At 47.1% G+C, this 55,675-nt stretch overlaps 1 protein-coding gene and 2 long non-coding RNA genes across 9 annotated transcripts; 1 reads left to right on the top strand and 2 right to left on the bottom strand.

Moving 5' to 3' along the window:
* Window positions 1-1,732: 1,732 nt before the first annotated feature.
* LOC122394449 (alpha-N-acetylgalactosaminidase-like) lies at window positions 1,733-55,115 on the bottom strand. 6 transcript variants are annotated; one of them, XR_006258867.1, is made up of 11 exons: window positions 54,823-55,106; window positions 25,359-25,534; window positions 8,032-8,206; window positions 7,449-7,623; window positions 7,054-7,148; window positions 6,543-6,714; window positions 5,925-6,112; window positions 3,401-3,565; window positions 2,923-3,115; window positions 2,616-2,665; window positions 1,733-2,340 (listed from the first exon to the last, which is right to left on the bottom strand). XR_006258867.1 is itself a non-coding variant. In XM_043391338.1 (10 exons), exons 2-9 carry the CDS (start codon window positions 25,532-25,534, stop codon window positions 2,924-2,926), a joined length of 1,338 nt encoding a protein of 445 aa, XP_043247273.1. In that variant the 5' UTR covers window positions 54,823-55,115; the 3' UTR covers window positions 1,733-2,340; window position 2,923. The 6 variants fall into 6 exon arrangements, 3 of the variants coding, with proteins under 3 accessions (XP_043247273.1, XP_043247274.1, XP_043247272.1); XR_006258868.1 differs by lacking the exon at window positions 54,823-55,106 and adding an exon at window positions 27,162-27,226; XR_006258866.1 differs by lacking the exon at window positions 54,823-55,106 and adding an exon at window positions 26,807-26,988.
* LOC122394450 lies at window positions 9,631-12,187 on the top strand. Its single transcript, XR_006258869.1, has 3 exons — window positions 9,631-9,856; window positions 10,372-10,484; window positions 11,333-12,187. It is a non-coding gene; the product is annotated as an uncharacterized LOC122394450 (long non-coding RNA).
* Window positions 13,055-19,176, bottom strand: LOC122394451. 2 transcript variants are annotated; one of them, XR_006258871.1, is made up of 3 exons: window positions 18,875-19,176; window positions 15,835-15,927; window positions 13,055-14,107 (listed from the first exon to the last, which is right to left on the bottom strand). It is a non-coding gene; the product is annotated as an uncharacterized LOC122394451 (long non-coding RNA). The 2 variants fall into 2 exon arrangements; XR_006258870.1 differs by lacking the exon at window positions 18,875-19,176 and having other exon boundaries at window positions 15,835-16,228.
* Window positions 55,116-55,675: the final 560 nt, after the last annotated feature.

The following is a 55,675-nucleotide window of genomic DNA, read 5'->3' as shown; positions in this document are numbered from 1 at the left end:
AGCAAAAGTACTACAGGTCTTCCAGGGGCACCACAGACCTGCCAGGGGCACCAGAGGCCTGCCAGGGGTACTATCGGCTTCGCAGGGGAACCACCAGCCTCGCAAGGGCACCATGGGCCTGTCAAGGGCACCACAAGTCTGTCGTTGGCACTTTAGGATTGTTAGGGGCACCACAAACCTGTCAAGGGCACCTGCGTTCTAACAGGGGCACCACAGGCTCGCCAGGGGCACCACAGACCTGCCAAGGCCCAGGGACACCACAGGCCTAGCAAGGACACCACAGGCCTGTCAGGGGCACCACGGGCCTGTCAGGGCCCATGGGCACCTAAGTCATGTGCAGGGCCCACCGTGGGCTTGTCAGGGGGCAGGGTAGGTCGGTACCACAGTCTATCCAGGGGCACCAGCGGCCTATCAGGGGCACCAGTCATCACACGACTAACCAAAAATAAAGAAAATAGGAAACTGAAAATAGGGCACCACCAAAATTAAGTGGCCGCAATCCGTTGAGGTTTTAATTTTGGGTATAGGTAGGGGCACCACGTTTCGATTCATGACCCTCCCCTTGGAGTTTTCCCGAATCCGCTCCTGGTACTAATACATCAAATTTAAGGGGGGCACCTTGCTATTGGTGCCCCCCTTGCAGAATTCAAGGGGGCACGGTGCCCCGGTGCCCCCCCCCCGTTCCGCCGCCTATGTGCACAACACTATGTATAGTGCTGTAACCGTCAGGGGGTGGCGCCTGGGTGACCTGTCCACGTGATGGCTCTGCCCCGAGGCCCGATGGGTCATCACTCACTAGGAAGCCCGCCCAGCCCAATGTCTCTCCCTAATTCCTATCATCCTGCCGGCTCTGAAATGGTCTCGTCAGACGAAAAGGGGCCAACCCAGCAAAACAAGAAACAAGTTCAATGCATCGCCGGCCGCCGCTCATGCAGATGCTACCTTGTGTGTACGTGAAAAGTAAGATCCTGACTTGATGTTGTGTCCCGGTCAATGGTCACCTAGGTAATTCGCAGTACGAGCTTTGAGTGTGATCTATCCAGCTGCTTAGATCCATGTAATGGCAATGCACGTGTAAACTGAGACCCTCACACTGAGTTATGTCCCAACGACCCGTATAAGAGTGCAACATCCACCTAAGCGGTCTATAACTGCCGGCAAACTTAGCGCAATCGCCGTTGTCAAGCGCAGTAGGCGGCAGTAACATTCCAATCGTGATACATCACAATGCATCACGCTCACACGTTGGGACCCCGGAGGCTGGCCCGTTGGCTTGATGAACCGCTTCTCTTTGAGTCCTTTACAACCGATGTGATCCCGATCGTAGCTCGTTGAATAGCAGTCCATACGTCACTTCACATGAATTGTTCGTAATCGAGCCCGATCAATGACCTGCGTTCATAGGTCTGCCTCCCACCACCTACGTTGCCGGATATTTTAACAGGTGTGGCCTTCCCAATTTACGAGTGCAAATTTACAGTGTTGAGGTGCAGTATAGACCGGCCCAGTACAGTTCATTGTTCCAAGACGATACATTCTTCTTCATATGCAGCGTACGGTAATGATGTTAGCTTAACACCCTATAGCCGAAGCGCAGAGCCATATATAGCAATGTGGTGGGTTTACTTTGTAGTGGATGTCATAGAGATCGTCTGTGACAGTACAAATACCAATTCACTATGCTAACTGCCTGATCATTGAACGTATACCGTTCGTCCAGAGCCCTCACGGATGTGTCAGCCACTAGTGTATTGCTAAGCCACGACACAGTACACAACAGCCTGCCTGTCCAGCGCTAGCTCACACGGGTCAACAGTCGACAAAGATACCGGAATGTTGGTACAATTCCACTCAACACACGTGATAAAGTTCACCAACGCATGCTCACGTGCTATCAGCAATGGAATGAGCAATGTAATCTCCAGATCTGAATTCAACCTACAAAAGCGTCACATCAATTCATATCCCCTCCCGTATAAAAGACTATCCGCAGCATTTCACATTCACACCGCGTCAAAACACTATCTGAATACGTGCAAGGCACCGCTCACATCACGCAATGGAGAATCGAACAATGATAAAGTAGACGATGCACATGAATGACGGCATGGCAGCCTGCAGCTCCGCCCTCCGGGAGACCGGACAAGCCCCGCGAGGCAGCACCAACTATCAGTCTCCAGTGCGCTCTGCCGACTCAGTCCGGCGGGCCGGAGGACGCCACACACAGGCGGGGGTCGGCCTCGTGCTAAGGCACGAACCGCTCTCACGGCTGGTAGACAGCAAGGATCGGCAGACAGCGCGGGTCGACAGACAGCTCGGCGACGGGACCGTAGCCGAGGTCTGAAACGGACAGAGAGGAGGCGCGGGTTAGCTGGGGCGCCAATGGCGAATCCAAATACCTAGGAATGTAATAGGAATCTTGGGAATGTAATAAATATACGGTAAGAAAATTGATGTCATTGTATCAATTAAAGTGATCAAGACAATGTCCTTACATTAGAAGGCATTGACATCGACTAAACCTTATTACACATTTTTCACGCAGCATTTTGGACCACGTTAACTACTGTGCAAATGCATTGCAAGTGACCCCACGATCTAATGTATTCAATTACCTCGACACGGAGAGCGCTAGCACCTCATAATCTCTTCTTGCGTTCAAAATCTGATAGCAGAGAACAAAACCATTAGATACCGGGCGAGAAACATAACGTGCGTCAGGGCAACGAAATCCCGCCAGAAACTTCTTCAGCTTCGGTACGCACACGAGTGTTTTTTAAATTTCAACTGACCATGCTAGTAAACTACAAAGCACAAAATACAAAACACAAAATATCTGCCGGTTTTATCACCACCCCACCCCCCACACGACTACCAATCCCACCCATCCCTCTCCGATCTCTCCCCTCCGCCCCCTCTCACCTCAGAAGAACCTGGGGCGAGTTGTCGTGAAGAAGGGCCGTCCGCCTCTCTGGAGTTGCTGCTGCGGCGGCCGGCCGAACGCGCGCGCCGGTACCGCGCTGCAGCGCACCAGTACCACACCAGACGGGTTGACGTCCACCTTCAGACGGTCGGCCGGGTACAGCACGCCGTACGACTGGCCGGCAAACACGTCCTACAAAGGGGGAATAGCGCACGTCAGAGGGGTCGGTACAGCACGCCGTACGACTGGCCGGCAAACACGTCCTACGGAGGGGAAATGTGATGTCAGAGGGGGTCGGTACAAAATGCCGTGCGACTGGGCCGGCGGCCCGTCAAACACGTTCTACAGAGGGGCGGGGGGATATGACATGTTAGAGGGGTCTCTCTCTCTCTCTCTCTCTCTCTCTCTCTCTCTCTCTCTCTCTCTCTCTCTCTCTCTCTCTCTCTCTCTCTCTCTCTCTCTCTTCCCCGTCCTCACCTCTGTCCTGTATCCGGCGGCGTTCAGCATACCCAGCTCGTGTATGGTGACCGACACTTGGCTCGGAGTGCCGTCCACACGCCGGTTGAAGAACACAATGGCGTACGAGTAGTACTCGCCCACCACCGGGGTGATCGGACGCGCCCAGATCTCAATACCCTTGTCCTGGGGGAGAGGGCGGTAGGTGTTACTCGGGATGTGGTAGAAGGGCTTGTAGAGGTGACGGCCTGTTGCCAGAACTAGAGCAACTAACATCTGTCAGTGAATCAGTGTCCTGATTTTCGTGAATTTGGGTGGAAACCCACACCTAACAGATTCTCTTTGTGACGTCCCGGAAAGCCAAACGACGTCCCTGACAGATAAAAGTCGAGAGGGATATCGAACACCAAAAGCAAACTAACAAAAAGAAATATCACCTCTGTAACCTAAAAACACGGCTATGCAAAATGACAATAAATATATCCTAAGTCCTCACAAACCCACTCTTACACTCAACTCCCCTTTCCTGGCCAACTGCCGCAACAGTAAACAACGCGGCTTTATTTTATTTTTGTTTTCTGTGCGTCAGATATGAATAAGTTTTTTCCTTTACCATGTGAAGGTAATGCTGCCATATAAAGGAGAAAAGATGTCGGAATAGAGGGATCTGAGGACGTCGTTTTCCACTTTTCAGTTATAGTAACTGTGCAGTGTATAGATGAAAATTAATCATGCGAATATATTACTTGGACATTTATCTATAAGCACGCAACATACTTTTTGTATCAAATTACTGTAACATATTTAATTATTTTTTCCCCTCAGAAGGTCACAGTAACGGGTTAGCGCTGCCCCTTGAACATGCCCTTCAAAAGTAGTTAATTTTGCATATGTTGATAGTGGTTGGGGAAAAGGTTTAATGTTTATCTGTTTGAATTAAAATAAAGTTACCGAATTTCAACAGTATTAATTCAAGTATGTCGTCCTTGGCTTAAAAATACACGCAATGTTGGGGACGTCGATTGACCTTGTTATTCCCATTTAATCGACGTCGGTACAAAACTGAAAAGTGCACAATGATTTCACATTTTTTCCAGCCAAGAAAAATTCAGCGTCCACCTTGGAATTTTCTTAAAGGTAGACTGCCACCTTTTTTCCACAAAACGGTTTTCACTAGAGCTGAGCCACCTATGTCCCAGACTGAAGTCGGTTTTCCGAAATTCGAACCCGTTTGCGAGAAATCGGAGACCAAAGTTCAGTTTGATGCCATTTTTTAGTCCAAGAAAACCGACATCTCTACTGTTTATCGATAACTTTAAAACACGAATTTTCTTATCTTTTGGTAAATATATGTCAAAACTTTGATTGTTTCGGGATCAGAGAAGAATTTTGAAGTGTCAAAATAAAAGTTAAACTTATATATTCAGTAGTTCATTTTTTCCAAAAAAGTGTGGGAAATGGGGTTTAACATGGGCCAGACCCATTTCAAATGAGCCATGATTTTTAAAAATGTTTTACGAACTTAAATGCAAAATAAATTAAACATGGCCAATTTCTTATGAAATCATATATAAGTAAATCATAAAATACCTTACTTTTTCAAATAAAATGTAATAATCTTATGACCTTGAAGTCTAGTGATGTGTAAACATTGTCGCTAGACATTAACCGATTGATAATTGTATGATAATCGACATTTTTTTCGCGATTCACGTGATGATACTTTGTCATGTGAATTCTAAAATTTTGTTTTGTCCAGGGAATAAATCATAGGCCGATCTGAGAAAACTTTTTGAAGGTGGCAGTCTTCCTTTAACTGAATTTCATAACAGGAAGCTATGGAAATTAATTTTCCGAGCTGTTTTCCACCTCTTTGTTTGGACGTCTGTTTTTTTACATCAGTCCTCTTGCTCGATATGATATCCCTCTTATGACGTCAATATTTAGTGATAGCCGCTGGCTCTTGGGCTGATTTTTGTTGAAGCATATTTGTTGTTGACTGTTGTGTACGATCATGGACAAGAACTAGACATCTTCAAAGTGTTGTTTTGGTGTTTGTGGTGAATGCTTGAATTTTGTATTTTACTAGGGGCAAACTGGCATTACTTTGTGTCTATATATGATCATTTGAGGTGCCTTGAGGTGGTATTAGTCAATATTGCCAGTGAAAATCGCTAATTTTAAGAGATTTAGGTAAGGGCTTCAGTGGCTTAGGCTCCGCACCGATATCGACGTCCTTTTGAAATAGCGACGTCCTCGCGGCTTCAATCACACTCTCCGAAAAATCAATTTCAGGACACTGCAGTGAATGCTGATTTACAATGACAAACATCTGATATCACCCCATGACATGAAGAATCAATAACTTAACATGACTAAAAACGATTCTTTTTTATCTCGAAGCTGATACTGGGAGGCTAGTCTCGACCACACCTCACCAGTCAGATTTAAGAAGCTTTGCGCCAGTTTCTCACCACCATCGCTAGCCAGCCAGTCCCAGCTAAACCTCCTCCCCGTCTCAGCGCCGGCAGCGGCAGTGACCCACCTTGAAGATGCGCTTGCCCTGGATGCCGAGCGGGTCCTGGCTAATGGCGATGGCGGCGCGGTTCTGCAGAATGGCCCGGTACTCGGGTCCGATGGTGCGCAGGTCGACGGAGCTGAGCAGCGGCGACGCCATCACCACCCAGAGCGCCATCTGCGCCTTACTCTGCTCGTAGCTGAGACCGAAGTTACCTGCCAGGGAGCGCACGGGGGCGGTCAGCGAGTCGACAAGCGAGAGACAGTAATGTGGCTAGGACCTGAACTGAAATACCAAGTCTCCATAAGTGAGAAAAGCTTAAACCAAATCCATTTCACTACACTATAGCTATACCTATTCTTGACAAGCATGATCGGCAGTCATTAGCCAAATTGACTGCTGCAGTAGAACCTCTACAAACACCAACAGCAAAAAGCTCTGCACTTGACGTCACTAGACACTTCGCAATAAACATCTCTGACTTCTGGCAATAGCCGCAATTAATGTCCTCCTTCCCTAGCCCTCTCCCTCCCTTCCTCCCGCAGTCACCCACCAATGATGAGCATATACGGGTCGTTCCAGTGTCCCTGCCCCTCACCCAACCCTCCCATCCCTCCCTATCATCCTCCCCTCGCGACCACCCACCGATGATGAGCATGTCGGGGTCGTTCCAGTGTCCGGGCCCGGCCAGCGGGATCAGGACGTCCTGATTGTCACCGTAGTAGTCGATGATGGTCGTCACCGACGCCCACGAGTCCTGGATGTCGTCGTAGTTCCGCCACAGGTTGCAGTGCTTGGCGATCGACGCGTAGTCGGGCTGTGAAGAGGGGGTGTGAGGGATGTCAGTGGTTAGAGCGGCAGTTAGGGGAAAGGACGACGTTGGACCACCTCGAAACAGTGTGACACTGGCAAAGGACAAGTCAGGCTTGTCACAACGCGGCAACATGATGGCATATAACAAGCAGCCATTGTAACAATCAAGTGGTACATGATATTTACTTAAACATCAAGTCCAGTGGTTAAAAAACCATACAAAACCTCAGCGCGATGGTATTCTCTCCTGACAACACTATGACTATTGACCTTTGACGGAAACTGATCGAGGCCCTGGCATTGACTCCTGTTCACATGACAGTTTCACCGCGATTTTTCATACCGTCATTCCGCTGAAGATCTGGTACACGGGCCAGGAGCACGAGTAGACCATCTGGCGACCGGTCTGGTTCAGGTGGAACCCAAACTCTGGGTATCCTGTCAGAGGAAACAGGGGCACCACGGTCATCAGACGGTTCTCAATTCTCCAACCGGCGACATATCAATTACGTACGGCTGGTAAAAGTAAAATTATTAAAAATAAGCATTAAATGAAATATAAAATGGTGATTTAAATAACGTACGATCTTCTTATCGTACTTCTCTCTGTATCAGGCGGTGAATCTTATTTGACCCGAAAATGGCATTCTTAACATGCAGTTCTACGCAGCACCGAAGATCGAGGCGCGGTTCGCTCCCCACATCAATAACCTCCCACGCAGCATATCAGGAGCTCACCCTTATCCATATCCTTAGGGTGGGCGTAGCAGCCGTCGAACTTGACGAAGTCGACGTTCCACTCGGCGAACGTCTGCGCGTCCGTCTGCAGGTGTCCCAGGCTGCCCGGGTAGCCGGCGCACGTGTAGTTGCCGTAGTCGCCGTAAATGCCCAGCTTTAGACCCTTGGAGTGAACCTGGCAGAGGGAGCAGAAGGGATGTGCCATCACTCGGGTCCAAAGGTGTGGATATTGGTTATTATTATTATTATTATTGTTTATGGGTTAGAGACGTGAGCTCGGGCTGCAAGAAACTGAATATGTCTTCCTTTGGCACCATACCGACCACGTCAACTGTAATTTCTCCATGATAAAATTCTGAAATGATAATCTACGTAAAATCGGTTTCACAAATTGTAATGATAAATGCAATGACAAGTCGCCAGAATGACACATTCATCCTACGAGGATCTGGCCTGAGTGGCAAACACCTTCAGCTTGGACTATGGAATCTTTACGTTTGATAAAACGATAGAAGGTGAGACCGGTAACCAGCCTACCATCATCCTCTACCAGCGCCTCTTGCTCCCTGTTCATCACACTCACATAGTCGGCGATCGCCTTGATGCCGCTGGGGAAGCGCTCGGGGTCGGCACGCAGTCGGCCGTCGTCGCCCCGGGTGCGGGACGACCAGCAGTCGTCGATGTTGATGTACTCGTAGCCGGCAGCCAGGTAGCCGTCAGCCACCAGACGGTCGGCCATCTCAAAGAACAGGTTCTCACTGCGGGTGAGGTGAGAGGCGGCGGTGGGTGAGAGAGTGACGGTTAGAGGGAGCGAGCAGTACAGTTGAATATTCGCGAAAAACAGACCTCTGTTTACTCGTGGTATATAGAGGTCCTTAACTGATGTGTTTGAAGATTATTGCTTCTTACGCGAAGAAAGTACAAGACGAAATATTTGGCAAAAGAGAGGAACAACTTGACTTACGATGTCTCAAAATTCTCTGATATTTCTAGATCTCGACGAGGGTGGTGTGGGCCTCACACTACGTTGTAGCCCGCACGGGCTCTGACTTCGAAAATCTATCCAACCAAAGCGATGAGAACAAATGTCTTCAAAATGATACGGACAGAACTATGGATGGAAGCGATTCAGGTCATATGGGGCCAAAGTGCCCAAGTGCAACTCTGTCTAAACACGGTCGTAACGAACGTTGCTGAAATGTGTTTGCTAATTTTGAACAAAAACAACTTGTTATAATAGAAATGCTTCCTGGTGCACAGAAAGGAGTTTTATGTGACGTCCAATAGAAGCTGGCTCCTTTTATGCCCGGTTAGCATCCGTTACGTGCATCGCTCTGCACTTCTGCATCCTTTCATTTCCGACTCCTTGCCGCCTATTTGCTGGACCATTTTATGACATTGAAACCGAGCAAAATGTAAACGTCGTTTGACCTTTTCATTTGAATGTCAATGAAACTGACAATAGCTAATTGCAGTCTTCACAAGTATGAACAATGGCATCAGATGCTTGATACTTGGTGGCACGTCTTTTTCAGCATTTGTAATTTCACATCAATATTCTGTTTGAGATTTAACCCGGCAGCCGCTGGGCCTCCGCGCCACCCGCCGGCCGCTGGGGGGAGGGGTGAGTGGGCAACTAATTGCCCCCTTACTCCTCCGACGATATCGTCGTGATGCGAAGAAATATAGCCGCGAAACTTTGCACACATATTCATGAAAAGCTAGCCAAAGTCGTGTCCAAATTTAGAGCCGATCCCATTTGAAATGACGTCACAATGACGTCAGCAGTCCAATTATATATTTGCGTCTCTTAGTTTCCTCACGATGTAGGTATCCAATATATGAGACCGAATATAAAGGACCGATCACTGGTCAGGAACTAGTCTAAAGTGTACTTGGATGTGTCAGGATGACAGCTGGTGCTGTTTAGTTCATTTACCGTTGAGTTTCACGCTCAGTGACATCAGAAGCTATCCATATTAACCCTCGCCCGCACATGGGGGGGGTTGCCCCCCCCCCAGGTAGTCTTTCTGCTCTGCACTTAAAGGAAGACTGCCACCTTCAAAAAGTTTTCTCAGATTGGCCCATGATTTTTTCCCTGGATAAAACGAAATTTTAGAATTCACCTGGCAGGCTATCATCACGTGAATCGCGTAAAAAAAATTATCGATTATCATAAATTATCAATCGGCTAATGTCTAGCGACAATGTTGACACATCACTAGACTTCAAGGTCATAAGATATGGAAGCGGGTTTTGTCGCCATAAACGGCGCGCATGTTACAATTGAAATATACAATGATCCTTGCTTTGGTTATGTATGTCCTGTTTACGCTTTTTGAATTGCCTGTTTTAATGAGTTATGTTATCTATATCTTAAAATATTCCAATTCTGATTCATCTGATAGGTATATATATGCATGTATTTTGGCATGTGATATTAAAAGCTAGACTATTTCCAGGTTTATATGAATAGTGATAGACTAAGTTGAGACAAAGGCTATTTGAATAACAAATACCTATGGTATTGGAAAATTGTCATGAATCTGATAGTGTTTCCATTCCAGCACCAATTTCCCAGTCTTCAAAGTGTGGCAGGGAGCTCAATCCGTGACAAGATGTTTGGGACAGGCAAAACATTGCCCAAAGCGGAATACCGAGACCTGGGCAAACCAATTCCTTTCATAAGGGCCCCTCATGAATATGATGAAAATGATATAATGATGAAGTGCATCATTTAATAAGTATGAGAAGCGAAACGAATCAATGCTGTGACAAGCTTTCAACTTCTGCCCCAGATTTCCTTGCTTCTGCCCCAAAATTCCTCAAACCTGCCACAACCTGTGGTGTGTGCCCCGACAACATATTGTCAAGACCTGCCACGTTTTGCAGACTGGCCCATTTCTGTATGCCTACCTTCCAGGTGAAGATACCTGGTGAGCGAGGGAGAGGACGAGGACGGGTGAGGAGAGGAGGTGGTCGAGGGGCAAGAAGAATTCTCAACTTTTCACCCACCGCCCAGCCCGAGCCCCAAAGGTAAATAACTGAATGTTTCTTACGATGTGATGTGAAAGCATGAAACAATTGTTAATATTTATTTAATTGCCATGTGTGGCCTAGCCTTTATCTAGGTTGCTAGCCAATATATACTTTAAAGTGATTATTGCAATTAAAATTATCATGTACCTACCTTGAAAAGTCAGGTACACTACAAGCAGAAATAATACAACCTAATCTAACCTTAGGTACCTAACCTTACCTAATGTAAGATAATCTCACCTGACTCATTGTGTGGTTTGGTGGAAGTTATAAATGTTTTGTGAAAAAAATATGGTTAGTACACAAAACATTTCTAAGGATGTGTTCTTTCTAATCATGTTTTAATTTTGTGAGTCTCTTCATTTTCTAAAGAGTGCAAAAGGAGGTATTCAACTCTGCTCATGATAATTCAAAAGGAATTCTTAAATACAATGCACCAATAAATCACTGATTTTCACTTTGTGGTTCATCAGAAAACACATTCAACATCATTGTCTTTCTATAATGAAAGATGGCACTAAAACATGAACCACTTTTCCTTCAGAAAAGTGGTGCTAGGTGAACTTGATACAGGTGAACTTATTACTTAGGACACATGGTACAAGTCTTGATCTTATAGGGGAGGCGGCTCGGGTTGGAGATACACGTACACTGGTTATTAGGGAGACCATTAGGTACCGTTAATGATTTTACATTGCTGTGCGATACGAGGTTGTAGTGAATAGTGATGTTGCGTCATTTGTGGACTTCCCTCCTGCGAGTTGTCTGGTCCTAGGATTTCATGCACATCTTCCTTCACTTCAAACTGGGATTTACCGGTGACGTGTTTTCTCTGTGTGCGTCAGGTGTACCAGTGGAAGCTCCTGCACCACGTCTTTAAGGACCACCTTGTGATGCTGAACCCGGTGCACCTTTCCCTACAAGTGCACCGTCTGTACGGCCACATTCGCATATGTATACAAACAGTTCGAGAATGACGTCTACAGCTCTCACTCTGTCGTCGCCAAGAAGATTATGGAGTCGTTTGGCCGTAGGAAGGCAGCTGCGGCGGCGGCCGCCACCGGACAGCCCATCAAAATCAACAACGAGATCACAATTCACAATCATCCCTCACACGGGCTCGGGCAGTGCGGCAAAGGGCTCGTCTCAGGCCAGCTCGACGCCGGTGAAGCGGCGGCGACCGGAGTCGGCGCCGGCTCCCGTGGAGCGTGAGTGCGAGCTGTGCGAGCATCGCGCGCTGCCGTGGTGCAGCCGCGGCCGCTGACGGAGCACTACCTAGTACCTGCGCCTGCACCAGGGCCGGCCAGAGCTCGAGTTCACGCCGCTGATGCGCGACCCCAAGTGCGCAACCTTCGTCACAGAGGAGATCTGCGAGCAGCTGCGCCGGCGCGCCGCCGCCGAGGACTCCGACAGTGGGGTCGAGGTGGAGGTGAGCGACGCGAAGGACGGCGCGGCCGGCGGCGCCCCGTCCGCCTCCGGTGGCAGCGCGCTCAGCAAGCTCAACGAGGAGACTCACGCCTATTGCCGCGGCGCGGCCCCGCCGGCTGGTGACCGTCCGGAAACCCAAGCCGTTCATGGGTGACTGAGTGAAACGAATGGACGTGCGTGTGCGTTTTTGTTCTGTGTATGCGTGCGTTTGGAAATGGCGTCTCTGTGTGCGTGCTTGTTTTGTAGAAGCGCTAGCGGTGCCGACGGACCCAGCGATGGCGCGGAGGGCTTTGATGTACCGTGTGTCTTTGATGTTGATGCATTCCCGTGTTTTGTTGGTCGCGCGCCCAGCAGCACCGTGTACATAGCCGGGGGCGTTCCTGCTCGACGCCACGTTCTGTTCGTTGTATCTCAGTGCCAGCTTTTTGCTCAAAGTCCCGCTCGTGGAACACGCGACTCGCTCGATTCAAATAATAAATATACACTGTATTCTCTAACAACCTGATATTCTCTGAACAACTCTCTCCTCTCTCTCTCCTCTCTCCATATAAAAAATACGGCCACGGTGAGTAGGTGCCGGCCGGCGGTAACTGCCTCCGGACGGTTCTCAGTTGATATGTGACAACAGTTAGGAATGTAACACCGCCATAGTACCCTCCATCACTGCCGGGCGCGGCGGTCCCCGCACACAGGACCGGCGGGGGGGGGGGGGGGGTAGCGACCGCCGCCGGCTGCTGGCCGCCCATCAGCTGCAACACCAGCTGCTGCAGATGGACAAGCTGCTGGCGGTCCTCGTTTAGCGCGATCAGCTCCTGTTCGCGCGCCGCCGACACAGCGTTCACAGCGCCGCCGCCGATGAATTGCTGCAGCCGCGCGCGCAGCTCCTTTCGCTCTCTGATGAGACTGAGACTGAGCCAGCCAGAGCCAGAGTCGAGACTGAGCCAGCTGAGTCTTGACAGACCGGACAACACACAAAGCGCCAAAAACGAAGCAACATGATTGGTCGACACATCGAACCGTCTGTCACAGCGACTGTGCTTGGACCACGGCCATCCCGCAATAGTGACAAGGCATTATCCTGAACACGCGCAGAATCACGCCCAAAGTCAATCGACACACCAAGAAACGTAAAAACATGCGACGGAACGAGAACTAATTTATTGAAATTAATACACAACCCAACACTAGTCAGAAACGCAGCGATACCATTCAGCGTCCTTGGACATAAAAAGAAAATCATCTAAATACGCCAAACACCTGACGTTAAATCTCTACAAGTTCACTGAAAGGCTTGAAAGCATCTGTTAGGTACTGCATCTCCGAAGGAGATGCAGTACCTAACTGCATCTCCTTCAGTACCTAATAATGCAGTACCTAATAATGGTACTGCATCTCTACCTAATAATGCAGGAGATGCAGTACCTAATAGGGCCCATTGGTAACAGAGAAAAGGTATAAGCACGTTTTACCATCATACAAAACACCAAAATGACGTGTGGAACGTGCGCGAGGAATGTGATGAAATCCATCTTTTAAATCAATCTTGATACCGGTATAAAACCCCAAAACGATAACTCTAACGCATCCTCAATAGACGGCAAAGAGCACGGCCGGCACGGCAAGAGGGGCGTAAGCACTGACAAATCGTATACCAGTCTGGCCACAGTCGCACTTTTTGGCACAGCAAAGTCTGTAGCAGGCCAACTAAACAGCGACTCGCTCGCGACCGGTGCCGACGGCGATGAAGATTCGTCGTCACCAGCGTCCTCCCGAGGCGCGCTGCCGACGGGGCACGCCGCCACCGGCCCGCCAGCATCACCGTCGACCGATGCCGTCTTCAAAGAAGAGCCGCTCCCCTCAGTGGCGGCAGCAGAAGAGACCGCAGGCGGCGGGGACCCGGAGCAGGGCACAGAGACGGTGCCCCCCGCCGCGCCTCAAACGCCGAACTAAGCCGGACGTTCCGGCGAGCCGGGCCCGCGGCGCGCGGCGGAGCGCGCAAGCTGGACGGCCAGGCGGGGCGCGGGCGCCGCCGGGTGAGCTCCGGGAATGATGATGGAGAATGATGGAAGGATGATGTTATGGAGCCGCGGATGCTGCTCCATGGCAGAAATCATCTCTGCAGCTGCGCCGTGCGGATGTTGGTGGCGAACGCCCTCTGGGCTCTGCGTCAGCTGGCTGGTGGCTTGCGCGCTCTGTGGGAGAGCAGGACAAGGTGTAAAATGCTGCTACGGGACACGTAAGCAGATGTAATACCTCTGCTCGAGCTACCATACGCAGATAAGACTAAAGTCTGTTCCATTTCAAGCTTGCAGCCGAAGTACCATGCTGTAAACAACACATGCTTTATGTGTGCATAGCTCCTACATTAACCCTCGCCCTGGCAGGGCATTTTTCATAACACGGCCTGGCAGGGGGGGGGGGGTTGATGCGACCCCCCCTCGCGATTGGCTCCTATGGCACCTAGAAACACCAAATTTGGTAGGTAGGTGGGACCCCTGGAGTTCTCGCCCCCTATGCAAATTTGGTTGCTCTAGGTCAATATTTGGAGGTGTTTTGGGGGATATAAATGTAAAATTTTTGCTAAAAACAGGTCAAAAGTTTTTCGCTTATAACTTTTGATCCAATTAAGATAGAAAAAAAGAAAAGCACCAGTGAAATCAGCACGTCAAGGCGCGTCGAATGATATACCTTGTTGTTTGCTGAAGGGTACTTAAAGTTTTTCTTAATTTTTAAGTAAACTTTAATTAACTAATTAAGTTCAAGTTACCCAAATTGCATCATATCGCATATCATTCGATTCGGCTGATCACCAGGAACACAATGATACCATTTTTAAACTCTAGCGTCATTATGTGCCAAGTTATTGGCAAAAACGTCATTTGACCTCAGTTTACCTCATTTGACCTGACCAATGGATAAGTTCACCAAACAAAGAAGCACCAAGTGACCTGCTGTTAACTACTATGGTTTCAAAGCACAAAAGTGATGGAACGAAGCGGATATCTCCAGTATTTTCCGAATTTAGTATTTTCCCATAGGCTTAACATTACGACGTTATGACCTCTAACTGACCTCAGGTCAGTGACCTCAAAAAACCCGAACTATATGTTATACAACTCGGTGAACTTAGCACATCCTGAAAGTTTGAAGGAAATCAGTCCAAAACAGTGAGTTGGACAGGTGCAAAAAGAAAATTGAAACTTGACCATGACCTTGTACCGGTTTTTCTGACCTGGTGACCTGACCAAGGTCACCCGGACTTGAAATTTTCAGGTCATATGTAAAAGGGTTGCCCCATAGGCTGTGCCAACTTTGCGCCGCCGTTTTTACGCTATCTTCGAAAAACCTTGGGGGGGTGCATCAACCCCCCCTGCCAGGGCGAGGGTTAAGAGACACATTATTGAACCAAGAAGCAACTTGGCAAAGCAACTTAGACCATAAGCTTGGTATGGAGCAGACTATATTTTTCTTTAGTCTGTTATATAATCAACACTTTGTTTTCTTTAGAAGGAAAATTACTCCTGGCTGGAACCAATCAGTTTCGTTACCCGCCTATCAGTACCTAGTCGTAAAGCAGACGTTGCTCTTCCCTGAACAGCTGAAGGCATTGTGACTGGTGGTAAGCTGGTAGCTTGTAGGTATTTAGGCTGTAGGCTGGTAGGTTGTCGGTAAGTAGGTAAGGTCAGGCCTGGTTAGATTATGTTCGTTATTTTCATCTGTCTTCATACAATGCCCGCCTTCAGCTCATTCAGCTGTTTGCAGGGAAGTGCAATGCCTGCTTTATGATTACTCTTTCTAGTATCTATAATTATCAGCATTCAAATATCATTTAATTTTCATGCAATAATCTTGCTGAGACATGTTTAAACTCTAACCCCCTCCCTGTATAAAAAAACAGCAGTATGCACAGGTAACTTACTGATCACTTTCTGCGAACAGCCTGCTCCCAGCATTGCTGTTCCTTCCACGGATGCCTTCGTTTTGTGCTCCCAGCATACTGCATAAGTGTTGACTGTGGAGAAATTTCAACAGCTTAGAAGGACCAACAAACATTTCTTTAGATATCTGCATGTTTGCTATGATGACAAGCTAGGATGCAATGTAGGTACCTACCAAATGATAACAATAGGTACCCATTAGTGATAAATTGTAACTAAAATTGACAAATATGTTGAAGGTTATGTTGACAACATCCTAATTTCTCAGTGCTGACATTACTATTTGGCTCCAGACTGGAAAAATTCACGTTATGCTGAATATGTCCTGCATAGTGGCATGATTGCGCCAAAACTTTCAGTGCATGTCAGGCGTAACTTCACATGTGCCGAATTCAGCGCATGTTGGCACCTGAAATTTACGGCGCAGGGCGGCTGCAGATTTTTTATTTTAGCGAAAGCCCTGTTGCCAAATTTAGTCGGTAGTCTGGTCAATTTAGCAGCAGATTTCCCCTGCGGACGGCTCTAGAGAGGATGTTATGCCAGATCGCCAGATGTGCAATGAATTTTCAGGTGCAATCCCACTACTACGCTGGTCATATTCAGCAGAGCATTTATTTTATCTAGTCCGGGCTTTCCAATGTAAGAATCATGTTGACCCAGCAAAGTTATGGCTGACTATTTGACAATGACAATAACATGACCCCATCCTCCACCCATATTTTGTCTGCTCCTACACCCATGTCAAAGAGCTAGCTAAGAAAAAATGATCATTTACAATGCCCATAGCAAACCATCCGCATGGGACATTTCGATTTGCTGAAAAACAAGACCCAGGGCCTCCTCTAACATACCCACTGGGTGGGCAAATGCCCACCCAGTCACCACAATTGCCCACCCAGTGGCGTCGATTTGCCCACCCAGAAGCAAATGCTAAAATAAAGGTCAGGCCGGGCGTCCGGTACCACCACTTCGGTTTCCCGAAAAAAAACTATAACGGTTTAGGGGTCCTAAGGCCAGCGGAGGGCCCTCAGAGGTCAATGCGGGTCCTCCACGGTCAATGCGGGCGCTTGACCGCCACTGAAGGGCCCTCAGAGGTCAGTGTAGAACCCTCAAAGACCGGCATGGGGGCTGTTGATAGCTGGCGTGGGATTCTAGAGCCTTGTGACAATCGAATGAGGGCCAGGGCCCCATACGCCCATGGGGACCCATCGGTTGTTGGGGGGGGGGGATAAATGATATGATTACCCCCTGATTTGCCTTTGGGGGCCATGGCCCTGATGCCCCCCCCCCCCCGCGACCGCCGCTGGTTTCATGCACTTTTTGTCGACAGTACTGACGCATAGTTTACAGTCCAAACTCCAAACGTGCATTGTCGTGAATTGCTACCGCCTGTATTACGAGCAGGGGCGGCTCCAGGGAAACTCGAAGGGTGGGTCATGAATCGAAGTGGTGCCCCTAATGATGCCCAAAATTAAAACGTCACAGATTTCCGCCACTTAAAATGGGGCACTTGGTGGTGCCCCATTTTCAGCTTCTTTTATTTTTTGATATTTTTAATTTTTGGTCAGTGTTTTAACCACAACCAAATTTGCCAATTGTAAGCAAGTATATATCAAAATGCTATGCGTTTATGCGTTGTGGACACTGAGCGTTATCGCCAGGAGCTCACCAGCTGAGCTCACCAGGAACGTTATCAGGTAAGCGAATCGTTGTCAGTCAGACGAACTTGTCCCTGGCATCTAAAGGGCCTGTCGTTGGCACTTCAGGCTTGTTGGGGACACCACAGTCCTGCCAGGGGAGCCACAATCCTGTCAGGGGCACCTGCGGCCTAGTAGGGGCGTCACAGGCCCGCCAGGGGCACCACAGGCCTAGCAAGAACACCACAGGCCTGTCAGGGGCACCACGGGCCTGTTTGGCCCATGGGTACCCCCCGGGGGTAGGGGCACCACAGTCCTTCCAGGGGCACCGCAGGCCTGTCAGGGGCACCAGCGGCCTAGCAGGGGCACCAGTCAACACATGTCTGCCAGGGGCACCACAGACTTGCCAGGGGCATTAGAGGCCTTCCAGGGACACCATCGGCCTCACATGGGCACCACCGGCCTCGCAGGAGCACCACCTGTGAGGGGGTACTTAAGGCTTTTCAGGGGCACCACAGTCCTGTCAGGGCCGAGGGGTACTAGCGGCCTAGCAGGGACACCACAGGCCTGCCAGGGGCACCACAGACCTAGCAAGGGCACCACGGGCCTGTCGGGGGCGGGCCGACGGTGCCCCTAGCAGGGGCACCACCGGCCTAGCATAGGCACCACCGGCCTCGCAGGGGCACCAATGGTCTGTCAGGTGCACCATGGTGCTCTTGCTAGGCCGATGGTGCTCCTGACAGGCCTGTGGTGCCCTTGACAGGTCCGTGGGTGCCCCTGCTAGGCCGGCGGTGCCCCCGGGTCCCAAGGGGGGCATGACCCATGTGATCCCCCTTGGATCCGCCACTAATTACGAGTAGATTAAGATCAATATAAGGCCGTATATAGATCAAGAGGACGCGTCAAAAGTAAGCTGACCATGCATACTAAAAAGAGACAGCGAGCATTATTCGATCTCTGCTTCAAGGAGCAATCATAGTAAGTTTAACTCGGCATATTTGCAGTCTTCTTAAAAATCGTAAATGTAGTTATGTAGGCGATAGGCATACTAGGTGAAATACACACGAAATACCATAAAATTCATACGAAAAACATTAACATTGCAAACTATCATCTTGTTCCCAATGTTTATTTCGCGTCATCCCCCCCCGCCCTGGTCGCAGGTTTTGAAATTGGCTGAACCCCAAAACAAGTGGCTGGATCCGCCCTTGGGCGGGAGAGCGGCGAAAAATTTTGCCCACCCAGTGAAAAATCCTTAGAGGAGGCCCTGACAAGACCAATACCACCCTGACCCGACATCCATATCAATATCTAATTCATAAGCAGTACCTATTTCTGCAAGACTTTCTGAAAGGAAAAATACATATTCCCATATTTTTCTTACCTATGCCTTCGTACGGAAAAACAGAACTCATATTTCGCCTCACTTCAAATTCTTGCCGGCCAAAATGTGTTTCAGTTTCTTCCGATCGAGGTCAAGTTCAAAAGCCACCATATGAAAGAAAAACTTCAAACGTCTCACAATGCTGAAGCCCATTTCCCACACTTTTTTTAAAAACCGACATACGGGATATAGGACTTCATAGTTTGTTTTTACCCTCTGAAATAATCTTCTGATACCATTTTGGACAATATCATTACACAAGAACATGAGAAAAAATAGCTAATCCATCGTATACCATTCCCGACCATAAATGCATGAAGGTTTTTTTGAACATGGTAAAAAAATCCAGTCGCCTTAGACATGATTCCTTTGTCATATTATTGCATTTTATTTAAAAAAGTAAGGTTGTATGTTGATAATTAATATATAATTTTCAAAGAAACTGGCCATGTTTAATTTATTTTGCATTTAACTTCGTAAAACATTTAAAATTCATGGCTCATTTGGAATGGGTCTGGCCCATGTTAAACCCCATTTCCCACACTTTTTTGGAAAAAATGAACTACTGAATATATTAGTTTAAATTTTATTTTGACACTCCAAAATTCTTCTCTGATCTCGAAACAATCAAAGTTTCGACATATTTTTGCCAAAAGATAAGAAAACTAATGTTTCAAAGTTATCGATAAACGTAGAGATGCCGGTTTTCTTGAACTAAAAAAATGGCATCAAACTGAACTTTGGTCTCCGATTTCTCGCAAACGGGTTCGAATTTCGGAAAACCAACTTCAGTCTGGGACATAGGTGGCTCAGCTCTAGTGAAAACCGTTTTGTGAAAAAAAGGTGGCAGTCTACCTTTAACATTTTTAGAGCTAGAAGGCTGATTTTTCGTATACCTGCTCCTCTATCCTTTCTTGATGTCCACTGAAAATTTCAAGTTTCTGTGGTTTTTGGTTTCGGAGATATGACCTTGTTTTTCAGGTCATGTCATGACCCAAATGGCCAATTCTCAACATCTTGCGTTGGCTATGGTTTTTGTGTGCTTTTGACACCTTGATTTCGGCCTTTTTTGCCAGTCTTACCTCCCATCTATCATGGAACATGTTGTTCGACGATGTACAGATGTCAAGGTCAAGGTCAACCTAGGTCATCTAAGATAATTGCGTTTTAGGCTAGCGGAATTTACTTTTTGTGAAGTTTTTTGACTGCATTTTTGGTAAAAGCTTCTCAGATCATGATTTCATGTAATATGGACACATAAACAATCGGTGCACGCATCAGTATACACACAGACACACACAGACATACAAACACATATAATTGACCTTGACCTAACTTGACCTGAAATGACCTCAGCAGCAAAAACCTGGTCGGGTAGTGTGACAAAGAGGTTCTAGCTGGCTTGGCACCATAAAACGGCATCGTCATCGGTATATAATAAGCAGCGCACTTGATATCCAACGGTGACCCAAAACAGCAACATTTTTTTACATAGTTTGACCTGACCTGGAAGGTCAATGACTGACCTGAGAAGGTAAAACTGGGTATCATTGGATTTGTCTCTTCCCAAAGAATCTTTTTGGTCTTTACCGCTAAGCTCTATCTCCAACAGGAACGAAATCGCGCGGGGGGTGGCACCCCCCCCCCCATTTGCGTTCTAGGATGGGAAAATGTCATGTGCGGCCCCCATGTGCGTTCTAGGATGGGAAAATGGCATGTGCGGGCGAGGGTTAAAAAACGACAAAACTTTATGACGTCACTGTGACGTCATCTTAAGCGCTACAAACACCAAGCTTTCCTCAAATTCCTCAAATAATTCAAAAAGTTCTCGGCCCGACCATGAAGGAGCAGAGATACGACGTCGACATATTTGACCAAAAATGTTCATTCAGTCAAATAACCAGCGTTAAGACAAAAATATTTCGTGCAGCGTTTCGCGAGAGGCCCCTGGGTCTCCATAGCCAAGTGCGTTTTGGACGCATCTGGCACGTCCAAGACGGCTGCTTTTGTCTCCTTGCTGTCAGCGAAGTTGCCACTGCTAAGCAATTTCCTTATGTTGGGGAAGAGGTGGCAACCTGAGGGTGCAAGGTACGGAGGAAAAAGTAGCTGTGACAAAAACTCAAAGCCACAGCTTACTGCTTCGCTGAACGTCACCCTGCTCATGCGTGCTGGTGCGGGGTCCTGGATCAGGCGCACACTTTTAGTCAGCTTCCCTAGTCTCTCCTTGATATCTGCTGCTCGCTACTGTAATCGAAGGGAGGTGTAGTATTCATCATTAATTGTGCGCCCCTGTTTTAGAAAGTTGACGAGCAGAGCCCCGCCAGCATCCCCAAATGCAGCCACTGTCACCTTGCCGTCTGACATAAGCACGTCGCACACATTTGGTGGCTGTTCCTCGGTGTGCTTCCACTTGTGCAACTCGGTCACGCCCTTAGGGTCAACGTGTGACACCCGCAATCCCTCCACGGTAACAAGTAGTTCAATGAACTCTTTTGGATCTTCGATATAAGGGCCAAAAATTTTCGCGTTACGCCTCCTTTCGAGTTTGCCTTTCCTCTGGAGTCAGCAAACGGGGGATGCATCTTGCAGAGATCTTAAACATATTAATACGCTGTCGAAGAATGGCTTTGAGGAACCTGATAGACACCTCCGCTTCTGCTGCGTTGTTCCAGACCAGAACATTTTTCTTTTTTCACAAAGAAGTGCTTATTTTTCATATTTTCTTGAGTCAATGCTATTGATGGCTGGCCACTGCGGGGGTGACCATTAACCCTCGCCCGCACATGGGGGGGGGTGGTTGCCCCCCCCCCCCCAGGTAGTCTTTCTGCTCTGCACTCAACATTTTTAGAGCTAGAAGGCTGATTTTTCGTATAGCTGCTCCTCTATCCTTTCTTGATGTCCACTGAAAATTTCAAGTTTCTGTGATTTTTGGTTTCGGAGATATGACCTTGTTTTTCAGGTCATGTCATGACCCAAATGGCCAATTCTCAACATCTTGCGTTTGCCATGGGCCTTATGAGCTTTTGACACCCTGATTTCGGCCTTTCTTGCCAGTCTTACCTCCCACCTATCATGGAACATGTTGTTCGACGATGTATAGATGTCAAGGTCAAGGTCAAGGCCAACCTAGGTCATCTAAGATAATTGCGTTTTAGGCAAGCTGAATTTACTTTTTGTGAAGTTTTTTGACTGCATTGTTGGTAAAAGCTTCTCAGATCATGATTTCATGTAATATGGACCCAAAAACAATCGGTGCACACATCAGTATACACACAGACACACACAGACATACAAACACATATAATTGACCTTGACCTAACTTGACCTGAAATGACCTCAGCAGCAAAATTCTGGTCGGGTAGTGTGACAAAGAGGTTCTAGCTGGCTTGGCACCAGAAAACAGCATCGTCATCTGTATTTGATAAGCAGCGCACTTGATATCCAACGGTGACCCAAAACAGCAACATGTATCATTGGATTCGTCTCTTCCCAAAGAATCTTTTTGGTCTTTACTGCTAAGCTCTATCTCCAACAGGAACGAAATGGCGCGGGGGGTGGCAACCACACCCCCCCCCCCCCCCATGTGCGTTCTAAGATGGGAAAATGGCATGTGCGGGCGAGGGTTAATGATCTGTTGACCAAAATTGAACAGAGATGCCGACTTTTTGACGCTACTGTAAGAAAGACAAACCTCAACATGTGTTGGCACTAGCTTTTCGTGAATAACGTTTGGTGCATTTTTCTGCAATGCATGAACCAAATCACTGTTCTCTTCTGGGCGTCGCCCATTCTGACCGGGAATGGCAAACTATGTTACGATTATTTAGCAGCCTGAACCAATCACGGGGCAGATTTGTTAATGACTACGTAAGTGGACATCCCAATAACACATCATTGAACACACCGCGTTGCAGGCCGAAATTCCAACTCCTTCATGGTTGGGCCGGGAACTTTTTGAACGCGCCTCGTAGATATTCATTTAAAGCTATACCAAGTTTCAAGTTCGTAGCCCATGAAGTTTCGGAGATATCACACAAAACGCAAACGGGGACAACTTTATCCCCCCCCCCCCCAGACTTATACAAAATAACGTTGAGCGTGTCGGACTGTTAATTACCATGGAAACAATACCAAAGCCCGTGAAGGAAGGCAGGTCATTCATATAAAAAATCAGCCCATACTGGTCAGCTAGATCATCCATTACCATAATGCACAAACAACAGGAATCGGAGGTCACAGCAGCAAAGCCGAACACCCAAGCCAGCAATCACGCCTTTCACCAATTATTCGTTCAAATGAGAATGCATCTGTTGAGCAACAGCTCCAAATGTTCGGTTCAGTTTCAGAGCCGGGTTATCAATTTGGTAACGAAACTAAACGGCCGAGGCAGCAACAGATTGTTTCTAATTAGTAGTTAACGACGCCGTTTACCTAAATTATGTGTAATTTGCCGGGGATAATTAGACCATTTGCTTCAAGTCGTGTTCGGCTCAAGATAAGCGGGTGGCGAAGACGGTAAAATTGACACCTTCAAATCACCGTTGCTCTGCGAAGAAATTACCCATAGCCGTTTGCCCTCACCAGTCGCCAGTCAGCGAGCCGTATCGGGGTTCTGACAGCGCCTTGCTCACAGTTCACGACTGAATAACGATGAAAATTCACTCCGTCCAACGGGCTCTCACAGACACAATGGACCTGTCAACGCGTGATTAAAGCGGCTCATACATCCGTATTCAATCTGTATGATAATTCCCATCCCTCTATTTCGACAAGTCTCGTAACAAAGGCCCATCGAGTTACGCACACCGCCGCACACGCCATGGCGCGGCCCATGGAGCCCAGCCGTCTACCAGCGCGTGGCCGCAGCGGACCGCCGCAGACTGAATCAACAATGAGGCGGCTGTAACCGAGCTAACCGGGCCGACCCGCCCAACAGAGGGCAATCCATCACACGGAGCCGGCGCGTGCGCCCAAAGGGAGCCGACAACCCTGCCGGCGCCGGCGATATATTGAAACGCAGCATGCGGCGACGCGACGGGAGGCAAGCAGGCCACGGCGGCGGATGCGACTGAGGCAACCGTGGCAGGGAGACGGGCGGTGAACTAACGCGAGTGGTGACACGCCGGTGACAATTGGTGACGGTGTGGTGACAGGTGTCATTCCCACAGAGTGTGACGGCGGTAATTACCAATTGAACACTCCCAACAACAGACCACACATCACCTCCGACCGACTCCGGCGGCGCGCCTCCAACGGGCGTCCGTCACGCGGTCGCCGGAGTCAAGGCCGGCGCTGGCGGCGGTCCGACCCGGCCCGTGACCCTGCCGGTGACCCAGCTGACCCCAGCGGCGACCGCGCACGCTCCGGCACTCCGCTGTTGGGTATCGGGTTACGGGCCGGACGGGAGTGGCGTAAGGCGGCTCAATCACCGCCGTTATACCGGGCTAATCTGATCCGGCCATGTAGTGCACATTCGGTGGGCTTGTAGAGGTGGGGTAACATCTAGAGTGGCCCCTGCAGGGGGTTGACGATCGCACAGAGATAGGGCGAGGCGGCGACTCTACGGCGACTGATTACATCTCCAGATTGATACGGACGATAAAGGGAGACGAATCTAGTTCAACGACTTCATCCTAATTTTCCGACGTAGTATAAGGCATGACAGAACGGCTAGGTGAATGATATTTGATGAATAGTAATTCGCTGCCCCTGATTCCCTGCAGCTGACGTGGCATAAAACTCTTTTATGATATAAGCGCGCGCTTTAGTTTCTAAGGGGCTAAAAATTATGGGATATGACAGGGTGGAATAATTGCGGAAGCTTCAAGTGCAGTTGCTATTGAGCCCATGCAACATCAAATGCTCTTTTTAATGTTTTATTTCGCTAAATGAATACAATAAACCAAGACCGACACTGAAAAAATAAAATATGTTACCTAATTGTTGTGTTCATATCTTCATTGTTTCAAAAAAAGATATTGCCCGATTTCCACCTCGTTTGATCTGACAGATCGTTGAACAAAGTCGGGAGTCCTTGGCTAGCCTTGTTCTTACGTTTCCACGACCTAATAGGTAATGGTGCTGGTCAGAACACAGCACCGAACCTTTGCAGCTCGTTACGACTTTGCTTCGCCCGGGTCGGCCAGCTCCATCGATGATCGAGCCAGCCGGTAGTCACGTACCCTATATCCGTGATCACGACTCGTGAGAGACAGCGAGACCCTGAGGCCTGAACCGGAACTAGCGACAACGGAACTAGCGACTTTGGCCAGAGTCGCTTCTGAAAGGCTTTACTGTCAACGTCCTAGCATGCGGATGGGAAAATATACTCTATCTATAACTTGATTATGCAGATTCGTAGAATGTGTAGCAGGAAGTGCTAAAATGCAACAAAATCAGCAGGCAACGCGAAGCGTATCTAACGACCAACCACGAGCTAGCAGCGTCCGAGTGTGTCCCGGCGCGGCTGTCGGGTCCAACTTACCTGATGCAGTTTTTGGGGTCGTTGACGCAGTCTGTGTTGCACCGGAACCTCTCCCAGGCCAGCCATCCCATGGGCGGCGTCAGTGCCAGGCCGTTGTCGAGGCCGAGCACGGCAGGTGGCAGCACCAGCGCTGCTACCACCGCCGCCAGAATGCCCGCTGCACGTGCTGCCCCCATCTGAAAGGCAGAAAACGGGGTGTTAATGACTGACAGGTCAGGGACCAAGTGTTAGAGTGAGAATGCATGAGTGTTTTTAATCCACTTGTCTGTGGAGAGTGGAGTCTAAGGTGGATTTTGCAGTTTGCACTGTGAGTGTGAGGTCAATGTGACATTTATCATGGATCAGAAATAAATGTTAGGGATGCAGGTTCGCTGACAGTAACATGTTAATTGTTTGGCCCATGACTGTCAGCTGTGAGAGTTGGAAGTTGGAACAGAAAGTGACAGCATCACTCGAGCAGTGGTAAGGAGGAGATATTGATGGATCAGCTTTTTGTCATGCTGAGGCAGCGGATGGTGATGGCTATTGGCAGTTATCCAAAATGTTGGTCATTGCAAGTAAAATAATACAAATGCTGTGGAAAATGCAGAGCTCCTGGATCTAAAAATAAAGTAAAGACTGGATCATGAACATGTTGACTGTGGACACTGTTCGATCACTGATGCTATTTGCCAGTGATAACCTGTGAGTGAATCTTGAACAGTATCAGTATAAAACAATGCATAATTTTATACAGGTACAGATATAATAAAAGTTAGCGGTAAATATGATCATCAGGCAAGATGCTATTCATTTTGGTACAACAGTACCTAAAAGACTTGAATAACCCCAGCTCATAATATGGGTCAGCTTTGTATACATTGTCACATTTATCTGGAATGTTTTTTTCTGTAGGTATCTAAACTTCATGTTTAAAAAGAATCTGATTTATACCAAATCCCCCTCCCCAAAAAAGAGGTTGATGTGAATTCAAGCACAGATCACATCAAATATACAGGTGAAAAATATATCCAATTGTTGAGAAGCTGAATCATGATTGTTATCAGTCACAACTAGCATGTTCAGTCACAAATGACTACCTAAATCAATAATGATATACTATGTACATATTGATGCTTGATAAAGGGGGTTATAGAGCTTTTCACTCTGATCACAGAGTATGAGTCATATTCACTAAGCAGCCTACATAGTAGTTCAAGCTACGTATTGACATAGGTAGGTACCGTACCTGCCCAATATTATTTCAACAAAGATAAAACGGAATGGGTGAGAAATATCTTACAAGATTAAATCATAAAGCTGGACTCATTTCAGCAATGTATCAGATCCAGGCCAGTGCAGGGCAAAGAGTGCTGAAAGAAGGCAGAAAATATGAATTGTAAAACCAGTCTTGTACCCTAAAAATCAGGATCTTGACTGGTAAAGGTACAGAAAGGAGACGCACTAACCATGCTCATGATCAACCTGCAATGTTGATGTAAGGCTGTAAGGCTGTTGATGTAAGGCTTGATGTACGGACTGTAATCGCCACGCCCGGTGTGGATTGTCCGTGATGGTAATACATACATACATACATCAACATACATACACACAAGCAAATATAACACACAAGGCACGACCGCGTCCTGACAGTTCAAGTTGACCCGGTTGACCCGGCGAGTCAAGCGGCGACCGGCGTGTCGCCCGACTACTGTATTTTACACCAACTTCGAAAAGCGAAGCTCTTATAAGTGTCAAACAATTATTCCTCATCATTTTCCAATTAAACTTATAGTAAATCAACACATAAAACCATTCACTTACCTCACATTTAAGGAAATACTTTGGAAATACTAAAGCGCCCAAGGCTATAGAACTCCAGGTAAGGACACCAGCCGTTTGACCTTGAACGCCGCCGGCCGGCCGATGACGTCATTGGAGGCAAGCCGGCTCGGCGGACACACAAGGCGAATGCATAACGGAGGGGCGTTGGAACGTTGCGGGAGCCGGGGAGATATTTTAATGTGGTTGTATACCACCATTGTTATGTTTATTGATCTACAGACTGCATTCTTTTAAACCTCGATGCACTCTAGGCCTGGATGGTTCGTACATTCGTGGAACGATCACCCCGTCCGAAGTCCGTGGTCGAAGCTGTCATAGTATTAAAGACACTAAGACGGGTGCAATAACGGCGATCCGATCCCGTCTCTGGCGAATCTAGAGGGGTCGTAAGGAGCCAGGCCGAATCTGACCGTCTATTTTTAGGGAAACGGGGTGGGTGAATTGACAACCGATGGCTTAAGAGATAATGAGAAGAGATCCCGTCGTCGATTGTTGTTTGACAGACAACACATGTTGTACTGGACGTATGACCATCAGAGGTAATGCCTGAACGTAGGCAAGCATAATTGTTCTGTCATACTGTTTAGGAATATAAAATGGTAATGGAGATTATTGAGGATATGATCTCTACATTACAGGAATTCGCTAATTACTACGGCCCATAGGGGCACCGCCGGAGCTGTTGTTTTGCCATCGGTCCCAGGCAACTCCAGGGAGCTGCAGTACCCGGCGGCCAAAGCGGCCCACCTCGTCGACTCGCAGGTCCTGTGGGATTCCGTGATGCTTTAGTGCTTCACCCACAGAAGCACGGGCATAGCAGTAGGATGTGGGGCTAGGTGTCTGTCCACCTCTTCATTGAAAGAACAACGTATACAGCGCCTGGTCCCGCCGAAGCTCGGTATCGACCGTGACTTATTCACAACTGGCGGATCCAGGAAGCGGTCTTGGACACTGCGGGGGCTTACCCCAAAAAGGTTTCTCGGAATTAATTAAAAAAAAAAACCTCTGATTTCGATTCCTTGCGCACTGCTGTGCAGTGTGATTAACCAACATTTCCTCAGAAAAGTTGTGAAGTTTTCTTTGATTCTCGAAAAGCGATTTCGGGCGCTGCCAATGTGGGGGAAGACATTTGCCCCAAATGCCTTCCCCTGGATCCGCCAGTGGGTTGCCCCACTCCGAGCTTGACTAAAACCATTTTCAAACCCCACCAGAAACCGATGGTAAGGTGAATTTAAATCCAATAACTCATCTCTGTCTGCCCGCCTAAATATGTATACAACACATGGTACGGCACCCGGCCCTGTCTGAGCTATGAGCCGATCGCGATATTTTCGGCTTTCCCCAACCCAAGCTCGATTAGGAACGTTCTCCTTCCCCACCCGATTGCTGATGTCAATTCAAATTCAATACCTCATCTCTGTCGGCCCGACCATAACCCATTCATTGCACACCGTTCAGCGCCCCGCCCCGCCAGAAGTATCCTAGCGCGCTGAGCAGTTGCCTCCAGCCGCGTCATCGCGAGGCCCCGCGCGGCCCATAAATTAATACATTGCGCGAATAGCCGTGTCGCCCCCCTGAAAGCGCCGTCGCGCCGACACGCTACAGACACGTTTCTTATATAGGTATCTTGACCGACACGCCTCAAAGCAAAGGTTTACTACTTTTGATCCATCTCTGGCGCGCTTGTTTCAAAATATTGATACAAATAAAATACACAGCCAGTAATTATAAACTGCTGCTTTTACACGTTGTATGGACACGAATTTGTATGATTAATTGAACAATAGACGGGTATGAACCAGAAGTGATAATCATTTCAAAATGTTTCGAATGAAAACATACATATTTTATGTTTTTATCATCAACAAAACTTTTTTTAATTAAGTCCGAACCTTTTGAATGGAAGGACTCTCTTAGACAGAGCCCCCGCTAAGCGAAACTTGTTGCGGTGGCCGGTGACCCTGCCATCTACCCTCCAATCGCGCAATGCCGGTTCTATGGCAGGATTTGGAGTCCAAAGTTTAACGTACGCATACAGCCGCTCACGGCCGGTCCCCTCACTTACTTCGCCGGGCTAAGGCCTGCCACCAACCGCAACCATATCTGTTATGACTCATGAGGCCCATAAACGTCAAGCGCCCGTCGCGCTTCGAATCCGGACTGTTATAACCGGGAACGACTGCACTCACCATGCGGAGTCCAACGCTCTACCGACTGAGCTACGGGACCGGCTGATGGTTGAATTTAACAGTTATCAGTTATCAGTTAGGTATTACACGAAAGCGAAATCGCTTAGGCTGCTAGGAATTAGGATTGCTCTTTTTACCTACGACTGACCCTGCTCCAACCTGGCATCTGATGACACTTGCTTAAAAAGGCAAGCAATTCACTATAGGTATCTTTCCCAACCTTTTTACATAGGTTTACCGCTAAAATGTTTAAATGGAGAGACCGACAGAGCTCGAGTCAGCGGATAGGCTATGGGCACGGTGCCAGAGCTAAAGCTTGTTGCGCAGCCCTACGGCAACTAGTCGGTAGTCCTTTTCCGATTGGGTAGGTGCCTGTGGTGCCATACAGGTAATCGGGATAATAATCGATGATGCATGCTAATTTTAAGTCAAATGTTCACATATCCTGCTTCAAAACAATGTTCTGGTTACAGCGAGTGATGGGTTGGGGTTTGCACACTGCACAGTGCTAATGCCTAACTCGTGACTGCAAACGGGGTCATCACTCTTTGAAAACAACTGAGATATCCTACCGGAATTATAGCAATAATAAGGCAAACATGATAAGGATGCACAAGCACATGGACGTCAAAATACATTTAGTTTTACGTTCCGGGGTCCTGCGATTAGTGGTAATGTTATCCCGCAATGATCACTTTCGATTTCCGTCGTAAGCGTGGCGGCGCCAGAGCGTGGCACCAACAATGGGCGGATACACCGCAGGCCCGTTACTGGAGCACCCGGCTCCCGCCGGGCTCAGCACCGGTGCAGACTGGGGTGTGGTGGAGACTGCCGGCCAGCCGGTTGGAACCCAGCCGCGGCACCTGCGGCTCCACGGAGGGAGAAAGTGCTCCGTGTGCCGCTAGACGCGAGCCGTGCGGTGCTTGAATCACGTGGCGCGGAGAGGAGCCCGGATTAATTGTTAAAGGTATGAGATGATGCTGTTGTGACGGCCTCTCGGAAGCGGTGCTGGGGGATCAGGGAATGGTGCTGTTATGGTTGAAATGTGATACTTGCGTACGAGGCAGGTGGGCTGATGTTGCTAACGTATAATCACCACACCGTTATTTCAGCTATGTCGGCCTGTGGCCATCAGAGCGGACTGAATAGAACGCAAGGCTTTTGTTTGGTAACGACATCGGCGTGTTCTCTTTTTGCGACAACTATGCGTAGGTCAACAGGAACCGAGACTCACGTCCACATTCACGGCTCGAATTCCGTCTCGGCATTCGGCGAGATGACTATTGATCGAGGCATTCATTATTGATACCGCAGCCCTCATAGTTATCAAACGATATGATCGATGGTCGAGCCAACTGCAATGTAATATCGGCCTCGAATGATGACTGATGACATTCCACTTCAGTCTGGCACGCCAGAAAATCACACACGACGTTGTAAAGCATGTTTGAATGTGGCGAAGGTTAACCTCGCCCACGTGTGAAGCTTGTTGGATCATAGTCGCTGCGAAGGCCACACACATATAGACGCATTCGATCAATAGTATCGCACAGATCTGAACCTATTACCACACGCAGTGGGTCAGCGTTGTGAAGGACGTCCACCTTTAGAATTTTAGACCACGCTCGTCAATAGCGGCTCTATCCGAGATGTTGGCGGTCTCTTCAGTCCCATGTTGTTCATCTCGCCGATGAATCTTCAGCGGCCCAGACGTCCGCGGCCCAGATCTGGTCCCGTGTCCGGTGCTCTCGTGACCCGGTCGCCCTGACCTCGACCCCAACTCAGTGGTGAAACGCCCTGCATACGGCCCTGCCTCACGAGCCCGCAGTGACCAGCGAACTGATCCTCCCCCTCCCCTCCCAGAGACGGTCACGAGCAGACTCCCTCACGGTCACGGCGGATGGCCTCCCGGTGACGGGACTCAGACCACCAGCAGCCACCGAATCTCGATTCTCCCGGGGCGCCGGGAAGTAAAGACGGCCGGCGAAGCGGAGCCACTTGAGGCGACTGAGGCGCGTGGGACGCCGGAGATCCCTCTAGGGCTGTGAGAACTAACGCGTTCTACAAAAAAAAAAAAACAACAACAACATAAAAACAACACCTAAGAATAACGCGTTCTACGCTGACAGCAAGTCGCCACTGATCCTGTGACCTCTCTCAGACACGGGTCGGCCCACAATGGCAGTCAGCAGCCGAGACGACAACCATGTTATTGGCCAATTACTTACTAGGGTCATAAAGTATGACAAATGGCAAGAGAGCAGTGACCCGGGACCATCCGCTGAAGCGGTCTTATTAAATCGGACATCGTTTCGCCACCCATGTCCCGGTGTCGACATGGTTAGCAGCCGCTCACGTGTGAAACAGTGCTGAAAGGTGGGACAATTCGGTAACAGCACGACTGGTCTGTTGATGAATCAGAACCCATCGGTGTTGCTCTGAGGTATTAGACAGCCGGAAATGTTACGTTTGACTTGGGCAACACCGTTGCAGCTCGACAAAGAACAGCAAACTCTTGGCAGCTCAATGAAGGCTTAGATATCTCTTCTGCGTTTTGTATTTCCCATAAAACCCACCAACCGAATAAACTAGCACAAGAACTCACGATATTGTTTGGCGCTAAATGCTAACACGTTTATTGTTCCCATGTCATTCGAACATAATCAAAACGGATTACAGTGAAACAAAATGCTTGTAAAACTTCCACGCACTTCAAAGTTCAACGGCTCTAATTCGTACTTATGTAAAGCACATGCCATGGAAAGCGAGCCCACCAAAATCTCTCCCACCATGAACAGCTATCAGGGGAGCCTCTGAGTCCGCATCATCTCGTATGCATGGAATCAATTGCGGTATCATCTCATGGACCCAGAGCCATCCCACACCGCCACAAATACCCACCGACGACCCACAGCGAGACCCACTGAGGCATCTGTGGCCACAAACGAGACCATGCCTCACCGCAGCCGGTGGGCAGGCCGGCGGCACCGGCTCCGGGCCCTTCTACCCCCAGCGCAGCCGCAGTGGTCGCGCGGCCGTCGGTCTGTCGCAACTGGGACGGTTCAGCGTCCGGCGCGCTCCGCAGCCGGCGGGCGGTCCGCTTTGTCGAGCCGCGCGCATCGGTCTGAGAACGCCCGGGAACGGTGGCGAAACGCACCGTCCGCCCGCGCCGGCCGCCACACGGCGACAAAGGATCGGCCCCCGGCGCCACGCACGCCCAGTGGATCTTATCGGAGTCTTTTGTCGGAACCTGGCCGAGTGCTGGGTCTTGTGTCACCTCCGGTTCCATAATATTGTGGTAGCCGGCTGCCGGTCTAGAGGAGCAACGTGAGGTCAGCCTCCTTCAGGTGACGGCGTCCCATCTTCTTCGGTGTGCGGTCACCGGTCACCGACAAAAGGAAGATTTTTCACCCAGATTCCGACCACAAAGTCACGCCGGCTCAAGGTTCCCAGCTGATGGCACAATGCTGTCTTCTGCCGCCCTCGGCAGGCGTGATGCTGATCCTTGACATGGCGCTTTTTCAGCCACCGTCTGCCGAGGGCTTCTCGCAGCGAGCATTTCCAGATCCATTGTACTTTCAACAACAATCCTATTTGCCAGTTTCTGATAGCGATCTAGCGCTGGGTGAACTATGCTGTCTCGCCACCTAAGCTCCGAAGGCAGATTTACACTCAGCACAGGTCTTCTCCAGGCGATAGAGCCCATTTCACAATCATTTCACGCTCTGATATATCCGGTCGAGATTGCAATGTCTGGCCCTGACAGGGCAATCAATGGAGTCGGACGCTCCGAGATCACACTCAGACATTCATTGGCCGCTATCCACCGTCAATAACAAGGCGATGTTTTTATCAGAGTTTTAGGAAATGCCATTTGTTAATCTATCAAGGCGCTCACGCTTGATTGGTCTTCATCCGACCGATCCAATTGGAGTACGTATTTCTGTCCATATGCGCCACATGCAGTCATATATACAGCCACATGTAACTAGTCTCCCCTTAGTCGCAGTTTCCCGCTTCGGAGCCAGCCTGAACCGATTACTTTGAATCAAAGGCACAAGCCATTTCAAAACTGCCACTGGTTATCAGGAACTTCAGTCACCCATGCCTACCGGACCGTATCGTCTGCGATGTCGGCATCATCCACCTGGCACCGGGGGAGTACCGTGCCCGCCAGCACTCCCCGTCACTGCCTATCGCTTACAGCACCGGCTCCGTGGTGTGGTCTCGGTTATCGTTAGTTAGTGTGTTAGTGTGTAGTGTGTTGTGTTGTCACCATATTTACCCCGTCCATCCGGTCAACAATCGCATACATCACTCGAATATAAAATGCTGACGAAAACCGAACATTTTTACATTTGGGCCTACAGGAGGGCATCCGCGGCATGGTTAACCCGCTGTCTCGATAAATAAGTTAAAGATTGCTCCCAGAGCCAACAAGTAAGAGACCGACCCGTGAACCCTGAAATAGGAGCCAGTTTACAGGTCAAACTGCAGCTGAGCCTTGGCTGAGCCGACCTCAGAGCTCTGAGCCTTGACCTGAGAATCTAGCCGGGAGGCAGCAGCGCTTGCCGAGCCGCGTCGCGTCGTTAGCAGAGCGCACACATGGCGTCATCATAGCAGCGACGTCCGACAGCCGGCCGCGACGAAGCGGCTGGTCGACCGTCGCCCACAGCGACAGAAGCGGCTGGTCGACCGTCACCCACCGCAGAGAAAACGGCAGGTCACCCCCGGCCGCCGTCAGTGACGTCGGTGAGACGTGCAGGCTCGACCGGCCGCGTCCACCAATGGCGCAATCAGCGGCCATTGACGTAATGGCAGTAGTAAGCTGTTCTATGCGAGTAGGCTGCTTGCCGGAAACGGCAGCCAGTTTGGCACAAACGCTCGAGTTAGATGATACAATCGACCATTACATTTAGAGATTGCTGCATGCTGCTTATCTTGAAATTATGACGTTCAGTTTGACAAGGCATTGTTTGACGGTTTTACGTTCCATTGCAAGCTTATGGCTGGTAATTATGTTCTGATACTGCAAATACCACCTATGCACGGATTTAGTCTCGCACGGTTGCAAAATGCAACTTAAGATTGAGCGGATTAGGAAAGGTTCATTCTTTGAAAACAGCTTCCTTCCTCCTTGCAGATCTTGCAATATCGTCCTACAGTCGTTAAAGTGAAGGTAAATTTCCGGTCCCATTTGCACGAATTTTGTAAACAGCACTATGAAGTATGAGCTTCAGCTAAACCAAAGCATCATAATGCCTTCCTACTGCATTACAGCCTTGGCTACAAGTTCATTATAAGCTCTATGCAAAAACACACTGCCCGCCCCCACAGCATCACACAGGCCCGGTCATTAGCACTATACAGTCGTGACTCCCGGCGGATGGGCCGGACCGGGGAACACAGCGTAATCCGTGTTCGACCGAGGCACCCGCGGTCAAACGTACTACTCGGACCAGAGGGGGTGTTAGGACTGCAGAGGAAAACACGAGGTGCATGGTGACCTTTGCTCCGCGAAACACAGGGAAACGGTGTCAACACAACACCGCAGATCATGACTGAATGATTTATATCCAGAGATCGATGTCAAATGACGCAATGTCATGGATGTAATGTTCAACTCCACGAATTATGACACATCACGTCGTTTGAGACTGGAAATGTGAGACCAAGAGACTAGGGAGAGAGAGAGAGAGAGAGAGAGAGAGAGAGAGAGAGAGAGAGGGGGGACAGAGGGAGAGGGAGACAGAGAGACTGGCAGAACACAAAGACCACCCATCAGTGAAACTGCCGCTCGCTGCATCTGCCGGCTCTATGCCCTGGGGACCGAGGACGCTGGCCGGCCGCGGCGCGGCGCGTGCGACCTGGCTTGTGAGGCCAATCAGTCGAAATGACGCGGCTGTGACCCACCGTGGGAGAGATTGCTTCACGCCTGGCTGCCCCCCCCCCCCCCCCGACTCTGAGCTGCTGGGACCACCACCGGCACCGGTTGGAGATCACTAAACCGGTGATATCGATAGAAATCTCAGCAGCTCAACTGGATGCAGTCTATAAATGGTGAGGCTCCACCGTAAATAATAGTGGTGTCAATCGGTTACCGAAAAATTCGGTTACCGAAAAGATGTGCTGACCGATTCGGTAATCGGTCGGTCAGGCCCCCCAAATATCGGACATTTTCGGTCACCCTGTCAGTAAAACCATTTTCAAAAAGAGAGAGCATTCCATTTTTACCTAGTTAAATGCAATGTACCCTTAGCCAATTTACCATGCAATCTATCCTTAGCAATGTAACTTCTACCACAAAAAATGTACCTATTTTGCAGTGGCTAAGAATTGACTGAACTTGGACTGAAATGCTATTTCCCATTATTTTCCATCAGAATTTACCAAATTATTTAATTTGGGGTTAAAATAATAGCAACTAGAATTTCGGTCAAATTTCGGTCAAATTTTGGCTTGGGATGTTATCGGTCGGTATTCGGTCGGAAATGTTTCCCAAAATTCGGTTTCGGTCGGTATCGGTCAGCCATTTTTTGGAAAATGACACCACTAGTAAATAAGAAATGTGAAAAGTAATGTTCGTCGGTTTCAGCCAGTCATGTAGAGTTTAGAGTCAGTTTCACGATCTGTGGGCTATTAAGGATAACCATCTGTTTCCAGATGACAGGCAGTTTCGGAAATGCCATACGCTAACTGTGGAGGAACGCAGCTATATAATATAGAACTTGCGGCAAAGGCTAGCTCGCATGAATGGCTCCAGTCCGTAATAAGATTAGTTCGACGGCAACAAATGACAATGACACGCCTCGGTCGGAAAGAATCATGCAGAAATTAGCATAACATCTTGTTTTGCTTTCAAAAGAAACCTATTCATAGAAGCAATCAATGCCCATGTAGGCTGCAGCAACTTGGCTCATGAGCCATGGCACAAGTTGTGCTATGATTCGCATGACCAACACCGGTTTCGATATCGCTGATTTCTGAGTGGAATAAATAAGCAGCAGCAACTGAACTAAAAATGACGAAACATTTCATTGAAATATTAGACGAATGTCGACGGACAAAAATGAACAATTATTTCAAAACAGTCGTAATGGCTTAGGCGGTCTTTGGATCTCCAACAGGCCCTGTCGCCATGGTCACTGCAGGTAGACTCTCCCTAGTCTCATTACACCGCTGTCGCCGGCGACCATTCAGGTCAAACGTGTGGCCACTTTGGCGACATTACATAAATAGGCCCTGTTACCGAGAAGCAGGGTGGGGTAAGCCACGACTAGTCGAGCGAGACCGCAGCATGGTTCGCCAATTATGGCGTCAGCTCTCCACGGGTACCGCGGTGAGCCAAGACACACGGGACAGTGAGCCCAGACAACTGGGACGCATCAGGTGAGCTAAAACACTGCACAGAGCACTGTCAGCGGACGAGGGCGGGGTTGTATAACAGCACGGGGGACGGGTGGGGTGCGTGGGCACGAGTGGGCGCGGAACCGGCCTTGGGACCTCGGGAGTATCTCGTGCATGTGAACTGTCATGGGAAAGGTAGAGCACTGGGAATACTGGGCGCAGCAGAGGTGCAGCGAGGGCTTGAGCCGAAGAGCAGGACATGCAGGCTGGTTGATCCGGTGTCGCGTGGAACTAGGGAAGGAGCGGTAAAATGTCAACTAAACATAACCGGACCTGTCGAGATGAGATATTATGTTTATTGCGTAGCGTGAGAAATTATTATGCCTGTTACGTTTCATGGCTATTGGTATTCATACGAGGCATTCACTACAGTCATCGGTATTTGATGGGTTATGTCGAGGGCCCAAAACTAGGGCCCTCACGAAATATCGAGCATTTTTCTCTTAGAGATGTGGGTCATCGAAAAAAATGCGTCGCCCAGCCCCGGTAGCTTTCTGACAAGTTATCCATCTTCAATTGCTGAGCATAGAAAAGCAGAAGATAAATTAAGAACAGCAGAATAAGTAGCATGCTCAGCGCCATGAACATCATTCTGTTTGGAGGGATATCAACGAGCAGCAGTTTTGCCGGTTTCCCAATTATCTTTGACGTGGGCAGGGTTGTATACGACTCAATCAATAGCAATCAATTCAATCAAGACAAATTTGGGAAACCAATCAAATCAATCAAGTCACAGCAGTTTTCGGGAATTGATTCAATCGACTCAAACGCGACAATGAAAGGAATCAATCAACTCAATCAAACGACTCAAACCAAGATATACATTAGGTTTTTTGCCCCACCAACTTGGAAAAGTGTCCATAGCAGTCTGGTGTACCTACCTACCTACCTACCTACCTACAGAAGAAACATAAAAATATTGTCATTTAAAATTATAAATTGCCATGCCATTGAAAGTTTCTATGTAATAAGGAAGGATACATAGTGATGGACAGGTGGATCATGATATTGAGGTTCAATGGGTAGAATTGGAGCAGAAGTTTCATTTAATGGGTGCAAAATAACCCAGTAGTTGACTTCAACAAACGCCCCTTAACCCAAATCACCACCTTTCACCTAAAAGTTGTCAATTTAATTTTGGCCATATTCCAGCTAAGTCATCAGGCCATCTACCCCATGTAAAGCCCCCGTCTGTCTCTTATCATTATGTGAGTTATGTGGAGCTCTTCTGAATTGAACCCTGGGCCTGAACATAATGAACCTAGCTAGGTTTCATGCCACACTGACACCACACTGAAAAAAACTTACTCCCCATTTTCTAATTTTAGAATGCCAAAAAGCACTCCTGCAATCGAATAATTTTATGACCTGGCATAAGCGCCTAAAATGGGGAGTTTTGGGGAATAAAACTAGCATATAGAATATATTTAGTATCCGAACGCTTATATTATTCGCGCTAGGGAGTAATTTTATGACTGAGGATAAAAGTATGCTATCTTTGGATAAAATAACACCAGATGATAATTTTATTAACTTAATACTAAAATTACTCCCATTCGGGGAATAATATTGCCATGCCAAAAAGCACTCCTTTTTTCGATAATTTTACCCCGGAGTAACTCCCCGGTAAAATCAAGCCCCGGTGTAAAAGTACCACCCCTGATAATGCGGGGTGATGTGATAATATTATGACCAAGTGTAAAATAAGGAATGCATTTAAACAATGTATTGAAACACCAACAATTGATTAACGAATGGTACCTGAGCATCAGCAGGTACATCTTAATTTGGACGCACTTCCAGTGATGGCGCATTGCGGCCGACAGGGACGTAATTTTGCTTCCTAGTTGAGAAGCGGCGTCTCAACCGGGAGGCAAAACTTCGTCTCTGCCGGCCGCAATGCGAAATCACTGGAAGGACGTTCAAGGTCACAACTCACAAGGGCGTTACACTGAAAGAAAAGTACACCTTGGTAATTTGAATTTGATTATTATACACCGCCATTACACCGAAATCAAGAATATTTATACCCTTGTTCGACGTATATGGAGAATAAAATAATGCTCCGGTGCGAATGTACTCTATCACGAGCGTATTCTTGGGGTTTAATTCAATCCAGTTTAACACTCATGGTGCAATTCTAACTTTTGAGATATTTACCCCTCTAATTGATGGATGGTAAAATTACTACTATAGTGTTTTTTCTTCGATTGGGATAAGAATACCCATCTGATAGCATAAATTTGCACTCTGATTTGTCAGCTGATAATTCAACCCTCATCATGGTGTAAATATGCATCCTTGGTAAAGTGTGTTTCGATGAGGATGGTGTTATTTTATGACAAGGATTTAAAATACCCTAAACATAATAGTTCTGCACCCATATGCTCATTATTTTACGATAGCGTCCACGTGCGGCTCGCGAGCCTTCCGTTTCCGCCATTTTCATTTTTGTGTCTGCTCCGGACCGGAGCCACGGAGACTTCTGGCGCTTGCAAGTGATCTTCTGGCGGTTGAAACAGTGAGATAGGTGCGAGTGTGCTGGTGCGTTCGGTGTGGTGATGACTGACTAGTGCTGGACCCATTTCCGAATAACTTTGAGGGTAAGTTGACTTGATAATGTTTCGATGTAGCAGTTGATGAAATTGATTTGCTGCTGTCTGTATGCACGTCACTCACTTAGCTGTTTGTGTCAATACGTGGCATTCTGATAAGTGATTCCAGAAGCTCAAATTGACCCTCGCAGTTTGTTCTCAAGGGCAAAATGAGAAATCAGTTAAGTACCTACTGAGGTTGTTAACTGTAACTCCATCAAATGTTCAATGTGTCGATTGATCAATATATGTTTAGGTATGTTTAGTAATTTTATTTCTCTACGTTTTACAAAAGTACTAGAATCTTGGCCTGAAAAAGTTGCTAATTTATTTTGTGTATTACTTTCAGGTTTGGGGTGACCTGGCTCTCGTCGTGGGTCACGCCGGCGAGAATGGCATTAGGACAAAGTCACCTCAATGACGCGACAGGCGTGCTACACCGCACAACTCCTGCCTCCGGAGGGCGCCACACCCGTTGAAGGTGAGTTTTAAACCACCATTAATGATGACTGACGACAATTGTCCGTCTGTCTGTCTGTCCGTCTGTCCGTCTGTCCGTCTGTCCGTCCGTCCGTCTGTCCGTCCGTCCGTCCGTCCGTCCGTCCGTCCGTCTCGCCTGTCTCATCCATGGGCTCCGCCACCGGGGGGAGGGGGGAGGGACGGGGGACGTGTCCCCCCAAATATTTTACATTTGTCTGTTTCGTCTGTCTCGTCTGTCGGTCCGTCCGTCCATGACATACAATATCGATCTGTAATTAAATGTTACAGTGCTTACTAGTTATATCTTTCAGTTTTCACGGACAGACATACAATGTCGTTCTTTGCCTTATGATTACAGTGCTTAACCCGCGCACCGACGGGGGAGCCCCCCCCCCTCAGGTTTTGTCAGATAGCATAAAAAAGGCGGCGCATAGCGCCGCCAGATTTGGCACGACTGTTGATACATCCATTTCGCACACACTCTGGAAATTTTTAGCTCATATCAAAAGTCAAGCCACCAGGCCACGTTAAGTGACCTCACCTCGAAACACAATCTTCGAAGTTTGCTATCTCGTTGTTGAAAGCAGATCTTGAAACTCACAGAAATAATTTTGGTGATGAGCACCTACAACTCGTACCTATATCTCAGAATTGCATATCGATGACCTACGAATAGGTCATTTTTTACCCATGCCCATTATAAGTCAATGGAATAAATTTCAAGTCATTCTAATGTCCATCAGATTCCTTTTTTATACGACTTTTTAGCTCTTCTGTTCATGAGCTACGGAGTCGTTTGTTGAATGTTGTCGGTCTTTTCACAGTTACTCGCATAATTTGACCTTCGATGACCTCTGATGACGTCATTTTGAACCCTAGCGAAAAATGACCGAAGTACTTTTTTCATAGACCTTCTTACGAGCTTTCGAATGTCGTTTGCCGCTTCTCGCGAAGTAACTTAGTTCTTGAGATCTTTGGGGGGCGGTCATCCACCCTCTCGTCGCTTCTAAGTTGGCTCAGAACTCCTTCGGTGCGCGGGTTAATAGATTCATCTGTCAATTCTTAAGGATCGACATTCAAAATTGCTATTTTCTTAAAGATTACAGTGCCTAATATTTCTTTACATCCTTCAATTTACATGGATGGGCGGATGGACGGACGGATGGACGGCCTGACATACAAAGTCGTTCTTAACTTAAAGATTGCAGTGGTTAATAGTTCTTTTTATCTTTCAATCTTGGTAGATGACGACCTGCGGCGGCCACCTTGGTGATCGGTGGCGGCACGGCGATTTCGGAGCTGCAGGATGGGCGCAACTCTGTGTCCGTTCACCCAGAAACCCAGTGCCTGGTCAGCTATGTGAAATATCGTCTCCCAAACAGTGAGATGAAGATGCTGGCTGCCTTCGCTGCGGCGCACGCTGTGCTATATTTGCCTTTTAGAGGGCCCAGCATGATCCTTTTTGAGGTCATATATGCACGGGTTATGAAGTTCGCGATTCCTCTCAGTGCGGCCGAGAATGCCATCCTTCGTATAATCCACTGTTGCCGATTCAGAGGCACCAGTGCAGTGGTCGGGTGACCGAGCAGGGCCCTGTTTCACGGCACGGCACTACTGTGCGCTACTAGTATCGCGGTATTGAGTTTCCATAGAAACATCTACAAACTTGGACGCTCCAACATTGTGAGAGCGTTCGAGTATGTGGATGTTTCCAATAGGAACTCAGCACCGCGATACACGTAACGCACTGTAGTGTCGTGCCGTGAAACATCTTCAGTACCTATAGGCACTGAAGATGATGTGAGTTGAGAATGCCTCAGTCAGTTTTTTTAACGGAGTTTTTGTTGTCAGTGCTTTCCTAGTTCGTACACCTGGACTGGACCTGTGCTTTGATTTCAGAGACCGTACGTTTGGTGTCGATACTCGTTACACGAAGAAATGCTCAGTTGTTTTTAAAGTACATGATGAAACGTGACTTAGTGATCTGATGAACTGTGCTGTGAATAAAATGTGATTTGTGCAGCTTGTGATATCCTCAGGGAAGTCAGTGTTGGGAGGAACCAATCTGTAGCAACCTGTGATCTGTCGTTTCAAGTTATTTTAAATAAACAACACGTTGGAGAGATGCACCATAGTTGACTTTATCGAAAGTGCTCAGAAGACGACAGTAGATACAATCACGCTAGGGGATAGTTATGGCTGGCGATGTATATTTACCCAGTCGTATTTTTACTCCCTCTGGAAAAGAACATACAATTATTATCGTTTACTTTTGTTTTGTATGCGGATTATAACGTGAGCTATTTTTACATCTTGACTTAAATTTTACACATTCAGCTTCGCAGCCCGCTGGTATTTCTACACCATGTCGCAAGGCGTAGAAATTGTCTTGGCTTAAATTGCACTGTGGCGTAAAATTATTATCGTAAATTACATGCTTAATTCTTCCTAACGCCCCTTTACACCCTTTACCTAGGGGTGTAAAATGAATTGATTTGGGGTGGAGATTTGTGTACCGTACTTTTATTCCGCAACGGGTGTAGTTCTAAGCTTACGAGGATATATTACTTACTACCGGGTGGCAGAATTAATCTCCAATTGTCCATGCAAACATCTTTTACTCTGGCATAAAATGAAGTTAAAAGGGGTGGAGATTTGTGTACCGTAATAATATTCCAATTTCAGGTGTAGTTTTTCTTTCAGTGTATGGTTAACACTGAGGCTAACGAATAACATCTGCGCACAGAACCACCGCCACGGATGGCAGATAAAACGAGCGTGTATGGTTAACACTGAGGCTAACGAATAACATCTGCGCACAGAACCACCGCCACGGATGGCATATAAAACGAGCGTGATCTGGGCTATGAAAGACGTACTGAGAATCATTGGCGTACTGAGACCGCCGCAGCTGAATAAGATACAGAGGCTCCAGTAGTGTGAGCCACACGTTGCGAGTCACTTGAGCCACAGGTGAGCCACAAGTCACGAGTCACTTGAACCACAGGTGAGCCACAGGTCGCCAGTCATTCGAAGTGGGCATCTCCGATGCTGGTTCTACACTACCTGGGTAACCTCCCACACCTTCTGTGATAAGCCAGATAGGTTTACATCGAATCCCACACTCTGGTAAAGAATCTCGAACAGGGCCCTGCACTCTGCAGAGCCCCGTGAACTTTGTGTAGAAGACAGCGTGGGCGGCCGTCATTAGGGCCACGGTCTCCAACCTGGTGGCCGGCAGTTGGCAGACCACCACACCGTCCACCGATAGTTCCTCACCTGCCTGACGAACCCCGTTTCTCGGATCCGCCAAGGTGCCAATGGTTGTTCCACAACCATAGGCAAGTAGAGCTAGCAGCTCGTCGTCTGCCGTGAAAAAGAATATTGCAGTCAGTTGGCATCAATGCATATCGTACAAATAAACGTAAAGGAAACCTAGGAGAGAAACGAGGAACCGCGTTCGTACAGTAGCTGGCTATGCCATCTACAGTATCTGGAGACGATTCTTCGCTTCTTCCTGATTTCTTTTCACTCTCAAAATCGTAGTACGATGCGTAGTACGTTTGCGTAGTACGATACACTCTTACAACTAAACGTGGTGCATAATTACAAAATAATTATACGTCGTTAAAATATTTCAGTGAAATAAGAAATTAGTACCCGATGTTCCGCCGTCATGGTTAAGTATGGAGTGCAAGTAGGTATCAAACTGCATGTAACTGTGGTATATTTGGAGACAATGAAGACAACCATGAATGGAGACAACCTGAATGGAGACAACCATGACTTTTCAATATCACTAGAGTTAAACAACACTTTTTGACTAATAGCAAAACCAACGACGTTTGGCTGTCCAAAGGTGAGGTACAACATGTTGTCCCGCCCGTCGTTAAAGTGCCACCTTTTTACGGTTTTCGGTTTAAAACGGTTTTCAGTAGACCTGACCCACCTATGACCTACCCTAAAGTCCGTTTCCCGAAATTCGTCCTAGTTTTCGAGATATCCGCATTCGAACTTCACATTGATGCCATCACAAAAAGTGTGGGAGATGGGATTTTAACATGGTAATGTTACATTCTCATATTCCACACATTTGTGATGGCTTTAATCTGAAGTAGAGGTGGCAAAAGATGAAAATTTTGGGAACCAGACTCGAACCAGACCGGGCTGGGCATTTCTGGAACCAGTCGGATCCGGTATTAGTTGGAATCGAAACCAGTTGGACCCATTCTCCAAAAGTCAATTACAAACTACTTGTAGGTATCATTAGTTGCATCATGTAAAACAGCCTATTTCCCACTGGGAATACTCATGAGCTACTGTGTGCAAAGAAACATTCACTTCATTCACTTCACATTTTGCAATAATGTGTAGTGTGCAAGATGTAAACTCTGAAGTCCAATTGCGGATATCTTGAAAACTAGGCCGAATTTCGGGAAACAGACTTCAGGGTAGGTCATAGGTGGGTTAGGTCTAGTGAAAACCGTTTTGTGTAAAAAAGGTGGCAGTCTTCCTTTAAGCCAAAAAAAAAATCATCAAGAAAATAAACAGTTGTCCTGCCCTCTGCTATTAATGTATTACGCCATTGGCATATGTGAAACGTCATTTCTCCATCGTGCAGGAAGAAGCATGCGTGGGAAATACCTTCCTACACTTGGTCTTGGCTAATGTTTTGGCCTGACCTCGTATTTATCGAAAATACCTCGGGCCTAACTTTACATTCGCTAAAAAAAAAATCAGTCAGATCTAAACATTATTCCAGCCCTGGCCAGGAATATATTGTCTACGATGATCGGCTCGAGCCCAGTTATATAGAAGAAGAGTACCCCCCCCCCCCCGGCACGATTGTTGCTAGCGGAACACCTCATCCGAAAAGGTGTGCTTGTGCCCGTTCAAAACTCACCGTCTTTGTCGGCCGGCTCCACGTTTATCATCGTCTGGGCCAGCGATGCCATTCCTTGGGATTTGTCCCAAGATCTTGGGATTTGAACATTAACATTGGGATCTTGTGATTTGCACTGCATATCTTGGGATCTGGCAGAAGCTGATTTCACTTTGTCTTCTCATGCTGTCGAATGCTTTTTCCTTGGTCGATAATAGATTTAGGATGGATTTGCCTCACGGACGGTTAATCAAACATATTGAAGTAACGGACGAAGCTTGCGATGTTTCTAGCAGGCATTATCTTCCCGAGATCGCAGGATTATTTTTGTACCATTACTTGTTGTGGGTATAGAAGCAGCTTTCAGTCGCTGTTCGCAACTGGCGCTCATTTGTTTAATTTCCAACTACCGATCAACGGGGATGGGTGGTTTGGCGGCATGATGTTGGGTGGCTATGAAAAGCTTTTACAAACATTATGCCAAAAAAATGCTTCAGAAAGCGGCTCCCGCACAAAGCGTTTCATTTTACAGTTTTGCTCTATGGAGACTTATCCGTTGACTGCAAACCAAAATAAGGGCAATATGTCTTTGACCTCGGAAAAGTGGTCACCTGGCCTCTGGGCTCTGCTGGACCAAAAATAATCAAAGCGTAACCTTGCGACCTTCACAACACTGCTGACGTCTTGTAACTATATAGTCCAGGGGACGAGTTAGGTCCTCACTCATTTAGACCCCCTCGCCATCGTCGGCTTTAAAATTCATGGGCCCCAGCGGGCACTGGCTTACGCGCAGATTCACAGCATAGGCTTTTCGATTTCGGGATTCACATAAGCCTTTAAGAGCTTGTTTTGGAGCCCATATTTCAAAACTCAGTGGTGGAAAAAAAATAAGCCTCACCTCACCTGACCCTAGCTTCTCCAAATGTGTCACGAGACAAATTTCGAAATAAATCCAAAATGCCACATACTTCGTTTCCAAGAAGTTCTAACAGATTCCGACTTTGTGTTTTGGGTCCTTGACCCACCATTGACGGTCGACGAATGACCTGACCATAATGTCAGATAGGTACCACCGGCTTCATGTTGTCTAGGCCAGCATCTTCATTTTTCGTGAAGCTGTTATACTCGGTCAGGAACCGATCAGCTGTAGGAGTCCGATCGACCCCCTCACCCTCCCCTCCCCCGGCCTCTAGGTACATTAGCTGCTGTAAATACGCCAATAAGGACAGGGGTGGACCCGAAGAAGAGAAAGTTGAATACTAAACACACTAATATGTCCAAAATAAGCTATGGATTTACTTGGGGTACTCCTAAGGATATGCGATGGGTAATCTTGGGATTCGAGACGAGAATCTTGGGAAATTCTGGTCGAGATCTTGGGATGGAGCAAAAATGTGGATGGCATCACTGGTCTGGGCATACTTCTTCGCGGTATGTCTGATTTTGTGCAGGACATGCTCCTTCACGTCCTCCTCGAGCCCCATGATCATTCCCAAGTCAGTCCACACCTGGAAACATCGCAAAATCACATTAATGAATGGAATTAACATCAAGCAACATCAAGTGAACATTATATCATTGTGGAAGGTCAGGTTAGGTAAGTTACTCCAGCTCACAAAAAGTTTGAAAGCGCGCCACGTCAAGTGTCAACCTCTGGTGATCTTTTACCTGATAAAAATGACTGGAATGCTTTCGTCATGGTTTGTGACAAGATTCCCAACTCCGCCTTGAGCGTTTCGTTACGGTTACGTTGCTTAGGACCCGCCAAGTTAGATGGGAGGGGGGGAGGTGGTGACTTCCCAGCAGGCGGTAGAAAAACCAGAGGGAGGGGGTTAAAAAATATACAAATTTTCCAGATGTTTTTCTATCCAATGCTGTTCCCCATGATAGCGCGGATATAAAATGGTGCCACTAATTATATAGTTAGTTCAGTTCAACCATCCCCCGTTAACGAGTTTCAAAATTCCTTTACCGTTACATCACGCTGCCGCGCTGGCGGGAAAAAGTTCCCACGCATTCATAATACCTACATAGGAAGATGGTGATCATCTGGGTCAATTGGCGAGCTTATAATTGGGAAGTTTATAAAAAAAACACGTTTACATGAATGTTTGAAGCGCCATTTCTCGATAATCCACCCTTAAAAGGCACAGATGTCAAATGTGACATTTTACCTACACCACGCTTACGCATAGCCACTGTGACGTCACCGTGGCGGTCAAATTTTCCTACTGAACTACCCTGTTAGTAAAGGAATCTCGAGTTCAATCACACATAACATTAGACAAGACGTTTAAATACCGAATAAAGCAACACTTACGGCAGCTTCGCTGTACATATCCGGGAATATCTCCTTCATCTCCTCGCCAGTCTTCCGGTTTCGGTTGCTCGTGAGGCATATCCGCCGAACCTCGAAGGAATCTTTGAGAACAGATGTCTTGTGAGTGACATCGGCGTGCTTTAGCTTGGCACTGAACTTGGCGGTTTCGGTGCAGATGTCTAGCTTCGACTTCTTCGTTTTGGGAAACATCCCATTCCCCGGCATCCCCTCTTCAGCTGCCGCACGCTTTTTCACAACGATGCCCCTGGCTCGTCTTTCCGTGTCGATGACGGCGTTGCTCAATGCTCAGTGGCTTTCGACAGTTCTTGAATCTGTTCCGAAGTTTCTGTCGGAAGCTGTTCTTCCGCAGTGTCACCTTTGAGAAAGAAAAGAACCGTTTTTTTTTTTTAATTTCATGGACAGCTTTATCAGGCAGTGAACACTGAACAAGATATAAATACGTTCATTAAACGTGTTTTCTTCTATCGTGATATTGGGAGGATAGAAACAACAAAAAGTAGATGTCCGGATATGACCGTTTTAACAATTTGTTTTGTTTGTTTGTAACAACAATTTGTCAATTTGTTTTGACAATTTGTCTTCCAGAATTTCATCATCGCGGAAATCTTCGTCCGCAAATCTACGTCAACGCATTTCTTGGATTGTATGGTCATACTACGGATTACTGTAAAGTCATACTAACAAAACACAAAGTATACAGTAATTTCAGCTTACCTTCGAGGACTGGGACGCTTGCTCGGTTCTCTGACAGAAGGCCTTGGTTCTGACGACTTGAGCACAATGGCGGTCGCGAATGGTCGCGAACTGAAGAGACGTTCCGAAAATATTATTCTTGGAATAATACTGTGCTGGACGAATAGATTAATCACTTTTAGATTAGTTAGGTCACAACGGAATAGAATTATCAAGAAAGTGATACAGTATTGCTTGAAATACGCTCCCGAATACTCCCGAAGAATAATGTTAGTAATGCTACCACATAATATTACTCCATGGTTATAAAATTATTGTCCGGACATGATAGTTTTATCACGAAGGAAGTAATTTTTACACCTACATGAGAATAGTTTTATTCTGTCGCGTCAATTTATCAGCCGTAATGGAGTATAAAAATTACCCTAATTACTCCACAGCGGTTTATTTTTATGCAGTTTTGATAAAAGTACTCTAGCTGTCAATTTTATTACCATCTCATGGGAGTTCAGCACAAATATATTCCAATGACCTTGTTTATCACTGTGAAATAAGCTAAAATTACCCCATGCCTCTTTGAGACTGATATAAATTTATAACCCGAAAGAATAAAAAGGACACGTGATAAAATTAGAAGATAAAATTACCACTTGCTAAAACACAAAAGAGATGATTATAGTACTAGGTTTAAGAATAACTTTCAAAAACGCCCTTAATGCAATGCAGAGACTAAGAATACGCTACAAAACATAATCATTATATGCCATTGGTGCGTGATTATTCGCCAAACTGGAGTGGAAAAACTCCAAAAATAACTCTCTAGGTGTAAGTTTTTTTCAGTGCATATGAAAGTGTTGAAAATGTGCTACAAATTTGACAACTTCATTAGGTATGCTTTATGAAGACAGCACGAAAGCAGGTAGGTACCTACTTACCTGCCTAGATGTGTCACTGGCTACCAACAGTACCAACGAAGGTAGATAGGTTATGTGTGAAGAATTCAAAACATTTTATTGCAATACAATTTGAAACTGTTAGGACTAGGGGATAGGGATGAGCATTAAAAATATATTTAAAAGGAAATGGAAAGGACAGGGACTCTGGAACCACAGGATAAGTTAAAGACAAAGGAAGTAGGTACAAATTCAAACGCGAAAACGGCACGGTGCGACTGCGAAAAAACAAAGAAAACGTTGGACAAAACGTTTTGTGCCGATAAGTATGCTAAGGTTTTATAAATCCTTATTCTACGTCTTTTGATTTTTTGGTAAGATGACGTCATTGATTATCATGTAGTATGGTAGGTCATCATAAAATAAATCGGTTGTACAACACCAATTTCGTTTTAATTATTATTTCATTTGAAATAAAACCACTTAATAATATTCGGTAAAATATTTTAAGGAAAATGAAATATATTAAATATGTTATGCTTAGGCTCTCAGGAAAAAAGGATCAACAAACGTTCTGCTGCAAATTAAACAATGCAGCAAATTAGCTATTAATTTACGTAAACGTAATTAACGAGACGAAAACGACGCTTTTGTTTCAGTTATTTTTGTAGGGGTTTCAGATATTTATAGAGTTCAGTGGGTTGTTTCTGAGGAGATGTGGAGGTGTGAATTATTAATTAATCACACTTTATTAGTATATAGGGCCTTGCCAAGGCCATCTATAGAAGGTACAGTCACTCCCCCGCCGACCAATCAGAGACAGATCCTGAGTGACGTCATCCCTGATGCTCGCAAGGGGTACTCCATTCCTTTGCAACGTAAAAATGACTAACTTCATTTGAAGATTATTGATGGCACTCTGCACATACCGCTCAGCCGTTGATGTCAATGGAAAGCCCAACTAATTTTTCAGCGACAAAAAAGGGCAGCAATATGCTAAGAAATGGCCGGTTTTGAAGATATAGACGATTTAAAAATCCTCTGCAACAGCAGGAAAGCAACGTAAAAACGCATCGAGCTTATATTTTTACTATGGATAAATCATTTTTCAGTAAGTTTTTAGATATGGTATATATTTAAGTTACAACTTTATTACAATATTTTCATTACTTGAAACTTTATTTCAAAATAATATTTTCAAAAATGGCAGCTGTTGGCCAGTAGCTTGGGAGCGATTGTGGCGCGCCGCGCCATTAATTGTCCTGTGGCCCCCTTATGATGTCATCAAAAGTGGAGTGACATGGGCCTGGGCCTTGCACTTTATCATCTGGATTAAAAAAAAGTTTCCTGCTGAGTGCAGAAAGGTAGGTAGGTGCATCGCCAGGTATTATCTCATCCATGGCCAGGTTCTATCACAGGATTGGAGCAGTTATTGCAGTTGAAAGTCAAAGTTGGCTGTTCATGTTTAGGCCCTGTTCTTTATTTGGCCATCTGGCATCTACCCCATATTGCAGTTGTGATGACAAGCAGTTTTCAGTGTAGTTTTGTGATCTTTGATGTCATCAATTGGTGTCATTATTTTTTGTCAACTAAAACTTATTTCAACTTTCCATTCAATCGACTCAATCATACGAGTCACTCTAATTTTCGGGAATCAAATCAGTCAACCAGTCGCTAAAGTCAAACGAGTCAGTCAACCAGTCATCTCGAAAAGTCAATCGACTCAATCCAATCAACTCAAAATACGCGTTGAATCAAATCAATCAATTCAATCGACTTGATTGGTATACAACCCTGGACGTGGGCTGCACAGTGCACTACCAACAGCCCTGTAGACATTTTATCGTAGCTTCAATGCGACTGTCATGTCGTTTATAACATTCCACCAATAGCAACTAGCACACACGTCACACATATCAACAGTCCCCCGGCTCATTACGTCAAGCATCCAACCCCACGCGCTCTGGCTCCCGCTGACAGGTCTGTCCCTCGCCCACCCCTCCTTCCCAGCCGTCATCAAGCTGCATCACCTGACGTGCTGACGCGTGGGAGTGACGTGTTTACTTGCGGTGCCGGAGGCGGGCACACCACCCATGTGCTGACGGCCCGTGGGACCACGCGCCCACGCACCCACCGCTTCGGCCCCGCCTCGGGCCGGCGCCGACCGGTCACGTGGAAAGTGTCAAGGTCACTGAGCCGCTCCGCTGGGAACGCGCACGCAGTCCGAAACTGGAGACCGTGGTAAATGGGCTGTCGGTTTACAGGAGGGCCCGACCAGTGCGGGGGCGGCGCAATAACAGCAATTGAGTGCAATCTGAGCTCTGTACAAAAGCAAGCTTGAAGAATGATGAAAAATGCTCGCATTTGTTAATTGTTGTACCTATTTGTGTAAAGTTTCTTCAATGCAAACTTTGATAAAACATCACAGTCATGAGTCAACCACGATTTTCGAAGCCAGCTCGGTGTTACGCTGTGTATATAGAAGGTACTGCAATTTACAAAACTGTAGGTAGTACAAGCGTCAGTCATCTGTAAATCTGTTGACCTGCATATTGCTGATACCAAAGATTGCGGGGCATGCTTCGCAAGGGAAGTTCCACATCTCCATCCTTCCTCTGAACTGAAGAGTGACCGATAGAGACAAAGATGGCCGCCATCAGGTAAAATACTTTCAAAAGGCCACATAATTCCTCGCAACCCACTAGAAACGTTACATATGTGAGAGATTTATCTATCTTTCTATCCTATGTCTAAAGAGCATGACGAATCCCACACTCTACAGTCCGATTTCTACGAGATTGGTGAAACCAATCGTTTAAGCCTTTTCTTGCGCTGGCCATAGATCACGATCCAACTCCATTTGAGAGAAATCCAGCCTGCACTCAAGTGGAAACATTCGGTAGTCTGGAACGTTTCTGAATGCCTCTCATGCCAGCAAATCGCCAGCTTCATGACTTATGAATCATGAGCGTTCCGCTGTCCCACACCAACAATACGCGTGTCGCGGCGCTACTCACGGCATGCCTCGCCCGCAATTCGCATTGCGCAGACTGCTATACGAGTTTCTTTGAACCCGCTTGGGTTATCGCGGCTTAATATCTCATTTCTCTCGGTGCGTCGTGGCGGTCACGACCTTTGTGGCCGGAAAATTGTGGCGCGGTGGCGACTCACAGAGCTGGGTGTGGCGCACGTTCACTCAGAGCAGGAGGTCAGAAGCTGGGGAGGTAAGATGCAGGTCCCAGCAGTGGATGCAGACAATGGAGGGTGGGTGGGTCGCACACAAGCCAGATGCTGATATGGGATGGATTGGCGCTCTAAGGAGCCCATGTACTATGTTTAAGGAGTATGCCCGTGATCAGTAATCTAGCAAATATTTTGCGAGTAAAATTGGTTTGGTTTAAGGCGGCATTCTTTTGTTTAGCTTTCGGAAACTGGGGGTACATAATGTGCCAACGCTCACTTCTATTCACCAGTGCGCCATCTGCTATTGCACTTGTAGCTATGTATGGCGTAAAGAGAAAAAGAAAGATGCCGAAGCATCAATTGCGAATACTTCATGAGCGCAGTTTAGAGAGAATATCCAGTTAGACGCAGAATATCAGTACCTTGGATGGCACTTTTGTTTTGGCATTCGTATTTTGTTTTAGTTACAAAACGCTAAGAAAAAAAAAATGATGGAGACCATAGCAATATTATAAAGAACCTACGATTTAGCAACTGGAGAGCTTGGGCACATTGCTTGGCTAAAAACGATGGATCATCTAATGACCCGTATTTGAATAAACAATGTGTACGTTTTGCACCGGTTTGTGGTTAGGAACTGCCTCAGTTGTTTATACTCTGGCATACCGTGCGTCACGCGGGACGAACTCCAGCCGTCGTCTGATAGCATCTAATACCAGGGGGGCATTCCACGATAGATCGTACCAGGCCCGTCACCCTCATCTCTCAGAATTTAATGAAAATCCGTCCTAGGGGTAATCATAGGCCCCAAAGACGCCTGGCAAAATATCAGACTTCTCAGATAAAAACTTTTTGAGTTATATTGCATTACATTTTTTTAACTTCGGTTTGTAACGGTGAGTTTGATGGCCTATAACTCAAGAACGGGTTAAGCTACCAACAAACAGTAAACAACACTAAGCTTGCGATGAATCAAAAATTAATATTATCATTTAAAAATTTCAAAGAAAAATTTTCATTGTTGAGCAAAAACCTTAATCTTTTTTCATTTGCCTCTAATGACCTTTGGAACCAAAATTTTTCACATTTTTATTTTTTCAAAATAAACTTCATGTCATTGCAAATCGACATGCAAAAAATTAGAAAGGTGTTCTTTCTATAAAATCCTCATTTTCCCGCAAACAAAATAGGTTTCGGAGGGGTTGATACGACCCCAGCACGCCGTTTCGCTTCTAATAGAGCCAGAACCTCACGGAAAAAACGAGCGTGTGTGCCGTTACAAGTCTCAGCGATTGGTACCCTATTTTAAGGTCTCAATTTAACCGGTAGCGTCTGAGGTCAGGTCAAGTGACTGAAGTTACGGGTTCGGTTTTTAGTAAATAACTTCGCAAAAAATGGCGGCAGAGCCGCGATTTTGGCATCATTGTGTTCGCCTAGCTCAGGTGCATCGAATGGTATACTTTTTGCTAGGGTGAGGTCAACTTAAGTAGTTGACCTCGGATCAAGGTCAGGTCAGAGCCCCTCAGGTCACGAAGCTGAGCAAAGGGTATCATATGGCATATCATTCGATTCGGAAGGTCTTCCCGAGTCCATTGGTGGCTTTCCCGACTCTCTAGCTCCATTTGATCGGGAGTTATTGACGAAAAACTCGTACGACTCTAGTGACGTCATAAATGACGTCACGCAAGGTTACCAATGCAAAAGAAAAGCATTGGATTTTGCAAGAAGTGCATGAAATCACGATACCATGTACGTAGGATAGTTTAAGATCATTCTCGGCGCCAAAATAACAGTTTTTATATTTCCCCCATTGACTTATAACAGTGATGTCACGTGACCGAGCTGACCTCACGTAACCTTAAAAATTCCCAGATATACAAGTTGTGAGACCTCTGGAGGACACCATGTATGCGTCCTGTAACTTTCATCTCGGACAGCTATGGTCGTTGGCGTCCAAAACAATGTCAGAACCAAACAGCCTTTTTCACCCTCGCGCTTATAGGAAAGAGGGTTGGATGAACCCTCTTTTCACTTTTTTTCAGATGAATCAGACTTCAATTGAAATTTGAGTAACCCGTGATGTCGCTAGGCAGCTTTACCACGCCATTTGTAAGCTTCCCTCCCGAAGTCACTATTCGAAACCGTTATTGTGACGTAAAATAAATGCATTTATAGAAAGAACACCTTCCTAATTTTTTGCATATTTGTTAACAATGATCCAAATATTTTTTTAAAGAAATAAAAATTCAAAAAAATTTGGTCCCAAAGTCCAAAAAATACAAATGAAAGAAAACTCGATATGTCATATATCAAAAATAGCGTATTTTTCGAAATTTCAAAAATACATGTTAATCTCTGTTTCATTGCAAGTTCAATGTTATATAACATTTGGCATTTGAATAATCCGTTTTCGAGTTACAGACCGCCAAACTTGGCGCTGCAAAGCAAGATCCAAAAAATGTTATACACCATAACTCAAAAAATACTTATCTGATAAGCCTGAAATTGTTACAGGTGGATTCAGAGCCCCTGATTACCCCTGAGACCAATTCTCGTCAAATTCCGAGAGATGAGGGTGTCAAATTGGAAAAAAGTGGTACGATCTATCGTGGAATGCCCCCAGGGTAAAACATGGCCAGCTAGCACTGCCAGTGACCACTGGCCAGTCGGGTCAACGACCCACTCAGGGTAAAAACTGGCCTAAAGGTGCCGGGACATTGCTCGTGAGCGTCTTCAGAGATTAAAAGTTCATGTCATGCTGCTGGTGTTAGAAGCAATGCAAGGTTCGGTCATTTTACCATCTATGAGCATATTTACCCTACAGTTTTTATTTCAGAAGAAAAGCCAAGAAAGGTCAACAAGTGACATTGGTCATTCGAGTATGCCCTCGCACATGTTTTACGTTAAATGTGTACCAATCACATCGAGTTTTATCCCGGACGATTCGCGATTAAGCACAGCCCCGAAATCAAACTAACCTTTTCAGAAATCCGCTTCTGTGACGTGATCAATCTTCAAATTATGGCAGAAGTGCAGTGCAGTGACTCCTCCACTAAACTGCGGTTAAGTCCAAACCTTTGCACCTCAGTAGTATCTGAGAGCAGCTGAGCCCAGCTGGGCTGCGGGTCCGCCTCTGATGACCTGGGTCAGGTCGGAGCGGTGCGGCGCTGTCCGTGGGACTGCTAAGTGTTCAACGCTCACTGTTGTGGCAGGCGGCAGCACGCGACGGACGGACGACCGGCGGCAGGGACCGAGCGCGACTGAGGGCTGGGTGCCGCGGTCCGGCGGACCTGGCTGCTCCGCCCCGCGACCGCCGAGCCGCCGCGCCACAGAGCGAGTCAAGTTCAAACTTTCGCTCTCAGTGCGGCGAACGAGACCATGTGCGCGGGTGTGCGGAGGTGCGTGTAATTTGGGGCCTGGGGAGCGTAGCGGCCCAGTGTAGCAGTGGTAATTGGTTACCTGGGCTGGCAATCGAAACCGATTCAACTGGGCGTGCTAGGGAGAAAATTGAGCTTCCAACAAAACAGGGACTCGGCTACGTAAAGATGTCAGACTTCAAGCGAATGTAGTTTTATTAGCATTAAAAATTAAATTCGCAACAAAGAAACATTTTATTCAGGCCTCCACTGACTGCAGTATAGGTATGAGTGCAGTGATCATTATTATGCCTTTGCGATATGTCATGTTATTTAACCCGCGCCTTCGTGGGGTCTGTTTATAACGCGACGTGGGGGGCTATTTTTTGCCACCCTCGTATCTCCGGAATTGCTGGACGGATCCGCAAAATTCAGACGGCGTTCAAAATCCCTCTCAAATTTGGCACGAGAAATA

The sequence above is a fragment of the Amphibalanus amphitrite genome, unplaced genomic scaffold (assembly GCF_019059575.1).
Source record: "Amphibalanus amphitrite isolate SeventyFive unplaced genomic scaffold, NRLGWU_Aamphi_draft 000592F_arrow, whole genome shotgun sequence".
Lineage (NCBI taxonomy): Eukaryota > Metazoa > Arthropoda > Thecostraca > Balanomorpha > Balanidae > Amphibalanus > Amphibalanus amphitrite.
The sequence above is the reverse complement of the archived record's forward strand: the minus strand, read 5'-3'. Positions and strand labels throughout refer to the sequence as shown.

Coding starts and splice junctions, on each gene's coding strand:
- LOC122394449 (XM_043391337.1), bottom strand. CDS start 26,944: ATGTATGTTGATGTATGTATGTATGTATTACCATCACGGACAATCCAC. Junction 8,207..25,358: donor GACCCCAAAAACTGCATCAG/GTAAGTTGGACC, acceptor CCTCACCCGCAG/TGAGAACCTGTTCTTTGAGA. Junction 7,149..7,448: donor CCCTAAGGATATGGATAAGG/GTGAGCTCCTGA, acceptor TTCCTCTGACAG/GATACCCAGAGTTTGGGTTC.